Below are 71,831 nucleotides of genomic sequence, written 5' to 3' on the forward strand. Positions count from 1 at the left end.
TGTTGGGCTTTACCATTTATTATCCTTTGTAGTGCTGGATTTGTAGAAAGATATTGTGTAAATTTGGTTATGTCATGGAATATCTTGGTTTCTCCATCTATGTTGATTGAGAGTTTTGCAGGATACAGTAACCTGGGCTGGCATTTGTGTTCTCTTAGGGTCTGTATGACATCAGTCCAGGATCTTCTGCCTTCATAGTTTCTGGCGAAAAGTCTGGTGTGATTCTGATAGGTCTGCCTTTTATATGTTTACTTGGCCTTTTCCCTTACTGCTTTTAATATTCTTTCTTTATTTTTGCGTTTGGTGTTTTGACTATTATGTGACGGAGGTGTTTCTTTTCTGGTCCAATCTATTTGGAGTTCTGTAGGCTTCTTTTTATGCCTATGGGTATCTCTTTTTTAGGTTAGGGAAGTTTTCTTCTATGATTTTGTTGAAGATATTTACTGGTCCTTTGAGCTGGGAGTCTTCACTCTCTTCTATACCTATTATCCTTAGGTTTGATCTTCTCATTGAGTCCTGGATTTCCTGTATGTTTTGGACCAGTAGCTTTTTCCGCTTTACATTATCTTTGACAGTTGAGTCAATGATTTCTATGGAATCTTCTGCTCTTGCTATTCTCTCTTCCATCTCTTGTATTCTGTTGTTGAAGCTTGTATCTACAGCTCCTCGTCTCTTCTTTTGGTTTTCTATATCCAGGGTTGTTTCCATGTGTTCTTTCTTGATTGCTTCTATTTCCATTTTTAATTCCTTCAACTGTTTGATTGTGTTTTCCTGGAATTCTTTCAGGGATTTTTGTGTCTCCTCCCTATGGGCTTCTACTTGTTTATTTATGTTTTCCTGGAATTCTTTCAGGGATTTTTGTGTCTCCTCTCTATGGGCTTCTACTTGTTTATTTATATTTTCCTGGAATTCTTTCAGGCATTTTTGCGATTCCTCTCTGTAGGCTTCTACTTGTTCTCTAAGGGAGTTCTTCACGTCTTTCTTGAAGTCCTCCAGCATCATGGTCAAATATGATTTTGAATCTAGATCTTGCTTTTCTGGTGTGTTTGGATATTCCATGTTTGTTTTGATGGGAGAATTGGGCTCAGATGGTGCCAGGTAGTCTTGGTTTCTGTTGCTTGGGTTCCTGCGCTTGCCTCTCTTCGCCATCAGATTATCTCTAGTGTTACTTTGTTCTGCTATTTCTGACAGTGGCTAAACTGTCCTATAAGCCTGTGTGTCAGGAGTGCTGTAGACCTGTTTTCCTGTTTTCTTTCTGCCAGTTATCGGGACAGAGTGTTCTGCTTTCGGGCGTGTAGTTTTTCCCCTCTACAGGTCTTCAGCTGTTCCTGTGGGCCTGTGTCTTGAGTTCACCAGGCAGGTCACTTGCAGCAGAAAAGTTGGTCTTACCTGTGGTCCCGAGGCTCAAGTTCGCTCTCGGGGTGCTGCCCACGGGCTCTCCGCAGTGGCAGCAACCAGGAAGATCTGCGCCGCCCCTTCCGGGAGGTTCCGTGCACCAGGGTTCCAGATATCTTTTGGTGTTTTCCTCTGGGCTCAGTACTGTGTGCAGCGTGCAGTCTCTTCTGGTTTCCCAGGCGTGTCCGCCTCTCTGAAGGTTTAGCTCTCCCTCCCACGGGATTTGGGTGCAGAGAACTGTGTATCCGGTCGGTCCCTTCAGGTGCGGTGTCTCAGACGCGGTGGACCTGCTGCTCCTGGGCCCTCCTCTGCGGGTACCCAGAGGCCGTTAACAGTTTCCTCCTGGGCCAGGGATGTGGGCAGGGGTGGGCAGCGTTGGTGGTCTCCTCCGCTCTGCTGCCTCAGGAGTGCCCGCCCGACCAGGCGGCGAGAACTCTTCTCCAGGGGGCCTGGGAGCAGAGAGCTGCTGAGGGCAGGGATCCGCCGGCCCCGGAGTCTGGCCAAACACCTTAGTTAGAGTTTTAACCAAGGTGACACGGATTTAAGCAGCTTTTAATTGTTTTGAGGCTCAAAGAAAATGGCAGCTCTCTGTAAACTCTAAAATAGTAATTCATTTCTGATACTAGATAAATTAAGCTGTTTTATTAGAATGGGATTAGTACAGCCAATTTTCTGTGTGATGGGGAAGGAATCCTTTGCACAGATGATGAAACCTAGCAGTGTCTCCTGCTATGGTCAGCCTGGTCTAAACACCAGCCTGCAATTGAATGTAAGTATCCTGTAGCCCAGGACAAAAGTCCAATTCAGCCAGGCAGGGTGGTATATGCCTGTAAACTCAGATACTGAAAGAAGATCGAAGACTGTAAGTTTGAGGCCAGCCTTGGCTACTTCCTGAGAAGGTGACTTTAACAGAGAAAAAGAAAAGAAGACAGAAAGGCAAACAAGCAAATGGGCTTATGTTGAAGGGAGCATGCCTAAAGCCTGATGAAGAGGAGATTTCCATCCTGGTGTTAAGCACCCAAAATGCTTCTCCATTTTCTTTCCTTTCTTGATTAAGTGATAAATCTTATTTACTTCTGTTAATCTGAATGTTAGCAATCTATTTCATGGACTACGATTGTCAAAACTTTAGAAAGAGGTCAAACAAGTTTTGTAATTATAAACCACAGTATCATAATCAGTGCCATTATCCCCCTCATATATATGAGGAAACTGAGAGTGCTAAAGGGAACTTGACAGTCATCATGAAAGCTGGCATTGGAGTCTAATTGTTCACCCTCCATGTGAACCACTCTTCCAGACTTAGTTTACTTTTTATTATATGTACATGCATGTGTCTGTGTATGATGTCTTCTATGTGCTCTATACAACAGATGGTTTAGTTGAAAAATAAGATTTCTTATACCTGGCATGGATAAAATAAAACCTAGTCCCACAAATCCTTCTCAATATGAAGCAAACAACACAATTTTGGACCTTTGAGACCGCTTAGCTGGTAAAATGATGTTATCAAGCCTCATGACCTCCTGAAGTCATACGGTAGAAGAAAAGAACAGACTCTCACAAAGTGTTCTCCAATTTCCATATGTGTCCACTAGTCTGGTTGGATACATTATCACACATAGATAAGCATGTGTGTACACATGTACACACACACAAATAATAAGTATGGGCTGGAGAGTTGGCTCAGTGGTTAAGGGTACATACGCTCTTGCAAAGGACATGGGCTTAGTTTCCAGCACCCACATTAGACAATTCACACTGACAATTCCAGGGGAAGTGACATCCTCTTCTGACCTCTAAGAACACCTTCATATACAGGTATACAAGTACATATACAGTCAGGAACACACATAGACCATAAAATAAAAATATATCTTTTAAAAATGTGCACTTTAGAAAAAAACATTGCAGTTTCCTGTAGCCAAAGTAGCGTATCCCATTTCAGTAACATTTGCAAAATACATTGATATTCCAAGGTATTGCCTTAGAAGTGGATGACCTGTATTCTAGGGGTTCTGTGGAGAGTGATTACCATTTATAACAAATGATGCAGTGAGATTTCACATGAAGTTTCTCACATAATCCTGACAAGCCCTGGAGGAAGAAGTGGTCATTGGAAGGCAGTTGACTGGTCCGGATCACACACATTGTAAATAGCAGAGCTGGCAGTCAAGTTGTGGGTAAGCACTAATATGGCCAACCTATTAACTCTATCTTTTCTAATCCTCTCACCTTATATGGAAGGACCCTGGAAAACGTTTCTTGCCGCCTTCATTTATCTCCGGCAGTCATTCAGGCTGGCAATCTCATGGTTTGCTATGCCTTGCTTACTTTATTTGATATTTAGAAATCCGAAGCTAAAATTGCATGTTTCTTTCACCAGCTCCACTACTACAGGGCAGCAGCAGGCACTAAATTGCCTTCCAAGGACTCTCGAGGCTCTGTGTTCAGATGCCCAGCGCCTGTACAAAAAGCCATGTGGTGCTGTACAGCCTTGACTAGCACTGAGGGGTAGAGACAGAGACTGAAAGACGCCCAGAAATCACCAGTCATTGCCATATCAGTGATCTCTTAGTAAAAGATCCAGTCTTGAATGGTAATGTGAAGAGTGAGAGAAAGACAGTGGACCTTGGCCTCCATAAAGGGGAACCATCGCGGGGTTCCCCGATTATGGAACGACAAAGGAGAAATCAGAAGTCCTGCCATTTTCTGTTGATCACACAAATCTACGGTTCATTTGACCCATAACCTTAAAATATACCTGATTTTTTTTTTTTTTCTGCACTTGAGCCTGGTCACCATTTATACTGGAGGGTGGGAGGCGTGGTATCTAGCAGAAAATAGAAAACATTGTATTATCCTGCAAGTCATCTCTTTTTAGGGAGGAGGACACTCAATTAACTCTTCGGGCTGCCTGCTTCCACTTTGCATGTATCCACTAACTGTGGGCATAGGCTTTCAAACAGTTGGCAACCCCTAAACTGAGCCAAGGAGGACCTCAGGTTGGCAAAGGTAACAACAGGTGCTTCTCTTCGGTTGATGCTCCTTGGTCATGTACTGTCAAGGTCCCTTAGAAAGGCCCACTGTGAGACACCCCAACTGCCGTAACCAACAACTCCACCCAAGCAGGAAACGTAAGGTCAGCAGCCATCACCCACAATGCTAAGAGCAGATGGGGTTGCCTCTTCAGAAGGCTGGTCTGGGAAATGATGAGAACTTGAAGTAAAACTAGCCAGGCAAGGACACTACAGAGCAGCAGTTCCCAGAAGGTCTGTGATCCTACCTGCATTCTGTCCTTGGCCAGAGGCCAGAAATGCCAGAAGGAAGTCCTGGTTTCCTGTCATCTTTTCTCCTCTTTGTGTAGCCAACACCAACTGTGTGACCTCCCAAGCCTCACCCCTGTTCCTGCTGTTGGTGCTATAAAAAGCTGCCAGACTAGCAGGTGCTTGATGGTACCCCTTGATGGCCCCACTTCCTGGAACCTGTTCTTGTCATCCAGTAGCTCTGCCTTCTTTCTCCTAAGCACCCAGTAATGCAACTCTTTTCACCCTCTCTGACCCAGGAATTTCATTCTTCAAATTCACACAAGAATCTAGGACCACTGAAAGGTTTATATGACCATGAGCTTCCAGCACCCCGACTTCTGAGTAAAAGTCCCCCTAGATGAATCAGAGAAAGGACTGGAAGAGATTGAAGGGACTTGAGACCCCATATGCCAACCAACCAGAGCTTCCAGGGACTAAGCCACTACCCAAAGATGATACATGGACTGACCCTGGGCTCCAACTGCATAGGTAGCAATGAATAGCCTAGTAAGGGCACCAGTGGAAGCGGAAGCCCTTGGTCCTACCAAGACTGAACCCCCAGTGATCATGATTGTTGAGGGGAGGGTGGTAATGGGGGGAGGATGGGGAGGGGAACACCCATAGAGAAGGGGAGGGAGAGGGGTTAGGGGGCTGTTGGCCTGGAAACTGGGAAAGGAAATGGCAATCAAAATGTAAATAAGAAATACCCAAGTTAATAAAGATGAGAAAAAAAAAAAGTCCCCCTCGATGGAGACAGAATGCCTCTGTCAAACCCAAAGACGACACCACCACCACCACCACCACCACCACCACCCCTCTCCACTTCAGACCCTGTGAGAAATCAAAACTAAAAGGGAAACAACATGTAGTAGCTGACACTAAGCAATATGACCGGCGAAGTCCAGTGACACCTCACAGAAGGATCACAGTGAAATGGAGAATAACCTGGGTGCCCAGCCTACCACAGATCTGAGTGTTCTGCACAGGGGTCTAGGCTCCTAACCCACCACAGAGACAACCCTCAGGTTGCTGGATAGGGTTAGGTCCATACCCATGTGGCATCCCTCATGCTGTGCCAAGTACAGGAGCATTACCAGAGAAAGCAGCTGACTACAATGATATCCCAAAGACATTTTCATTACTCAGGGACATCCCCAACAGTGCTCACAGAATAGGTCCAGTTCTCTGGGGCCTTCTCATAAGAGGACCCTAGAACAGGCCCTGAGTCCAAGGAACTGCTTGAATACAACCGCCCAAGGGTAAGGCCTTTACCAAAGGGGTTTTATCATAATGGTCACTGAAGTGTCAGTATCCAGGAAGGCCAGATAACAGGATGTTCCCTAATGTAGTATCAGTACCCAGAAGGCTTCTATATTTAATTCATGGAAGGACAAGCACCTTGAGGGCTGCTCTCATGCTGGAAATAGTGCGGACCAGTGTCAATGCTGTTGAACCTACATTGTTCCTAGGGCAGGATTACCCAAGTATGCCCTCAAGGCTAGTCCAGTATCTATGGGATCTGCCTCCTTGCTGAATTCAAGTACCTAATCCTGGGAGCCACTAGCACACTGAACTCCATGTTAGCCCAGTATCCAGGGCCCAGCTGCGAACTGCCTACCAGAGTACAGACTGCTACTTGTGAGGCCAGCTGCATGCTTTTCAGTTTAGGGTCAAAACTTAAGTGGCCGTATGCACACTACATCCAATGGAAGGGCCCAGTATCCAAAGGAGCAATTATAGGCTGGTCTACTTAAAGCTCAGTCCCATGGAGTGCCTCACACCTTTGCCACTGAGGGCCCTGTGCCACAATCTGACCTGAGGACAAGATCAGTACCTACAGGGCCACTTGCACTCTGAAACCTCTGCATGTATAAATTCAATAAATAGGAGATGACCCACCCTGGCCATAATGCATCCTTAGTACCCAGGAGGATGTCTCCATGCTGACCTATGGACAGGCATAGTTCTTAGGTACCTCAGGGACTTCACAACAGCTGACCTTAATTCAGGCTCAGTACCCAGGATTAGCCCACTGAGGACACCACCTCTTTCACTGACAAAGAGACCCCATCAGAATTCAGGGGCTTGCCTTTCCACCTGAGATTGCTAGCTAGTCTGCTCCCTAGAAGAGGCTATATCCTCAGACATACCAGAGGATCTGCTGCAGTCAGCATTTGGTAAGAAACTGCCCCCCTCATGTCCCACAGAAGCTGCTGGGGGTCAGTGGACTTGGGGACCCACCACCTCCCCAACCGTCACCCACGGAATACCACTCCCCTTCTGCCTAGTCTTTTCTGCTGGGACAGACTACTAGCGAGTCTGCTCCCAGGAAGAGGCTATATCCTGAGACATACCAGAGGACCCACTGCACTCAGGACATGTGACATCATATCCTGAAGCATACCAGAAGAACCACTGTACTCGAAACATTTGATCCCACATCCTGAGGCATCCCAGGAGATCTGCTGCACCCAGGGCATCTGACACCACAACTGGAGACGTCCCAGGAGATCCACTGTACCCAGGACACCACAGGTTGAGGGCAGCCCAGGAGTTCCTCTGTACACAGGGCAACTGGGCAATTGACACCACAGTCTGAAGACCTCCCAGGGGCTCTGATGCATGCAGGGCAACTGACGCAAAAGACTGAAAGGCTCCCTGGAGTGTGGTTGCACACAAGGAAACAGAAACCACATTGACCCCTAACCCCGTACGGAGAACAGCTTCTCATAGGACAACAGTGTGACTGTTCCTCCTCTGAAGACCCAATAGTCTGAAGGCCTCCCAGAGATCTACTGTAGCCAGAGCAACAAATCAGCAGCTTCTCTGCCCCTCTGAAGACCCTCCTGTTACAAGGCCACCACAGGAGGTCTGCTACAGTGAGGGCTGTGCTGCACCAGCCCCAGTGGAGCCTGTCTGACATGAAACAATCATGGTCAGCAGGTCAGAGATATGTGTTCCTTGGAACTTGGTCTCCTAGAAACACTTGGCCACTTCCTTCTCGACTTTCTGCCTAGCTGATTTGAATAGGTACGATCGGGGTTTATATATTTGCTGCATAGCCATTGCCCTACACAGGGACATATGATGAAGAAGGTAATAGATGGGTTAGTATTGATGGAAAGAGAGTACTATATTATTCTTTAAATTTTATAGACCGCTTGACCAGATCACGTCCCCGTACTTGCCTATTATCAAAAGGAACTATCCTATCTTTAAAAAGACAATTACATGAATTTTAGCTAAGAGAGAGTAAAAGACTAAAGATTCCTTATAGCCAGCTGTCCTGTTGTTATCTGAGAGATGATATTTAGAGATTGAGGTAAATAAGGTATATGACCACCATCTGGCACCAGTCTGATTCTCAGGAAAATTTGTTTCCTGTCTTGCTTTCTGTTCTGAACTTCATGTAAACTGTTAAACTTTTTCTTGGTTATTGTTTGAGTGTATCCTGGCAAAGGGCCAAAAAATTAATTCCTGTTCAAGCACTGTATATAACCACAAAGCAGATTTCAGTAAAACTGCAGCAGATTCAAACTACCGTGAGTGTGTGGTGTCTGTCTGTCATTGTGCCAAACCTGTGCCTTCCTGAGCATCAGTGCCCTGCTTCTCCCATGGTGTGGCCCGTAGCAGGGCTGCAAGCCTATGAGGAATCCTATAGCAACCCAGTGTCAAAAGAGGCAGACTCCAGACAGAATCACTCAGTCCAGAAAACACTAGGGATAACCAGATAAAGAGAGGCAAACTCAAGACCATAAGTAACAGACGCCAATACAGGTGGTAGGCATCATCAGAACCCAGTGCTCCCCCCACAGCAAGCCTTGAATATACCAACACATTTGAAAATCAGGAAGCTGACCTAAACTCCTATGCCATGAAGTTAATAGAGTCCTCTAAGGAGGATATAAATAACTCGCTGAAAGAAATACAGGAAAACACAGGTAAATAGGTAGAAGCCCTTAAAAAGGAAACAAATAAATCCCTTAAAGAAATACAGGAAAGCACAATCAAACAGGTGAAGGAATTGCACAACGTGGTCCAAGACCTAAAAGTGGAAGTAAAACAATAAAGAAAACACAAATGGAGGCAAACCAGGAAATAGAAAACCTAGGAAAGAGGTCAGGAATTGCAGATGTAAGTATCACCAACAGAATATAAGAGATAGAAGAGAGAATCTCAGATGTAGAAGATACGGTAGAAGAGATTAACACAACGGTCAAAACATAAAACACTCCTAACTCAAACATCCAGGAAATTCAGGACACGATGAAAAGACCAAATCTAAGAATAATTGGAATAGAGGAGAATGAAGATTCCTAGCTCAAGGGACCCGAAGACGTCTTCAACAAAATCATAAAAGAAAACTTCCCCAACCTAAAGAAAGATATGGTCATAATGGTATAAGAAGCCTACCGAACACCAAATAAATATGACCAGGAAAGAAAATCCTCTTGTCACATAATAGTCAAAACACTAAACACACAGAACAAAGAAAGAATATTAAAAGACTCAAAGGAAAAGAGCCAAGTATCACACAAAGGCAGACCTATCAGAATTACACAAGACTTCTCAACAGAGACTATAAAAGCCATAAGAGCCTGGTCAGAGGTCATGCAGACTCTAAAAGAACACAAATGCCAATCCAGACTTCTACACGCAGCAAAACTCAATCAACATAGAGGAAGAAACTAAAATATTCCAGGACGACACCAAATTCAAACAGTATCTATCTACCATCCAGTCCTACAGAGGATCCTAGAAGGAAAACTCTAATACAAAAAAGTTACCCATACCAAAGAAAAGACAAGATATTAAGCAACTCACATCAAAGCCAAAAGGAGAAAACAACAAGCACATAAAGTTACCTACAAAAGCAAATATAACAGGAATCAACTATCTGTCTTTAATATCTCTCAATATTAATGGACTCAACTCACCTATAAAAAGACAGAAACTAACAGACTGGATACACAAACAAGATCCAGCATTTTGCTGCATACAAGAAACACACATCATTAACAAAGACAGACACTATCTCAGAGTAAAAGGATGGGAGAAGGTCTACCAAGCAAATGGTCCCAAGAAACAAGCTGGAGTTGCCATCCTAATATCCATTAAAGTAGACTTTCAACCAAAAGTTATCAAGTGTGATGAGGAAGGATACTTCATATTCATCAAAGGGAAAATCCACCAAGAGAAAGTCTCAATTCTGAATATCTATGCCCCAAATGGAAAGTCACCCACATTAATAAAAGAAACTTTAGTAAAGCTCAAAACACACATTGAACCTCACACAATAATAGTGGAAGACTTCAACACCCCATTCTCACCAATGGACAGGTCATTGAAACAGAAAATAAACAGAGACACAGTGAAATAGAGGTCATGAACCAAATGGATTTAACAGATACATACCTACAGAACATTTTGCCCGAAAACAAAAGAATACACCTTCTTTTCAGCACCTCATGGTACCTTCTCCAAAATCAACCATATAATTGATCACAAAACAACCCTCAACCAAGACAAGAAGATTAAAATAATCCCATGCACCCTATAAGAGCACCATAGCCTAAAGCTGGTCTTCAATAACAGCAAAAGCAACATAAAACCCACATACATGTGGAAACTGAACAACTCTCAACTCAATGATAATTTGGTCAAGGATGAAATAAAGAAAAATTAAATACTTCCTGAAATTTAATGAAAATGTTGGCACATCATACCCAAATTTATGGGACACAATTAAAGCAGTGCTAAGAGGAAAATTCATAGCACTAAGTGCACTGCTAAAGAAACTAGAGAGATCTTACCTAGAAACTTAACAGCACACCTGACAGCTCTACAACAAAAAGAAGCAAATTCACCCAAGAGGAGTAGAAGGCAGGAAATAGTCAAATCAGGGCTGAAATCAACCAAACAGAAACAAAGAGAACAATACAAAGAATTAGAAAAACCGAAAGTTGGTTCTTTGAGAGAATAGATAAACCCCTAACCAAACTAACTAAAGGGCCCAGAGGTAGTATCCAAATCAAAAAACCAAATTAAAAGGGAGATATAACAACAGAAACACAGAAAAATTCAAAAAAAATCATCAGATCCTACTACAAAAGCCTATACTCAACAAAACTGGAAAATCTAAATAAAATGATGGTTTTCTAAACAGATACCACATATCAAAGTTAAATCAAGAGCAGGTAAACTTTCTAAACAGGCCCATATCCCATAAGGAAATAGAAGAAGTCATTAAAAACTTTGCAACCATAAAAAGTCCAGGGCCAGATGGATTTAATTCAGAATTCTACCAGACTTTCAAAGAAGACCTGATACCAATATTCCTCAAACTATTCCATAAAGTAGAAACAGAAGGAACACTATTCATTCTATGAAGCCACAATTACTCTGATACCTAAACCACACAAGGACCCTACTAAGAGAGAGAAAGAGAGAGAGAGAGAGAGAGAGAGAGAGAGAGAGAGAGAGAGAGATTCAGACCAATCTCGCTTATATCAATGCAGAAAAAAAACTCAATAAAATTCTCACAAACTGAATCCAAGAACACATCAAAACCATCATTCATCACAATCAAGGCTTCATCCCAGGGATGCAAGATTGAAGGTTGGTTCAATATACAAAACTCCATTGACGTAATCCACCATATAAACAAACTCAAAGAAAACACCTTAGATGCAGAAAAAGCATTTGACAAAATACAACACCCCTTCGTGTTAAAAGTATTGGAGAGATCAGGAATTCAAGGCCCATAACTAAACATAATAAAAGCAATTTACTGCAAACCAACAGCCAATATCAAATTAAATTCTTAACAATAAAACTAGACTCAGGGAATCACCATCCCTGACCTCAAGCTCTACTAGAGAGCAATAGTGATAAAAAAAAAAACTGCATGATATTGGTATAGAGATAGACAGGGTGATCAATGGAGAGATACTTGAAGCAATCTCTCTAAAGCAGGAACAAGACAAGTGATGCCCACTCTCCCCATATCTATTCAATATAGTACTAGATAGTGCTAGATAGAACATAAGACAACAAAAAGAGATCAGGGGATACAAATTGGCAAAGAAGAATTAAAGGTATAACTATTTGCAGATGATAGTATATATAAGTGACCCCAAAAATTCTACCAGACAACTTCTCCAGTTGATAAACAACTTCAGCAAAGTGGCTGGATATAAAATTAACTCAAATAAATCAGTAGCCTTCCTTTATACAAATGATAAACAGGCTGAGAATGAAATTAGGGAAACAATTCCATTCACAATAGCACAGATAATATAAAATATCTTGAGATAACTCAAACCAAACAAGTGAAAGATCTTTATGATAAGAATTTCAAGTCTCTCAAGAAAGAAATTGAAGAAGAGCTAAGAAAATGGAGAGATCTCCCATGCTCATGGATTGGCAGAATTAACAGAGTAAAAATGGCCATACTACCAAAGGCAATCTACAGAAGCAATGCAAACCCCATCAAAATCCCAACACAATGCTTCAAAGACATGGAAAGAGAAATTCTCGAATTCATCTGGAAAGGCAAAAACAAACCCAGAATAGTGAAAATTCTTAACAATAAAACTAGACTGGGGGAATCACCATCCCTGACCTCAAGCTCTACTACAGAGCAATAGTGATAAAAACTGCATGGTATTGGTACAGAGACAGACAGGTTGATCAGTGGAATAGAATTGAAGACCCAGAAATAAAACCACACACTTACGCACACTTGATTTTTGACAAAGAAGCCAAAAATATACAATGGAAAAAAGAAAGCATCTTCAATAAATGGTGCTGGTCTAACTGGATGGCTGTATGTAGAAAAATGAAAATAGACTCATATTTGTCACCATGCACAAAGCTCAAGTCAAGTGGATCAAGAATGTCAACATAAAACCAGATACAATGAATCTAATAGAAGAGAAAGTGGGAAAAGAGCCTTGAACCCTTAGCACAGGCAGAAATTTCCTAAACAGAACTCCAATGACTCACGCTCTAAGATCAGGAATTGATAAATGGGACCCCATGAAACTGGAAAGCTTCTATAATGCAAAGGACATAGTCAATAAGACAAATCGGCAACCTACAAATTGGGAAAAAATACTCATTAGCCCCACATCTAATAGAGGGCTAATATCAAAATATATAAAGAACTCAAAAAGCTTACCACCAAAAAACCAAACAACCCAATCAAAAATGGGGTATAGAAATAAATGGAGAATTCACAATAGAGGAATCTCAAATGGCTGAGAAGCACCTAAAGAAATGTTCAAAGTTCTAGTGATCAGGGAAATGTAAATCAAAACAAACCTGAGATTCCACCTTACACCAGTCAGAAGGGTTAAGATCAAAACCTTGGATGACAACACATGTTGGCAAGCATGTGGAGAAAGAGAAACACTCCTCCACTGCTGGTGGGATTGCAAACTTGTACAATCACTCTGAAAATCAATTTGGAGGTTCCTCAGAAAATTGGAAATAGAGCTACCTAAAGACCCAGAAATACCACTCTTGACAATATACCGCAAAGATGCCCCACCATGCCACAGGGGCACATGTTCCACTATGTTCATAGCAGCCTTATTTGTGATAGGCAGAAGCTGGAAACAACTCAGATGTCCCACTACAGAATTGATACAGAAAATGTGGTTCATTTACACAATGGAATACTGCTCAGCTATTAAGAACGAGGACATCCTGAGTTTTGCAGGCAAATGGATGGAACTAGAAAATGTCATCCTGAGTGAGGTAACTCAGACGCAAAAGGATATGCGCAGTATGTTCTCACTAACAAGTGGATATTAGCCACAAAAAAAGTACAGAATACCCAAGATACAGTTCTCGGAACTCAAAAAGGTCAACAAGCTGAAGGGCCCAAGTGAGGACGCCTCAGTTCCACTTGAGAGGGAGAAGAAAGCAACCACAAGGGGGGAGGAAGGGAGGCACAGGGAAGGGAAAGGAGAAGGGGTTGGGGAGAGGGGAACATGATCTGGTATTGGGTCAGGGGGAAAAGGACCTAAGCCCTGAGGGTCAGCAGAAAGAATAGAAACAGGTGGCCTCAGGAGGAAGGAGGTTGGGAGGAGCCTCTAGAATGTACCAGAGACCTGGGAAGTGAGAGACTCTCAGGAGATGAAAGGCCCTACAGTGGGGAGAGGGAACTTATTGAATCCATCTCCAGCAGAAAGACAGGGCATCAAGTGAGGGCTGAGGTTGTTATCCCACAGCCAAAGCTCTGACCCATAATTCTTCCTGTCTGAAAGAAATGCAGGGATGGAAATGCAGAAGAGCCTAAGGAAAAGAAGGTCCAGCGACAGGCTCAAAGTGGGATCCAGCTCAAGGGGAGGCCCCAAGACCTGACACCATTACTGAAGCTATGGGGCATTCACAAAAAGGGACCTACCATGACTGCTTTCCAAAAGACCCAACAGGCAGCTGAGTCAGAAGCAGATATGTGTACCCAACCAACAAACAGAAGCTGCTGACCCCTCTGGCTGAATCAGGGGAGAGCTGGAGGAATCTAAAGAGGAGGGCAACCCTGTAGTAAGACCAGCAGTCTCAATTAACCTGGACTCCTGAGATCTCTCAGATACTGGATCACCAACCAGGCAGCATACACCAGCTGAGAAGAGGCCTCCAACACATATACAGCAGAGGACTTGGGTCTGGGTTCAGTCAGAGAAGATGCACCTAACCCTCAAGAAGTGGGAGGCCCCAGGAAGTTTAGAGGTCCGTTGGAATGGGTGGGGTGGGAACATCCATGTGGAGATGGGGGGTGCAGGAAGGGTGGGGAGGAGGTATGGGATGTGGAACCCTTGGGAGGTGGGGGGAGTGTGGACCAGGAGGGTAATAAAATCTGGAATGTAAAAATTAATTAATTAATCAATTAATTAAAAGCATTCAGGGGCTCAATATCCCTGCTTCACTGGAATCTTCCCATACCTTCCATTCCAACTTGCAGGATCCCATTCTTTTGGAATCAGTGTTCTCACTTCAAATGCTTTCTGCAAGGATGGACTTCTACTTCTCCACAGATAACTGGAAAATGAGATTCTGCATTTTATTTTCAACAATTTTGGGAACTATAGAAGATGAGGTTCTCTTTTAGGTCTCCACAGAAGCTTTCAGACCTTATATGGTACATTATTTATTTCATGTATGTGGATACACTGTCACTGTCCTCAGACATGCCATAAGAGGGCATCAGATCCCATTACAGATGGTTGTGAGCCACCATGTGGCTGCTGGGAGTTGAACTGAGGACCTCTAGAAGAGCAGTCAGTGCTCTTAACTGCCGAGCCATCTCTCCAGCCCTCAGTGGATGTTTGAAGCGGGTACTAGTCTATCCCATATATACTGAAGACATCATGTCCCACACCCTAGCAGCCAAAAATAAGGATCCCAAGACCCAATATGGAAGGACCCTGGGGGTTGTTGTAACAGCCACCACTTACTGAATACTACCTGCCACTCACAGCACTAAATACCATGCTACTCAAACAATAACTCTCAAAGCACCCAAAAACCTACTGGGACCTCAGATTACATAGTTTGTCCATGTCCCACAGACCCTATCTGCCCTATCTGAAATTTAGTAGGACCCAGCAGAACTCACCTGGATCAGATCTTCCCCTGAGCACCCAGGATCTGATTATATCTCTATGTCAGGCAGCCTGGGAGCCCCATGTGTCTCCTCAGGAACAAGCAAGACCCAGGTATCCTTTCACACTACCTTCCTAGCCTAGTCCTGTGAGATTAGAAGCCAATTAGAGCTTGCTCTGCTCCTACCCTGAGCCTTTATACTAAAGAAACTCCAGTGCTTCACAATTCCCCAGAGGTAATTGAGTTGCATGGGTTATTCCTAGTCTAATGACAGCAGGTGTTGTGAGGCAAAGCCTAGATTCAGATTCAGGTAGCTGGGTGTAGGTACCCGCTCCACACCATGAGCTGGGCAGAAAGAAGCACGGCCAGAATCAGACCTCTATTCACATAATTTCCTCTCTTTTAATAGCTTTGAGCCCAGAGTGGGCCATGATCAGTAACTCAGCCCACGTGGTGCTGAGCTCCTGTCTGCAGAAGCCACATGCCAATATTCCTTCCCAGGGACTTTGGAAAGTACGAGTAGCTTTCGTGCAGGTAAGATAACCCCTCATACATGGGCAGCACAGTTTCTTGTCTCTTGAAGTGGGCTATTCTGAATGCTACAATGCAGGAGGGGAGAGAGGCTACAAATGTAGAGGAGGGGAGAGAAGACAGTCAAGTGACTGCTTTTGAAAATCCCCTGGTTTCTTCACATCAGCATCTCCTGTGTGTGGTGACAGAAAACTGCCTCCTCCTTCCCCGGGCAAGGGACAGGGTGCTTGGCTCATTGGTCTCACTTCTCTCCCCCCTTCACCCCCTACAAATGATCACAGCTTGGAAACTTCTTTAAAGGAAGTGGTTGCTCTTGTGGCCCCAAGTCCTGAAGATGAAGCGCTTCTGGTTAAAATGATTCAGCAAGAAACCACGCCCCATCAAAGCTATCCCACCCTGCCCTGGTCCTGAAGCTTTGCTTGACAAGCACCTCTGCTCAGCCTCGGCCCACTACATGCTACCCTCATGCACACAGCCATGTGGCTGGCCATGCTGCTTGCCCTCTGCTGCCTAACATCTGACGCCCATGGGGCATACACCTCAGGTAAGAGAAGGGTCATCTGGCCCCATCCCAGAGTACTTCCTGACCGTCTTGTAGTAGTTGAAGTATGGGGACCCTGGCCTGCTAGTCTTCATTCTTTCCCAGGACACTCTTGGAACCCTGCGTAAGACCCTCGTAAGGGGCTCTGGATCCTGGCAGCAGCTACTTCCAAGGAGAATAGACATCAGGGATCAAGCACAGCAGCGGCTGCAGGGATAGAGAGAGCAACTTCTGTTCTCTTCTGTTCAAGGGCCTCACTCAATTAGTCTGTATCTGACAGCTTTACTTTTCTAACTGCCTTTACTGCAGAGACCCCAGTAAGACACGTATTATCAAGCCAACGTGTTAGTGGCCAGTGAGGGGTGGAGGTCGTCTGTGTTGAGAGGCTGAGATACAGCCAGGTTAGCTAACTTGCGAACCAGCAGCCACGGATGCGTGTTTCCCTACAGAGAGCTGGGAGATGTCTGCCCCAGCAAGCAGATTCAGCACATAGATAAAGTTTGAGGGCCCTGCCTCTAACTGACAAAAAAAGCTGATAGCTGACCACCTCCCTGCAGATCAGGACAGCGCTTATGCATAAGGCTTTTGTCATTCTTCCTCCTTAAAGCAGGCTGGGTCTGGTCACTGGGCGGCAGTGGAAAGGAATACCAAAGAGACGCCAAGGACATGGAATCCCGCTTCACGGCAAATCAGGTGCCAAGAAGTAAGTGCAAGAGACACAGTAGGACAGAGCCTCCAATCCAAGACCCAAGTAGATGCTGTGAATTGGGCACTGTGGAGATAGAACAACAATGGAGAGGGGGGAGCTTCTGCTCTGAGATAAGGAGGAGCCATAGCAGCTCAGGGGGTGGTTGTCAAACAGGTAGTTAACTGTTAAGAGAGGAGAAAGCACAAACCACAGGTCAGGCCACAGACCTTGCCTCCCCATTCCCTGTTCCCAGCAGCCATAGTGCTCACCAGGAGGCCCTTCCTGGCCTCCCTTCAGTTCCTTTGCCCCAGTTGTCCAGAGAGAAACTTGGGGCAGAGGCTGGGTGTTCATGCTGCAAAGCCCTCTTATCTATGTGAGAGATCTGGGGAAGACATTGGTCCTGGCTGTCTCACCAGTCCTGGGGGTTCAGTCTTTATACTTGGTGTTTTGAAGATGCTGTGTTTGCCTCCTCTGAGGCTGAATTTAACACAGTGGCCACATCCACCACGTTATAGTTAACACCACAAGGCAGCTGTTGCGGAGGATACTGGAGGACTGCCAGTCCCCTGACTCTATCATGTTACCTTCCCCCTAGCATGTGAGCTGAAAGGAGTCCTCTCCATTCCTCCTGCCCTCAGCAGCTTCTCTGGGCCACCCCCTTCAGGCAGGCCTCTTTGCCCAGACCCAAATGAACACCACTCTCACACTGGAACCTGGGGTTACTATAAGCCCCATACCTACCATATGAAGAGTAGTGAACTTCCTTCACCCTGCCCTTTGAGATGCCAGACCTGAGAGTCTTAGAGAAAGTGGCTCGGTGATGATACTCACAAAGTGCTTGGAGGCCTGGGGTACTCACAACAGTGTCAACCCTTGCATACAAGTCAGTGGCCAGGCCTTTGCTCTGCTGTGCTAATGAACCCCATCTCTACCCACTGGGTACCACCCTTCCTGATATTTCCAGTAAGGGTCTTGGCTCAAGACCCTCTCAAACAGTTGGGAACCTGGATCTTTAATGTCTCTGTCTCTCTGTCTCTCTCTGTCTCTGTCTCTCTCTGTCTCTGTCTGTCTCTCTGCCTCTCTCTCTCTCCCCCCCCTCCCTCCCTCCCTCCTTCCCTACTTCCTGTGGAATTTTGAAACCCTCTGAGTCCAAGGCAAGGCAACAGGGATACTGAATGTGTCTGATCTGGGCAAATGCCATCTCTCTGTGCCTAGGAGTTAAACTGCCAGGAGCAGTAGCCCCAATCTTCAGAATTTAGGAAATTGCCACATTCATTGTCTCTGCCTCTTTGCTGTTGGTGAGAACGGGAAGCCTTCTTTCTCAATGTGTCACTTCTTCCACAAAGGTTCCCTGCTGGTGGTCACCCTTTGCCTCATCTCCTGCCCCTTCCCAGTAGGACTTGCAGAGGACGTTTGTTTGCTTAGGCAAGAAACCCACAGCCATGTAACCATCTGCTCCCCATCGCAAGGGCTAAAGGCATAACTAGGCCTGGCTATAATGGGTTCCACAGAAAGTTCTAGAAGCTGGTGCAGGTTGAGTCTGGGTCTGGATGAGCCTAGCTTTTGTGCTAAGACCTCCCATGAACATGTTTGTCCTCAGAGATCCTTGCTGCAGTACCTGATAGTCCTAGATGATGCTGACTATTGCTTCATGCAAACCGCCTTGTTTATTCTTACCCTGCGAGGTCAGGGTCATCATCATCTCCATTTACAGATGGGACGCAGAGGCTCAAATATGTTAAGTAGCTTGCCCAAGCCAGCACAGCCAAGGAGAACAGCTGAGATTCTAACACTGGGTGTGTCCCAGTTGGTAAAGACAGAGTAGTTAATCCCAGAAAAAAGTATCAGCATCCAGCACATGAGGAGACGATGCTGCCTCAAAGAAGCCCACCCCGCCCTCACAACTCAGATCTCAAAGCATAAGTATGACCCATACAACTCATGGGAAAGACATAGTCTCAATGGATTTTGATGGTATAGGTGAGGGGCCCTAAGAGGTACAGGATATGGGTGGTTCCCCTGCAGTTGGGCAGAGCCTGGCATTTGCCTTACCACCACTCAGTCCTCAGACTTCCTCGGCTTCTGTGAGAACATAAAGGGCTTGAGAGCAAACTAGAACAGTCCAGAGGAGACTGTAGAGGACTCAGCTATGAGAGATCTACAGGCCAGACCAGGTCCCAAAGTCCTACTGGACAAGAACACTGACGTATGCTACTTAGGATAAAAGGCTTTAGGGGCCCATGCCTAGAAAGCCTAGAAACAACTATAAGCTCTAACTGGATCTTGCTCTCTAGCTTGGAAGCCCTTTGCCAGGAGAGACCCTGCTTGGTCACACATGCTGGCCTCCCTTTAAGAGAAGATAGCCACATGTGTCCCAGTGATCATGGCTCCTCTACTATACCACTCTCCCCTTGGCACACAAAAGTCCTGTAGCAGGCAGCAGATAAGAGACTACAGATGATGCTCGACGTGCTGCCCTGGCTCTCCCCAATCAGGTTCAAATAAGCATGAGAACAGCCTTCTCTAGTGTTTATCATTTGAGGTTCTCTGAGAGATCACTGATATCCAGGAAGGACCTCCCTTTCACCTGAGATACCCCTATATCTCTCATATCTGCTGTGACAAGCTCCCTTACTGAATACTGTCCAACAGGCCTGACCACCACACCTTGGGTATCACGATTCTAGTGGCCACATGGACAGACAGCCTGTTTAAAGATCGTGTTTTTAAAAAAACCTGACTCTTTCCCTAAAACCTTCCCCAAGCTCTCACAGAAAAGTCTTCTGGTGGAACCCAAATCTCCCTGTCTTCCAGTTCTGAGATGTCATCTACCTATAGTATTAATTCCTAACCCCCAGCTCAAGGTAAAAAAATATTTCTCAATCTACTTCCACTGGGCCTCGACCACCATCTACTCAGTCGCTGGGACAGAGGGAGCATCTTGTCCCCAAAGGGAACTTGGTATCTATAGTTGAAACACCACAGCCACAACAGCCAACACCTGCACCTTAGTGTCCAGTCTAGACAGCTACCAAATACCCATATCCCAACAAAGTCTAAAAACATCCATTTACCAATTTAAAGCCCTGCTATGCCCCCCCCCAGCCTTGAGCTTTTTATTTTCATTGCATTTTAATTTTTATTACACTTATTTATATGTGCGGCCACATGTGGACAACTGTGGAAGTCCAAGAACAACTTGAGCGTTGGTTCTCTCCTCCCACCAGGATCAAATTTAGCTGAGATCAGGCCCAGCAGCAGGCACCTTTACCCCCAAGCCAACTCACCAGCCCTTTATTTTCATATGCAACTCAGCCTCTGACCACTGAAAAAGAAGTTAAAAATAAAGAGAAACGCAAATCCAAGACATTAAGAACTACAAGCCACTTTCTGCTGTAGGGAGCCAACTGGTTTACAGATCCTTCTATCTCCCTAATGATAAAGTCCGGACCCTGAAGCCGAGTGACTAAACACATACACCTGAGCAAGCCCTGCCCTCCTTACCTCACCAGTCTGGTCTGGGGGACACTGAAGACCAATCCTATGCATAAGCTAAGCAAGGGACTGAATGGATCAAGATCTCTAGTGAGGTGGGTCTTTGGGATCAGTCACACCAATGCCTCTGGGAGCAGGGAATCCCAAGAAGAGACGCTGGGATTCCACAGTATATCTGGCTGTAAGATAGATGCCCCTCATTTTTTACAAATATGGATTCCTTGGTACAGGAAACCAGGTCTGGGTGGAAGCCAGCTGACCACACTCTCATACCCATAACATACCAGACTCTGGACCCAAAACTCACCAGATAACATTCACTCAACAAGAGAGAAGAGCTGTATTATACCGATACCTCAGGGGCCAGTACATCGCAGTGGTGGAGTTGTGGGCTCTGTTTAAGGTGTACCTGACTTAGGCTAGACTCGGGCTGTTCAGACAAGGTGTGAGACTGCAAGAGGGACACCAGGGGGATGACAGCCAGCCTCAAGGACCAGTCTGGGCAAATTCTAACACATTTCCTGTCTGGAGTTTTGCTGCCTGGCACCCCATGTTGAGAATAACTCTGAGTTCTGAAAAAGGTCATGTAGACAGGGACTAGGGGACAGCAACTATACAATTGTTCAGCCTTGGCGTCTGTTAACTTCAGGCATAATGGGGGTGCACAGTAGTCAGGGAGTGAAGTAAACAAGTGGCAGGCACACAGGCGATAGTAGAGGAGGGGTTAGGACCACACAGCTGAGAGAACTGGGTACCACCAGGAGGTGAGGCAAGACCCTTTGACTCAGTATTCCCGACCTCAATGTTTTTGTCTGCTTCATTTCTTTCAGATTTGTGTTCCAAAGATTTGAACTCCGGTGTGAAGCCAGGATTCCCCAAAACAATAAAGACCAATAACCCAGGAGTGCTTAAGGCCGCCAGGCACAGTGTGGAAAAGTTCAACAACTGCACAAATGACATATTTTTGTTCAAGGAGTCCCATGTCAGCAAAGCCCTGGTACAGGTGAGGAGCTAGGACCAATAGCTGGCACCTCAGGACAGCTCTGGGAAGCTGGGCCACATAACCTATTACCTACAACACTGGAGCAGAAGTTGGGCTGTAGCCAAGACCAGTGTGACCCAGAGCTGAGCCTAATACCCTGGAACCTTTTCCCTTTTAGTAAAACCACTAAACCTCTGGCCAGAGTCATCAGGAGCAGTGAGAAATGGCAGGGTCCCAGAGTGGTGTGCCCAGGCTGACAGCCTGGCAGAGAGGCACAACAGTACCAGTGAGGGCTGCCCCGCCAGGGTCCAGGTCCAGATCATCTCCTGTCATTATCCCTCGTCCACACTCACAAAGCCACTGCACTACTTCCCATGGCAGCCATTCACTTTCCTCCTATAAACGGGCCTACTCCCTTCTCAAACCTACAAGCCCACTTTTCCTCCAGCCTGCATAAGTGTCACCATTCAAAGCCTGCCTTCTTGGTGATTGATTATATCCACTCAGAACTTTCCTGCCCAGGGTACCTTAGGGGTACAACAGCCTTGCTAATCCTTGCGTCCCAAGAACATGTGTTAACATGGCAGGGGGGACAGTCTTGGCAGTCTCTCATCTGCTGTACACCGAGGCTCTGGCGGCACTCTGCCAACATGAAGCTGACTTCGGAAGACATACACTGTGTGCTGGCGCCTAGAGGAAAAAGGCTACGGAAAGGCCCTGCCCTGAGGATGGTGGCTTTACAGCACTCATGTTTGTTCTGGGCCACAGGGCCAGGGTGACTTTTTTTTAATTCTCACACTCCTTCTGGAATAGGATCCTGATATACAGTTTTGGGGTGGGTCGGGGTCTGACAGTAGGTACTTCCTATTGGCTTGGTCAGAGCTTGGGGATACCGCATCTACATGTGGGAGGGCTTGGGGTGCTGCTCCTATGTGACTGATGGCCACAAACCTCTCTACTGGGGAGCTGTAGCAATATGACAGCAATATGAAGGGACGCCTACTGTCCCTTCAGGGTCACCAGGTTTCAACCGAGAACCAGGATACCTTTCACAGCCCACTGCCCCACAACTCCCCCCTTTCCTTTTATAAGGGGGAGGCTCATCAGAGTAACTGTCTCCTATGTTGGGAACAGTTTGAGACTGAACCAAGACCTGATTGGTAGTGATCTTTGTAAAGCATCATCTGCTGCTTTAGAAACTGAACGTTAGAAACTCTTAAAAAGTGTAAGGTTCTGTAAGAAAGTATGCTTTGGGCACACTCCTCAATCCATCCTAAGCCTGAGTGCCCAAGGTCCCCATAAGGGAGATGAGCACTGTCCCTCTGTACCCCTGTGATGTTGAAACTGTTTCACATGCTATTTGGGACTAAAGACTGGGACTAAAAATTGAGAAACTTTCCAACTATACAGAACTAAGTCATGGCTGTGTCCAAGTAGAGAAGAACTATTATTATGAAACTCAAAATAAACCAGTTCCCATAAGAGTGGAGAATCCAGCAGGTACCATGTATGCCAACAAGCAATACAGAAGTCAGCAGGCTTGACATCCATTTAAACATCACTGAGGGTTAAAATGGCGGTTGCTGGGTAGGTTGAAATGAGATGACAGATAAGAGGGAGAGGGTGGGTCTTTACCTGTGGCTGTGGCAACCCCACACTGAGGTTTCTCTAGAATGCAAAGTTCCGGGCAGAAACCTAAAAGGGGCCGTAAGACATTGCCAACAGGAAAGGAAGAGGGATGGCTGACGTGTGGGCCTGTTCATCTGTAGCAGCTCTCCTGGCCAAGTCCTGAGCTTACTCCCCAGTGCTCTCTCACCTGCTCTAAGACTGCCTCAGCAGCTGGGGAGGCAACGACACTCCTTTACATCCTATGCCAAGTAACGCAGCTCTGGGTTTCTCCAGGTGGTAAAAGGCCTGAAATACATGCTGCAGGTGGAAATCGGCCGAACTACATGCAGGAAGACCATGCACCGCCAACTGGACAACTGTGACTTCCAAACCAGCCCTGCCTTGAAGCGGGTAAACAGCAGAGTCTGTGTACTCAGTGCACTTCCTCCACTGGCAGCACACGTCCACACCTCATACCCTAATCATGAACACAGGACAGCAGCAGCAGGCACTCTCTCAAGGGACACGGGGTTGAAAACAGTCTCTTCCCAGCCCTCACATGACCTACACCTTCCACAAGTCTCTTTGCAGAGCAATGCTCTGAATGTAGGATAGGGAGATTTCAGCAGAAAAAGTTTTCAAACAATTTAGAAATCATATACAATACCTACGGACACAGGATATGTGATAAAATATAAGTGCTGTATTTACTACATATTATCTCTCTAAAGAGAAAAGGCAAAAGCTATGTGGCAAACTTTAACATGTCAAAATTACAGCTAAGAATACACTCTCGAATCATTCCAACGTTCAGGTTTGAGGATTTTCAAAATGAAAACTAGAGGTTGGGTAAGGACAGACTGACTGAGCAGAGAATACACGCAAATATATATGCACGGTTCACAGTTGTCTGGCATGAACGAGAGGTACTGGGGAGTTGCCCCAGGCAGGCAGGGTCTTAGCAGCAGCTGGGTCCTAAGAGGAGACCTTCCTCTGCTTGTTTCAGACATTACACTGCTACTCTGAAGTCTGGGTGATCCCCTGGCTGCACAGTTTCGAGGTGCCTGTTCTCCGCTGCCACTGACTTCTGTCTCTTCAGCAAGACCACAGCTACGATAAAGACACTCGTGTGTCCCCCGCTCCTCACTTTCCACCCCAGCCTGGCCATCTCAGATCCTCAAGGCCTGCTTACCAGTGAGCCGACAGACACGCCAGTGGGTCCTAGGGGGGCTGGGGTGGGAGAAGAGTGCCCTCCCTGCCAGATTAACCGTATTCACATTTTCTTCTGAAATTAATTCTTCCAGTGCTATACACCTAGATTCAGGATGTGGGCATACAGAGAATCCTTTGATGACATTACCGGAGCATGGGTAGAACAAGGTGGTAGTGTGAGAGGCTTCTTGATACCTGACTGCATGAGCGGCTTCTGTATCCAGCTCATCTACCACCGTCAGATTATTACTGATGGGGATGGTTTACCATAAATAAAAGACGGACTATCTAAAAAGCAACACTGTCTGTCATCCTTTACAGGAACCAGGAAAGTGGGTGGCCTGGTGAATTTTGTTTGTTTCCATAAAACCTCAAGAGGCTTCATCTAGTGATAAGCTGTAAGCTCAAGTGTGCTGATGACCTAAGGAACTGGCCCAGACCTTGGCATCAACAGGGTAGCAACACCCACAGGGAATGAGGAACTCTGGGAGCATTTCTGAAGGAAGCGTACCTGCACCCAAGCTCTCCGCTGCCACGAAGGCTAACACTTTAGGAGTCCTCAACGCACGGGGAGCAACATCAATACAGGGTTGGGTAAATGATGGGGCCAAACCTCTCCAAGTCTGTCACTGGGACACAGCACAGATGGAGCCTGGAGGAAGGGGCTGGGGTGGGATAGACAGGTTGTGTGGAGCCCTAGAAGGATGAAGGGCTGCAGGGAACTGGGAACTTGGGAAAGACAGCAACAGAGCTTGAGCTGGAAGATGCACAGGGGCAGAGCAGAGGGTCAACTCAGAATGGGCTGGCAGCCATGTCTCAGAGCCTTCATTCTGAGGAGAACGTGGCTCAGTACCAAGGAAGCCCAGGGTGGACAGAGGGGCCACTCACTGAACTTCTCCAGACTCTCCTCAAAGGAACTGCAAAGCAGAAAGATGCGGGCACCTGGACGCAATGCAGCCTTGTTAACCAGCAGGAAAGCAAATCTGCATGCAATGTGCATGGCAACGTAACCGCTATAGCCCTAACGACGGAACAGTACAGTGATCTGCCCTGGTGCCCTTTAAATCCCCCTTTATTTTTGTCCTGACCCCCAGGCTAATTTAATTCAGGGACAATGATAGCAGCAATAACACAAGACACTGACTTCACTTGGCAATTTGTGGCACCAATAAAACCAACTCTTGAGAAAGGCACTCGACCCCACACATAAACAAGCACAGTCACGGGCACATCCAGAGCCCTCAGGACACGGCTGTGTGGTGCTCATGATAAAGCAGTAGAGGAAGGGTCCCCTGTTCTGGTTTTGTTAAGTAATGAGAACACATCAAGGCCTCATCTACCTGCTTCCCCTTAGCCATCCGAAGCCCTGACAGAGCTCAACCCTGACGTTCTATAGCTTCCTCCAGCCATTCCACTGCCACACAGTCCTCACCAGATACACCGCCAGGCCCGCAACTGCAGCTTTGAATACGTGCTTCTGTTCAGCTTGGTGACCCCTGCAGGAGGCAAGTGAGCTACAATCACCACTCCATAACGCATCGCTCTCACCGCTCACGGAACACCTCACGCCACTGCTATTCAGGCCATCATATACCTCTAAGGAATCTTAAAAGAATTCTGCAGTGCCCAAGCCTGTGACCTGCAAACTGCGGCAGCCACTGCCTCAAAAGCCTCGAGGTGGCCATCTGCCTCCTGTCCGGCTTTACAGAACACGCCTCAATTATCACAGCAAGGACTCCAGCTCAGTCGTTCTGTCTGTGGCACTAAGCAGACACTAGCCCTTGAGCCTCAGGGCCCATCCATACTCAGTCCTCAGGTGCAAGCTGGGAATGGTACACACAGTTCTAGCTACTCAGGAGCTGAGGCAAAGGCCTGAGCCCAGGAGTCCAAGACCAGCCTCAAGGTAGCAAGACCATGTCTCAAAAAAGTGGGTAAGGCAGTATGGAAAACTTCCAGAATTATGCATAACCACTCTGTAAGGATATGTGTAGGTGCAATCTGTGTGTGTGTGTGTGTGTGTGTGTGTGTGTGTGTGTGTGTGTGTGTGTGTGTGTTACTTTATTGGGTTCTTATATCTACTACCCTTCCAACACTTATTTCACCCTAATCCCTTCCTTCCCTCCAATACTATGTAGGAAAGAAAGAAGGCTAAAGGTAGGAAAGGGGATGCAGACTTCTTTAGACTGTTTCCTGATGGTTAGAGGCATCAAGTCCAATCTTCATCGTCAGAATATCTCCAATTCCTCCTCATCTCTTTGTTCATGAACACTGACTAACTGCAGCAGCAGCACCCAGCTGCGGCCTCCTGGTATTTATACCCTCTGCAAGTTCCCAGAATTCCAAACGTAATCTATCTGCAGCTAGACAATAATCACAACCCTCCTAGTACAAGAGACCAATAATTGTCACCTGCTGTGAAGCAGCCTCTTATCCCACACCTGGAATAAAACAAAAACATAAGTGAGTTTTTAAAGAAACCAAAATTTGGGGTTGGGGATTAGCTCAGCGGTAGAGCACTTGCCTAGCAAGTGCAAGGCCCTGGGTTCGGTCCCCAGCTCTGAAAAAAAAAAAAAATTAAATTAAAGAAAACAAAACACGGGGTTGGGGATTTAGCTCAGTGGTAGAGCGCTTGCCTAGCAAGTGCAAGGCCCTGGGTTCGGTCCCCAGCTCCGAAAGAAAAAAAGAAAAAAAAGAAAACAAAAACACTCTAGGGGTTGGGGATTTAGCTCAGAGGTAGAGCGCTTGCCTAGGAAGCGCAAGGCCCTGGGTTCGATCCCCAGCTCCGAAAAAAAAAAAAAAAAAAAAAACCAAAATTCTCACTACAGGTGTGCTGACCATAAATTCTCACTACAGGTGTGCTGACCATAAAATGTCAAGCGGCACTCATTACACTGTCAAGCAAAACCAGACTCTTAATAGATTTAAACAATTGAGGTAAGTCATTAATGACTGGATTAATGCTATAAGAATATTAATAAGTCATCTTAGAGAACATTCACTTTAAGTTTACAAGAAAAGCCTGTCCCACATATGAAGACAACACCCTCTAACACCTCACCATGACAAAATTACTAGAGAAACACGGGAAATCACATTTGGGAACTGAAAGCACAGCTGAGTCAAAAGAGTTCTTTGCCAAAAATGTTAAAAAAAAAAAAAAAAAACCTAATAACTTCACCAGTGAGAATTTAGTCCTAAAGATAAAACGTTCTGAGAGAGAGAGAGAGAGAGAGAGAGAGAGAGAGAGAGAGAGAGAGAGAGAGAGAGGGAGGGAGGGGCAGGCAGGCAGACCGACCGACCGACCGACCGACCTGCCAGCTAACTTAGAGGCCCAGGTCAGGCAGAGTTCTTATAGCTCACCTATAGCCCAGTTTTTCGTGCATACATGACGATGAGGCATATCACTGCTATTAAAAGGACTTACATGACTGTTCAATTTCTCTTCCCTATAAAGTTCCATAAACAGTACTGAGAGCTGTTTAGCTGATGAAATAAGACTTGCATTCCCTGGTCTGAAGCCCATCTTACCATAAATCTATGGTTGCTCTATTTCTACAAAGCCAGTCCCAAGCAGGGGACACAGGATTAGGAAGGACAACTCAAACTCCAGCCACTTCTCCAACTGAGCATGAGAGCGTGAGGAGAGGAGGGCCAGCCAATGGTTTTCATTTACCTCAGCTATTGACAATTTTTCAATTTTTATATCATTAACTCTTCACACTACTGTTTCTGTCAAGTCATTTCAAATACTTCTAGAGACACAGTCTTTTCAGCATTCTCAAATTTAGGGAGGAAATAAACAGTGCAAAGAGCAGAAAATACCAACAGGAGAGAAAGCCAACGCTAGACCTGGGATGAATCAAAGCAGGGAAGCCACTTGAGGACCCTCGGTATCCTGAGAGGTCCCCTAGCTTCACTTCTAAGCAAGTTAGATGGCTGTCTTGCCCTAAAATAATACCCTTACCAAAAAGAATAACCAGCAGAAAAGTGGGTTTAATATGATTTATTATTATCAAAATTAAGACCAGTGTATAAACATACTTGCCAAGAAATAAGCAACACTTGGAGCTTATTACATTAGCACAAACATTACATCAACAGTTCGCTAATCACATCTGTGGGTCTAAAAGGAATCAAGTCATAAAAGGGCATCTCTAAAACACCCCTGGGCAGGTCCAAACTCGCTGGGTCACCCAATTACAGTGGAGAAGGCAGTCACAGAAAGAAACCCAGTGAAATCCTCCTGGCCACTAAAATGGGAGTCTTGAAAACCCTCTGGCATGAAGAGACTTGTAGAGAATGGGAGAACACCCCTTTACTATGGAGGAAAACCAGGAGTCCAGGTATTCTCACACATCTGACATGGCCCCTGAGAACAAGTTTCAGCTTGCATAATCCCTGCATCAACACATGCATTACTACTTCCATGGCACCCGCCACACCACCCCTAAAAGCATGACCCCACTTTAGAATGAAGATACAGAAGGTGTCAGATAGAGCTAATCCCCTGCTCTAATCATCAAACCCTGAGCTCTGTGACAAGTGTATTAAACTTTCCAAGTACTAAAGAATCCTTGTACTTAGCATATTTTTTAAAGCGAAATGGCTTTCCATGATTTGTCTTCCCCATAGCAGATACACTATTTCCCTCTAAAAGTGACATTGAGTCCAGGTGAGAGACACCTCTTGGAGAAAGTACGAGTAAGGCCCATATCTTCTCCAGGTTGCAGCAGCTACTTCCACACTTCCAAGGACTAGCAGGAACACAGGAACAGAGCTATGTCCATGGCTCCTTCCAGACCTAGATGACTGAGTGTGATGATTCCTGGCATGCACAGTGGGGGCAGCTGCTGGGCTGGCTAAATTGACTGGAGGCTGAGTCTGCAGATGAAGGGAGATCTGAAGGAGCCCAGGTACAGGTATCCATCGTGTTCATGTGCCTCACTCACATAGGTGACCACCTGTCCATCAGGATCATGCAGGCTTCTCCGGAAGGCACCACTGTCACTGACTTCCAGGACCAAGCTATATCGTGGTACAAACTTCATCACTGTCTCCTGACTGAACAGCTGAAAGGGAAGTATCAGGGAAGAGAGCTTACCTTCTGACTGCAAGCAAACTGACCACACGACTCCTCATCACCTAAGAATGGTTAAGCATCCTTGGGTCAGGGAGGTTTCCATAGGGCGGGAGCAGAATCATGGCTCCCACTCCCATGCAGACCAGACCAAAAAGGTTAAGTCTTTACAGAGACGGCAATGGCACAGCCATTCACAGAAAAATGCAAGATACATTCTAAGAGATTACTGTACTGAGTCAAGGTGAGAACCATTTTTGCCTGCCAGAACACTGGGTCAAAACCAGTACAGCTTAACCAAAGTAAGCCACGAGTCCTCTATAAATATTCAAGGAGTGGAAGAGGCAAATCATGGAGTTTTAAAGCCTTTCACACTCAGATAGGGACTAACACTATCACCTCTAAACAAGTCCATTTTTCAATCTTCCGTGAAGCTCTGTCTGCAATCCCTGTGGGCGTGCCCCTGCACAGAGCTGGGCACCTCTGAGCACAGCTACTAACAGGGTAGTCTTGTGGGGCTCATAAAGAGTTCAAGGAGAGAAATCTCATGCAGGGACATGATTTCTGGCACTGAAAAAAAAAAGAAAAGAAAAGAAAGGAAAGGAAAAGAAAAGAAAACCAAAAACAAAAAAACACTGGAAAGGAGCAACGCTGTGTGAAGGTTAGAGCCAGGCCAGAGTCTCCTCAGATGGGGTCAGTGGCCATAGTGTGGCTGTACTTGGAAGAACTGATTAAACAGTAAACACATGCAGGCAGACGGTGTGCACCTGTAACTCCAGCACTAGAGAGGTAGAAAGTGAGTTCTAGACAAACCTAGGCAATTAGTAAAATCTTGTCTCAAAAACTAAGGAAACATATGCAGGATAAGGGAATACAAGCATCTCAGTGTTAGACAAGAAAGATACAAGACGAAGGGAACTAAGAAAGCTAAAATGCAGTCCACGGGGTTCAGTCACACTTAAGACAGTTTGCACACACTGTGACTTTTAGTTTAAATAGATACAATAAGTAAACAGAAGGGTAAGCATGTGCTTGCACCTCCTAGCTTTGCCTCTGAGGAACCTGGTTAAGGGGTAGTCAGGAGGGTAAATGACAAAATACTCAGAAGCACGGAATACAGAGGAGGCAAGGGCAGGGCACAGATGTTTCAACTTCCAATATAGGCTAAAGAATAAAATGGGTTTATAATTCTAGGGAAGTCCCTTTGCAAGCAAAGTGCTTACCACTCAAGTGCCCAGGGAAACAGCCAGAGTGGCAGCACACGACCAGTGCTGCGGACATGGAAACAGGCAGATCCCTGGGGCTCAAAGGCTGGGCAGCCCTGCCTGTCTGGATGGCTCCAGAGAGCTGATCCTACGGTTGAAATCAAGTCTTCACACGGGCACACACCTTTGTGTGAACACATAAAATGCTTAGAAGTGGGTATGACAGGTACCAGATATTCTGTCTATACCCTGGAAGTTTGAGAACTGGTCAGGCCAAAGAAACTGACCGTGAGACTCATTTCCATCTTGCTTTTGGGAATCAATTTTCATAATTACCTTAAAAATCATTCTCTTGATAAAAGGCTTGTCAGATAAGAAATCCAACATGGAAAATCCAGGGTTAGCACGAATGGTTGCAGCAGCAACCCAGTACCCGCCGGAGCTGCTGGGCCGGATATTGTCAGGAAATCCAGGCATGTTCTCCACAAACATGTCTGCCCCTCCTTTCATCAGGCCAGACACATAGACTCTGAAAAACATGCCCAAGTAAGCATTGAGAAATTAAAAAAAAGAAAAAAAATTAAGGAAACGTGTTTAGCCAAGCACAAAACTGGTCTTAGTTCACATATATGTCTGGAAAATAAAATACATCTATCTGTCCTAAGTGCAAACAAAACTGACGACAGACGTCTTAAGGACTAAACAGGCAGGAAGAACCGAAGCCTACCTTACAGGGAAAGAGACTGCTGGTGGCATGAAATCAAGGCACAATGTACTGTGACCCTCGCAAAGGCTGAGACGTAAGCAAACCCAGTCTAACTTCAACTTTCTCATTACAGACGGGGTGTGAAGCATCTCAGATATCTATTCACCTCATGTCTATCCAACCTCAGGCCATGGCGAGCTCCATCACACCATACACATACCTTCGTATCCTGGCCATAGCTGTCTCTGCCACCAGGACAAAGTCTTCCTCAGGAGACAGCTGAACTCCATTAGGGAACTGCAACTGGTCCAACAAAACCTTCACTTCTTTTGTCACGGTATCATACTCCAACAAGCTGTGGAAGGCCCAACACAACAGTCACAAGAGAGAAGAGCCCATGGTCTCTTGTGGGCTTGGGGAAAGGAACAGTGACTCAGCCTCCCACTAGAGTGACAGAAGCCAAGCCAGCCATCTACGTGGCTGTGGTCCCAGGCTGGCTAGTACAGACCCTCCCAGTCTACAGCGGATCCCCTTGCTGACCAGAAAATTAGGTCAGCACAGTGAGAGCCAGCACGCCAGCCTTTAGAGGCATGGCCTGAAACCTAGGCCCACTGGTGGACTGTTGCAGTAGAATTAAAATAAATGCCTTCTTTTACCCAGACCTAGTGCGGGGTAAAAGAAGGCATTTTATCTTGTACCTGCCTTTACCTGCATAATGACATCATCCTACAGTGGACCTCACCCACTCTGTCTAGGACCACCCTCATGATTAGACTTCATTTTATTTCCGCTGAAGAAGTGAGACCTTCCGGAGACACTAAGGTCTTATTCCTAGACACTATGAATAAGACCCTACTATGTGCTGAGACCCTACTATGGCTTCCAACAGAAACAAGGCCTGCTGCCACCACCTATGGCCAATCCCCTAATTGAAAGAAAGGCTGAAAGGAACACTTGCCGCCCATCATCAGTGCCCTCCATCACCAGAAGCAGGTAGTCTCGTCTCTGCCACTTGCTGCTAGAATCCGTGAAATAAATCTTTCTCCCATCCCGAGTAATAGTGAGATCATTCACAAAGGACATTTTCTTGCCCTCAATGGGAGTCTCAGAGGATAGCAGCAGTTTCACTGAACCTGAGGTTACAAAAAAAATTAAAGATTTACTGTCGCTTTAGGAATGTGTTTCTTGATAATTTCACAATGTTAATCAACATAACTGATGTCAAGAGAAAAAAACTAACAAGAGCTTTTCTATCCCCCAGTGAGCTCTTTTATCCCTCAGTTACCAGCTTTAGGTGATAATCTTGTGGGGGGTTTGGTTTGGGGTTTGTTTTCTTAACTAAATTTTACTGAAGGCAGCATCCATCCTAAGGATGAAGAATACATTCTTTAATTGAGATCAACAAAATTAAAACAAAGCAAAACCTATTAAGAACAATATGTAAAAGTACCTAGTGCTATGTGTTAGCCCAGGTGAATAAACAATCAAGTATCCCATTTATCCACTTTTACTTTAAGCAGCAACAATAGTGAGTTTTCAAACTAGCCAGGAATGAGGAACACACTGCAGTTCTGGGTGTGAGAGGTAAGGTTAGAGAAGAGCTTGAACACAGTAACTGGAGGCCAGCTTGGGTAATACAATGAGACCTCCCAGCTCAAAATTCAAAATTCAAACAACAGAAAGGATGTATATAGCGCCAAGCTTCCTATACACACTGTTGTTTGACCCTGTGCAAGAATCCACAGAGAAGATCCACTATTAACCTTCTATGCTAAATGGGAAAACAGGAACAGAGAGGCTGAGTACCCTCCCTAGACATAACCAACAGAAAGCAGGGGCCAATCTGCAATGCCCATGGTCTAGCCCCACATACAGATCCTGCATGGAGAGAGCACACAGCACATGTTGTAATACCAGTTCTGGTGGTATCATGACCAGTCACAAGAGAAAAGAGGAGAACTGCCTAAGGGGGAAAAGATTCTCAGACAAGAGGATGAGAAGTCATGTTTACAAAATAACGCTTCTGAGAGGCAGTGGCTAAAACACAGATGCCCAAGAACCAAAGCAGGTTCCGAGAGGCAACTCTCTGGTGGCCAACACAGTATCTATACTGTGGGCAATACTTGTGGTGTTATTTAGTAAGAAAACACTGCAGTTGCCTGAAGACTATATTTAACAATCTTATTAAACTTATTAAATCAGCGTTATGTGCATACTCTTTGAAAGATCTGAAAATATCAAAGAAACAAGTTGTAACATACGTTTCTGAGGATTCACTTCGAACAGTCCCTTGTATGCATCAACCACAAAAAGAGTCCCGTTGGGTCCTACCCGGATGCCCAGGGGTCTCCCACAGGTAGGTTCATCATCTCGGGTTTCTAGGAAGATAAACGATAGGAATCGGCGGCTGCTCCAAGATTCTACCTGTGCCCTCTTCAGTGTCCAAGTATCTCTTCCATACCTCCCTAAATAGACACCACGCTGGACAGAGCAAAGAGACCACAGCGTTAGAACCTGACCTGCCTCAGCCTAGAGTCACTGCAAGGGGCTCAACATCAGTGCTTAACGTAGGTGCTACCCAGCACACACTCACAGTGGTGCTCACTACAGGGTGTGCTCACTACAGGGCTTACTGCACGTGCTACTGCACCACAGGGGCGCCCACTGTCCAGTGCCCAGTGTAGGCGCTGAGTGCAGGTGGAGTGGAGTGGAAAATCTTTAGTGTGAGCGTGGATATACAAAGATGCCTGAAAAGGTACTCCATAAATGTCAGCACAGACATCACAAAAGATGCAAGATGATTTTTTATTTTGGTTTTTATATGTGTATGCTGTTTTTATTTTGAAACGAAAACATTTTTTATAAAATGTCCCAGTTATCAAAAATGATAATTAGGCTGTGTACCCTAGTGATAAAACAACTCCCTGGTCATCAGGTCCTAGATTCCACCCAGAGTACCACAAAAAAAATAAAATAAAATAAATAGAAATGTACAATGAGTTAGTTAATTTAAAAAAGTAAGAATCCTATGGGCCAGTTTTTAAACAGTGAATTCTTCTGCTCATGCTTCCAAGGTGTGAATGAGACTTGAGTGACATGACTGAAATCCCCGAGGAGTTACTAAAGAATCACATGTAAGCCCAGGACAGTCACCAAGGCCCCGCCTTTATATAAAGCAGCACCCACATCCACAGCCATTAACAGCTGGATGAAGTTCCTGGAAGGCAACCAGAAACTGGGTGGGATGATGAGAGGATGTGGCAGCAGGAAGTACATGACCACTGCCCAAGAGGACACTCCAAGGTCAGATGACATGGCAATAAAAAATGGAGGCAACACCAGTGCATGTCCTATCTGCCAAATCGTCAGCAGATCTCCAAAAGTGAAAACGACAGCTTTCCAAATGAAGTTTCAGCAACTTACTGCAAGGGCCCGAACCAAACCGGGCGATGGTCTCTATTTCTCCATTCTCAAGTTTTACAACTCGGCCATCGGCTGTGCCAGTAAACAGCACATCTGTTTATGAAAACAAAAAGGGAAAAGATCATTATGGTGGAAAATGATGTAGAGGAAAAAGTTAAACCCTTAAAATTTAAAGAAGCCAGCGGGTAAAGAGTAGGGGGTGGGAGTGGTGCACACCTTTAGTCCCAGCACTAAGAAGGTAGAGGCGGACAAACCTGTGAGTTTGAGGCCAGCCTAGTTTACAGAGTAAGCTCCTGACCACCAGCCTAGTTTACAGAGTAAGCTCTGGACCACCAGCCTAGTTTACAGAGTAAGCTCCTGACTACCAGCCTGGTTTACAGAGTAAGCTCCTGACTACCAGCCTAGTTTACAGAGTAAGCTCCTGATTACCAGCCTGGTTTACAGAGTAAGCTCCTGACTACCAGCCTGGTTTACAGAGTAAGCTCCTGACTACCAGCCTAGTTTACAGAGTAAGCTCCTGACTACCAGCCTAGTTTACAGAGTAAGCTCCTGACTACCAGCCTAGTTCACAGAGTAAGCTCCTGACTACCAGCCTAGTTTACAGAGTAAGCTCCTGACTACCAGAGCTACAAAGAGAAACCCTGTCTGGGAGTAAGAGGGGGATGTAAAATAACAAAATTATGTGGGCTGACTGGGGAGCTTCCTTGAAGGATGAAATTGGCCAAAGCTATACAAAGAGAAAGAGACAATACGAACAGGCCTATGCATGCTAAAGAAACTGAATAAATAATTAACAACAGTGGGACAAAAAGCATCAGTCTCCAGTGACTGGCTCACTGGTGAGCTCTACCTTAAAAAAGATCTCTTAAAATTTGCTTCAGAAGACAGAAGCTGAAATAATACTTAACTTAATTCTATTCTATGGGTCACAACTTCTGTATTATCCCTAATAGACACTAAGAAAAACAGACCACAGACCACTATCCACAAACCGAGATGCAAAAGGTACCTCAAGAGACTGTATGATTCTAATGCTACAAGGTTCTGAAAAGGGCAAACAATGCAGAAATGTAAGTCACTAGGAGCCAAAAGTTAAAGAGGGAAGGAGAACAAGGGAAACTTTAGGACAGTAAAAATACCTTCAGTGATGGCGTTACAAATTTGTTCAAATCTAGGGTATACAATGCCAAGAGTGACCCCTAATTAAAACCAACTGACAGTGGGAATAGCAGCACAGCTCTGGTAGATGACAGCAGTGAAAAGGCAAAACCTGCATGTTGAACCCAGTGCCCATTCCGGTAACATCTCTACTTTTTGCTCCATTATTAAAAATAGTTTGCTCTGATCAAAAGCCCATGGCTAAGAAGCTATAAGTCCTAGAGAGGAACAAACTATTGTTTTGCTAAATAGAAATGGTGTCATACTGCCTTCTAAATATATGTTTGTATACATAGATCAGTGTTGCCCTCAGCCTTGGTCAGAGCTTTGCAATGGGTGACGGCTAATGCCGACTCCAACTGGGCAAACTGTCACTGAGGATAAGTGACTGCCAAATGCTCAACCCTCAAAAGACATCCACATCACTGTCCCTCCAAGGCTCAGGAAACATCCCAGAAGAGGGGAACCTAAAGAATGTAAAAGCCACAGGATGAGAAAGAATGCTGTGAAACACTGTCTCATGCATGTGGCATGGCTGTTACATTCATGAACTCAGAAGCTATGGTGACCTGCACAGGAAGGAACCTGTCAACATTTCATCATGGACTAAGGAGGAGGAGTAATTCCCTGAGGATATACTGCAATTAGTAGTTGCTGAGGAAGGAGAGTAGTTTTCTTCTGTGATCCAGCCAGTTACACTGCCTGGTCCAGTAGATAACCCCCATGTACACTCTTGAAAGGAATCCTACTTATGCTCAGTGGGCCATTTAAAAGATAAATAAAAAGACAAAAACTGTGAAAATAGATGACTTGGTAGGAAGAACAGTGTTGAAAGGGAGTGAAAATGAGTGAAAGAGGCTGAGAGGATGAAAATGACAAAAATATGTGTATGTTTAACATTATCAAAAATAATATACAAAACAAACCATTTTGAACATTTCTGACAGTTAATAAAGTAGGTTTTATAATTTTGAGGGTAAAGCATTCTCGTGATTCATTTTGGACCCTTACTTGTGAAGAATTCACAACTCACTGTCTATAAACAATCCCTGCACTCTTGCTGCTCAAAGTGTTGATGTCAGTGGGAATAACTTCATAGCTGGAAAACATGTTTAAAAATGGTTCACTTGAAAACAGACGAAGAGCGCTAATTGATGGTTGCTCTCCTAGCCCTTGTCCTGAGGCAGGCAGCACCTGCCAGTCTCCCCCAGGACACCGTGCAAACAAGGCTGCTGCAGCAAGAGCAGGTGCCTGGGTGCCGACTTACGCTTCACATCCACAGGAACAGAAGCAGAGCGGCTGTCTTGGGTCCACAGCAGAGGTGTCACCCAGTACACAGCTGCTCAGTATGGAGAAAGGGAGAAGGCAGAGCGGGTGCACTCACCACGGCAGCAAAGGCCATCAACCAACACTTACACGTTCCAGTGGAAATGACAGTGGTGGCTCCTCACCACAACTGATGAAAGAAATGTACCAACCAATGCCAAGATCTTTTAAGAGGAACAGAAGTTCTACCAAGAAGTATTTACTCTTACTGGGAAAAAATTACTTCACAAGCCATATAACAAAGCAATGACTGTAGCAATGAGGAGCTGCTGGGTCTTGAGGGAAGAAACAGGAGCAGGACAAGAGTTTGTCGAACACTTGTGCAGCAGTGACCCTGGCCAGCTGAGAAACAAAACTAAGTGCACAGCACAAAATGCCCACAGTCACTGCCCAGGTAACGTAATAAAATCAGGGCTGCAGCATTTCAAAGCTGCTACTCAGAAATCCTCACCCCAGTCCAGGTTTGCTCATCTCATTAACTGTGTCCTTTCAACACTTAGCTTACGTCTCATCCCAATGAAACAAAACAAAACAAAACAAAACAAAACAAAACAAAACAAAACAAAACAAAAAGAGGCAGATTTACATTAGGCCCAATTCCTGTTTCCAGAAAACCCATCCTGAAATGGATGGGTTCAGTGGAAATACTAAGAACCTCTATTGTTCACTTCAAAATAAAACCTGTGCAGAACAAAGACAAAGTGAGCAGAGAACTAGGGTGCTATCAAATCACACCTACCTAACTGCATAGATGAACACAATGGCAGTGTTTGCGTTTGCCTTTCGCCTCCTTACAATACTGAGCACAACAAAGTGTTCTGTAAAACTGAACTCAAAATCACCCAGTGCAGCTGGGCAGTGTACAGCTTTAATCCTAGCACACAGAATGCAGGAGCAAGCCCAGACCTCTGAGTTTAATACTAGCTCTGTAGAACGAGTTCCAGTATAGCCAAGGCTACTCAGAAAAACATGTCTTGAAAGAAAAACAAACAAAACAACAACAAAAAACAAAAATGGAATGTATATCAGACAAAGAATTAGAGTTGCTCCTTGAGACATTCACAAGTGAGATTCAAGGCCAGAGCTCCCCTACCTGGGAGCTGTGTCCCACTGCAGCTACTCTCACAGAACCCACCACCCTGAGAAACAATAGCAACCTGGAAATCAGGTCCCCTGATTTACTTACCCCCAATATTTACTATGGATTCTGGTCCGTTAAGTTGGTTTTCAAATAGCCTTTCTGCTTGTCGCAACTTCGTATTTGGTTGCAGAACACCAAACATGAAAGGGGGTTCTTTGAAGCTGTAAAATAACACAATTGCAGTATTTTGTATATAAAAATATTTATGAAAAAAAATGTTTCCTGAGGACCCGTGGCATGTCTAACTCCCTGTTCTGACACACAGAATACATTCCCAAAACATCCTTGAATGCCAGAAATCTAAAGGTTAAGGGGAAAACTTCAAGACTATCAGAAAAAATTATAGTAGGAAATAATTAACAAAAACACTGCAAGTCCCCACACCCCAGACACCCTGAGGGTCTCATCACCATTAGGGCCTCAAGACAATGAAACATCCTCACAATCTCTGATGCAGACAGCCCTATAACTAGTTCTCTAAGTAGTATTGTGTGCCTGACATGGAGGGAGCCCTGGTGACCTTCCACAGCAACCGGCTTCTTGTTTCACACATATTGGTAAGAAAGGAAGCCAGTCTGGAATAGCATCCAGTGCTCAGGCCCTCACACAGGTACACTCCGCTGAGCCCTAGACCATCCTCCCCTCCCAAAGTAAGTCAAGCAACTTTCCTCCCAACTCATTCCCACCCACAGGCAAAGGTGCCAATGCTGCCAGCTACCGCTGAGGCCACTTTTAAGAAGACATGATTGGACCTTCCTCTCAGGTCCTCTGCTGCCCTCTGCCCTCACCAGTACCTTCTCTCCTCTGTTTCTTCACCCCTACAGTCTATTCTCAATCAAGCGCCCCACTTCGCTCTACAGTATCTATCCACTGATGCAAACGCTCCATCTCACTCAGAACCAAAGTCCTTGCAGTCACTTCTTATGCTGCCCAGTCTGGCCCTACACTGCCCAGTCCAGTCCTGTTACCTCTCCCGTTTTGTTGTTTCTTCTGCTCCCCATCCCCACTCCCACCCCTTGTAGGGTCTTGGGTTCTAGGTATTTTTGGTCTTTAACATTAACTCTCTCACAAGCTCCTCTTTCCTACTTGTTCAAACCAATGCTGAGCACCCAAGTTAAAGTTTGCTGCCTCCCTGGGCCTGGGCCTGGCCCTGTCCTTGCTCTAATCTTCCCTTTGCACGTCATTGTCTCATGTACTTCTAGATTTGTTTCTCTGGTGTGTTTACTGTTGGCCCTGTCTTAGGGTTTTACTGCTGCAAGCAGACACCATGGCCAATACAACTCTTATAAAGACAACGTTTAATTGTGCCTGGCTTACAGGCTCATAGGTTCAGTCCAGTATCATCAAGAAAGGGATATGGCAGCATCCAGGCAGGCATGGTGCAAGAGAAGCTGAGAGTTCTACATCTTCATCTGAAGGCGGCTAGGGCAAGACTGACTTCCAGGCAGCTAGGGTGAAGGTCATAAGCCCACCCCCACAGTGACACACCTACTCCAACAGGGTCACATTTTCTAATAGTGCCACTCCCTGGGCCAAGCATATACAAACCATCACAGGTCCCCTGAGAAGGGATGTTGTGTAGATAAGGAGTCCCTTCCTATTTCCCTCTGCTATATCCCAAGAACATGGCCAGCAGGCAGTTCCTAATGCACACCGCTAAGGAGGAAGAAGATAACTATTTCCCAACCTCCTCACAACCTTGCCATTCAGCAAAGCAGTTTCCTAGCCTGATCACGAGGGGGGAGAAGGGGATTGGGGGTGGGGGTAGGGGGATAAAAAGCTCTCTATTCTGCCTACCTGTCAGTTCATGACAATGTACTTTACTCCCTGGTGCCTCTTCTAAGTCAGCACTACACTCAGATTAAATTCTCTCTCTTACCCTCTGCCCTGGCTCTCAAGCGTGGCATTCCTCCAGCCATAAAGTCAAACCCTTTTAGCTTAACCAAGAACTTTAGGTGGGGTAGTAAGTAGCCTACCTGCTTTGGCCAAGGAATTTAGTTCTGACTCTGGCAAGCCCAACCACCAAGCTGAGTGTGCAAAGCAAACCACGTTTGAGCATAAAGCCAATGCCAGAGACACTCAACCCTCCCCACCTTGGTTTAAATCCTTCCACTCAGGAAGTTCTGCCCACAGGCAACCTGAGAAAAATCTCAGTAGGAAGACATCAGGAAAATGTAGAGCCAGGGATAAGTGGCTCGTGCCATCATCACAGCACTCCGGAGGCTAAGGCTGGGCATTGTCAGAAGCTTGAGGCCAGCCTGGGCTACAAAGGGAGACCGTGTCTCAAGAGGTGGAGGACAGGGACAGTCAGACTTGGATGCAAATAGAAAGAGCAGGCAAGCAAGGTCCTCATGGTAGTAGTTGGCAGCAGAGGACAGCCACCGAGAAGCCCAAATCAGACAGTGTCTTAGGGCCTTACCTTGATTGTCGGGCCACAGTACTTATTACAGTTAAAGCCAGTGACACTCGTTTATCCTTGCTAACTCCATAGCTGTACTGTTTATGCCCAGTTACTTATCATTTTGTTGTTGTAGTAGTTTTTCAGCCAGGATCATGTTTTGTTCTTTCTTCTGCAATCAAACTTACTAACTCCCTTTGCTAGCTCTGTCAAATCTAAGTGTGCCGAGTTTGCCTCACACAAAAGTCCACATCCAGGGCATTAGCCTGTACCACGCCACCTTAACAGATCTCTGCTCAACAGCTCCCAATCCAGTTTACCTCTCATAGGGCCTAGAAAACCAACTGAGTTTCTACTTAGAAATGAAAAGACTGTTTTCCTCAGAAGAATATGGGTGCTTCTAGCCATTTTAAATATATACTTAGCAATTAAAGTCAAATTTAAGATAAAAAAGATAGCAATGTTTTGGAGAAAATGTTTTGTTGTTACCATTTTAAAGACCAACAGGAGGATGAATTCCACCAGCACCTGAGACTAACAGTGTTTCAGAAGCATTTTACTACCAGGATGAAACTCAAAACTCAGAGCAGCCTTTAGGAGTAAGCGGGATACCAAAAGCTAGGAGAAACTAGCACGTAGCCCACAGTGAAATCCCAGCACTCAGGAAGCTGAGGCAGAAGAATCGGCTTCCAGGCTAGGCTGGGATGCCAAGTGGGACCTTGTCAAAGGGAAGAAAGAAGCAAGAAACGGAGAGAGGGAGGGGGGAGGGAGGGAGGGAGGGAAGGAGGGAAGGAGGGAGGGGAAGATGGGTTGGGGAAAACTGAGAGAATCAGCATTATAAGAAGCATATAGAATTAAACCCAAGTAGGACCTCCACTTACAGGGGAAGAAGAAAAGACATGTCTCACACACTCTCTGACCTCCTACAAGTGGGGAAAATAACCTGAGAAGCCTAAAACCACAGAGAGCTCACTCTAAGACAAGCTTATGGAAAGCTTTCTCTAACTCACAGATGTCCCAAATGCCTCACTTCTCTGCAGCTGATATCACTAAGGTAATGCTGGCTTTTTTGCTCCTCCACCAACCACATATGACTACACTGACAGCCCTGTCATTCTGCTCACGTCTCACCATCTTGTCAAATGTATCCTCAAAGACTCTTGTCATTAAGATGTCAAATATGCAGTTCAACATACTCCTCTTTCACAATGGAAAAGGAAGGTGGCTTTGAAGAACAGGCCTTTGTCCTCCTCTATGCTACACTGTAATGTAAGTTGCACAATCCTCCAGTCTAAGGGGCTGCAGCTCCTGCCTCCTGTCTTGCCACCTACTCCAAGGCCTTCTGACTACTCAGTGTGACTACTCTAAGTGTGCTCTGAGCTCACGCTAGTAACCTGGAGGACACTTCCAAACACAAACACAGTCACACTTGCCAGCCACCACACGCCTGGTTAATAATGGTAACAGAGGCTGGGAGAAGACGGCAGCTCTGCTCTCCTCCCACGTGTGTGACCTGGCACCATTTGTCGCATACTCGTGCTCCAGGCGGAGCCTTCTGACTGTTTATTAACCGTTTGCTTCATCTCACTTCACTGTGAATCTTGAGTTCTCAGCCAATCTACTCCTTTCGCTGTGTTTAGGGGCCCATTCTTCTACTTTCTAAATGTACCAGTCCCAAATCTGAGCTCGTGGAGACTCTCAGCTGCACCTTAACCCTCTTGTTCATCAGGCTCCCCTGTACAATGTCAAATCCTCACTGAGTTGTTTTTCCATTTGCCACAGTGGCCACACACCCCTTTTCAGCTAAGTTCATCACTATTCTTTCCTCACACAAACCCAAGATGAAAGGACTTCAGTCAACTCCAAAGTTACATCTTCACCTGCTGTTTGCTACTCCCCTTGACAAGGATAGGACCAAGCAGGCTTCTGATCTCCACAGTGATTATTCAAGGACGCCTAGATCAGTTCAGCTGGGAGTAGACTAAAACATCTTTCTACATGTTAAGAAGGGCCTATGAGCAAACTACCAGACTGTCCTCAGACAGGAAGTGTGAAAGAAAGAGTACCCACTAGCATACAAATAATGACCAACCTTTAAACTGACAAGGCTAGCATTTCTTCTGGATCATACAAGGCAAGCTAATCTCATTTCCACAGCAGTACGCACTTTATTTGTAGTCAGTCATGATTTTGGTTTTGACTTTTATAGTGCTGGGATCAAATCAAGGATCTGTGCACTTGGCTAGGTAAGCACTCTATCCATACCCTGACACACACACACACACACACACACACACACACACACACACACACACACACACGCAGATCATTTGGTAATTCTAAATCTAACAAACAAGTGACTCTTGCCCGAATGTCCACGTCATCTCTGAAGTCTGCTGGACCTTAGCTGCAGAACGTGTTCTTAGTGAACTGAATCCAATATAAAATCCTAATTTTTATATACAAAACACCAATATGTTATTCAGTTGTATAGATTACCTTCGCTTCATAGTTAGACAAAGTTCTTGTATAAAGTCCTTAAAGCTTTACATGAAGGAACTAACTTATCTAAAATAAACTTCAGATGGTTTCACTCCCACTAGTATCTCCAAGGGGAACCAAGGCTCTTCAGTGGCTTTTGGTATGACGATTTGAAGTTTTGCCACTTCAGAATCTATGCGCATTAGGAAATGTGAATTTGTCAAACTTATTCAACCAAATGGAAGAACTGGGCTTTCCTTTGATTTCTAGAGGTAGGTGCTGCAAAACGGCTGGGAAAACAGAAGCTCAGGGAGTTGAGAGAGCTCCTACAGGAAAATCTACCTACCTTCCCTTTTCTCCAGGTCAAACCACACAGCTCTTCTCTAACCAGCCCAAGTTCAATATCAGCAAACACCAATAAGGGCCTGACTCTGCCTGCCAATCACAAACATGACTGCATGTTAAGGGGGTTTCTTTTCAAATTACAATAGACTGATTCCTCACAGACCTCCACTGGTGAATTATAACTTAACAGAATTACATAGTTACTAACCACAAACCTTAAAAGCTAGTTACTTACAAAAACTACATAATGTGACTTAAATCACCACAGGGTGCTTCTGCTACTTCAAATGAACTAAGGACAGTTATTTCAAACTCTTAAGCTTCTCTTATTCTGATTTTCATAATGGTTTCTATCACAATGTCAGGGACAATTTCACACATATTGAATTATAGCTAAGTTATGAAACTCAAGGGCTAAAGAAATAGAGCTCTCCTATTCATAACCAATTCCCAACCCACACTGATCTATCGCACACCCCACTTGTTGGGAGAACCCTTCTCAAGAGTACGGGGCACTTACCTGAAACTCTGAGGATCTATGGGGGACTCCAACAGCATCATGGCTCCAAGCAGGGGAATGGCAAGGGACACAGCCAGCATCAAGAAGGTCATTCTGAAAACTCTGCCACTAAAGGAACTGCCAGAAATAAAACAGAGTGACAATCAGCCCAGCCACACACAGTGACAAGCCTGGCTGCTCTGGAAGCCTGCTCTGAAGCACAACCGCTCACCTAGTTTCTCTGATCACCCAGTTTCCCCACTGCAAGGTCAGCAGCTTTGTGGTTCAGAGTTAAACTTTAGCAGTTTGGCAATCTTGGCAGACATGACTATTTCTTTGTGTAAAATCGTGCAGCTGTATAAAATACTCTGGTCAGTCATAGTCCAGATACTCTTTCTTCTAGTAGAATTTCAAAGGAAAAACTCACAGAACTGATAAATACAAAATGTAATGGGAGAGCCAGGCACAGCTCACAAACCTGTAGTCCGGCACTTACAAGTCTGAAGGAAGAGGATTATAAGTTTAAGATCAGTCAGGATTATGTGACAAGATTCTGCCTCAGAAAAGATGGGAGAAAAGACTTGCAAAAATGTGATAGGTGTATTCATAAATTGTACAGTGAACGTGAGCAAATAGGTGGGGATGGGCTGAGATTTTCATGAAGGAAACAGAAGCCCTGCCAACTCTGAGACCCTAATTTCCAAAACATTGTGCACCTCCCCATTTCAGGAATCAGAGGAAATATTTCTTCCTTTGGTGGAATTTGTAGGTAGTCCTGGGGAATTCACATGGATTCAGTAGTTAAAATTCCAAAAGGCCGGGCTGGAGAGATGGCTCAGGAGTTAAGAGCACTGACTGCTCTTCCAGAGGTCCTGGGTTCAATTCCCAGCAACCACATGGTGGCTCACAACCAACTGTAATGGGAACTGATGCCCTCTTCTGGTGTCTGAAGACAGCTATAGTGTATTCATATATATTGAATAAATAAATCTTAAAAAAAAAGAAACAAACAAAAAACAAAATTTCAAAGGACTTTACCAGTCTAAGTGCTACCTCTGGAATCCGAGTAGCTTTCAGACAAATGACAGCAGTGACTAGAAAACCTCACACATTCTTATGATGTGTGATGACTCTCATAGAATCATTATCTCTTTACATAAATGACCCTGGAATTTTTACTAAACACTTGGCTTTAAGATTAACTTAAGGGGGCTGGAATACAGTGGATAAAGGCTCTTACTGCCAAGGCTGATAACCTGAGTTAATTCCTTAGAACTCAAATGGTCAAAAACCTACATGTATGTCATGGATGTCTACACACCTACACTCACACACAAACGCATACAAATACATGCATATGTAAATAATTTTTTTCAAAAAAAAGATTAACCTAAGCAAATTTTGAAAAGCTAAAATCATGAACTTATGAAAATTTTCTTAAAAATTTAAATATGCACCTAAAAAGATGAGGGAGGAGTCCTATTTAACAGAACAGATCTGAGGGAAGGGTCTGGGGAAGAGTTTTAGTTTTGACAGGCGATGTCCACTGCCAAAACTGGAAGAACACTAGAAGAGCAAAAAGGAGTCTAGGCCTGCTGTCCCCATTAGCAGTAGTAGAGAGTGGAAAATGTCTGGACCCAGAGCCCTTGTCATACACACTACAAAATGTCCTGGTGCTACTATCTTCAAATTTTATGTTAATGGAACCACACAACATACGATTTTTAGTAATTAACATCCTTCCTCAACTTGCAATTGGGTGACTTTTACCCAGAATCCTTCATTCTAATGATTCGTAGCAGCTACCATGTGTTCAGCAATTCTGCCTAGATTTGGTTCCGTGTCAGCCTGAAGACCCATGGTGGTCCTTTCCACTACTGTCAGCCCCCTCCAGGGTTTGGAGGACTGGACAGGCCACATTCTTGAAGCCTCTACTGATGTGGCTGGGCCTGATGCTATTTCTCTGAAGTCCTCCATAGGTGTCGGTCATAGAGCCAACCCCATCACCAACCCAGAGTTAGATATGCTGCATTGTGGAAGCTACTTGTGTGTAAAACCAGCTCTCACAGCAGGGCGCATGATCTTTATGTCTGGTCAGACTGCCTGTGTCTGCTCACACAGGGCCTTTCAGCTCTGAGGAAAGCTGCCAGAACTCTGGTGAACTACTGCTGGTTTACTCTTTGAAAATAACACCAGGCATCAAGGAGCTTCTGTGAAAGAGGAAGGACTTCATTTACTTGGCATAAGATCTTTCAGGATCATTCATGTATTTGTGATATAATAATGTCAGTATTATTCCTTTTACTGGTTTTTACTGGTACAAGACTAACCCCACCCCGCGTGTGTGTGCACGTGAGTGTGTGTGTGTGTATATGTATGTGTGTGTATGTATGTGTGTGTATGTGTGTAGGTGTGCGCGCGTGCGTGTATGTGTGTCTATGTGCGTGTGTGCACGTGTGTGTATATATGTGTGTGCGTATGTGTATACCCAAATATGCTCATCTACTCATCTACTTATGGACATCTCTGTGTGAATAGAAACTGTTTCTTGTAACTTTGTGATTACTTAATGGGTAAAAAGTGTCTGAATGGGATAATGAAAGTAGAAACACTACAAACCTATAAATCTACTGACCTTCACACATTAAAATGGTAACTGTGTGTTACAAGAATTACATCTCAATCTCCCCCCAAAAAATACATATATATAAGTTTAGACAATGGTAAATTGTTACAAAACTCTATCATTTTATAAAACAAAAAGCACTAAATTGGAGATTTTAAGTAAATTCTGTGATTTGTTTCCACTAAAGAAAAAAGAAATTCAAAGTCAATGAATCTTCTATGCAAACCGCTACACCAAAGCCTGGGACTGTACAAAAGTGATTTTTTTTAAGTAACCTAAAGCTTTTTACCACAATAGAAATAAGTTGAGAGGCATCCATTCAATAAAGCAGGGCTGGTTATGGTACCAATGACAGAAAGATGGCTGTTTAAAAGCAAAAGCAAGAATCCCAACGAGAGACATATTCAAAGCACCCAGAGAACATATACAATCCAACCAGGATGTCCCTGTCCCTCAAAGGACACTGGTGCAATCATCCACCTCATCTGAACCAATGGAGGAACACATTATGTAATCCCAGACCTGTGGCTGCAGGCTGTCATTTAACCAAAGCAAGCACGAAAATCTAACCGAAGTACAGTTTTCTTGTTCCGCTGCCTAACAAAACAAATTCTCCTAATCTGCCTCAGACGCACACAAACTTCCCTTTATCTCACTGCTCCTCACATAGAAAGAGGGTGTTGGGAATGGAACTCGAAAGCCTGGCACATGCTAAGCATGCCCCGTCCCGTCAGGCTTACCAGCCCCTGTACCTTATATTTTCAAACTCTTACCTTGGTAATCTGACTCAGAGTACGATACTCTACTTGAGTCACTACTCCTTCACATCATGGTAAAAGGTCCAATTGTGTCCAAAATAAGCCCAGCCAGGATTCAATGCCACAGCTGGAAAAGTAGCCAGAATTGCAAAGAAGACTTGTAATGAATATCCCACACCTCCCACCTTGTCAGGACCTGAGCAAGCACCTTTTTTCCTTCTGTGGTCTTAGTGATGGAACCCAGGGCCTCTTACATGTTAGGCCAACACTGTCACTGATATCCCGGGACCCTTGACAGGATTTCCTGAGACCCAGTACTATTAATCTCTTACAGTTAGCAGGATCAAAGCTAAAGAATTTAGAAGCCCCCCTGTTGGGTACTCCCAACTTAAGTTCCTCAATCAAGACAACCTTCACAGCTTTTGTTTGGATGCCTGTTGGCTTGCTTGCTTGCTTGCTTGAGTGTGGTGTGCAGTGCTGTGCTGTGGTGTGCTGTGGGTTGGGTTGGGTTGGGTTGGGTTGGGTTGGGTTAGGTTGGGTTTTGGTTTGAGTTTTTTAGTCAGGGTTTCTTTATTATGTAGCTCTGGCTGTCCAGGAACACAATAGGTAGACCAGACTGGTCTTCAATGCAGAGATCCACCTGCCTCCGCCTCCCAAATGCTGAGATTTAAAGACATAAGTCACATTAACAGCATATTCACAGCTTTAAACAACACCTGAGATTCTGATCTACAAATCCAGAGTGGGCATTTTACCTATCATTTGTTCCTGGTGCACAGCTGGATACCATTAATCTTATCCAACTTCTCCAAGACTTCACTATCCAGCTTCTTCTAGTAATTTTAATTTTGCTGGTCAAGTTGTTTATTTGTTTGTTTGTTTTGGAGATGGTGGTGTTTTTGGATTTTTTCAAAACAGGGTTTCTCTGTCTAGCCCTGGCTGTCCTGAAACTCACTTTTATAGACCACCTCAGAGATATACCCGCCTCTGCCTCTCTCTGCCTCTCTCTGCCTCTTTGAGTGCTGGGATTAAAAGCATGTGCCCCCACTGCCCAGCTGGTCAAGTTTCATGAAAACTAAGCACAACTTTCCAGAAAATCTTCCATGACGATGAAAACAAAGCAGGCACTCACTGGGTATTGCTACAAAGCACTGGAGATGGAGAGAGCGTGTCACATAAATGAGGCAAACTGCTCTTGAAGTCTTATTCTGCACACACTTATTTGCTCTTAGCTGCGGTTACCTCTTCTGACCTCACTCTGGATCCTGAGGCTTGACAGTCCACTTCTAACCCTCTGTATTTTCTCTGCGTTGGCTTTCCTCAGACTGTACTCCTGCATAATTTAGCTTATACCTTTATCTCTATTTTCACTTGCAGAACACCACACACTCCTAGCGTACACTCATACAATCAGCAAAGCTGGCAACTTACTTCCCAGGTGAACCCTGAGCAACCAACTTGTTTGTCCAAATTTCTTAAGCAGAGCCCAGAGCAACGCTTACCCCCTTGGGGACGTGGCCACCCTGAATTGCCTGCAGTCTCTATGGGAAAGGGCAAGTCACAGTGATGCAACCTGTTCTGACAACTGTGTCAACGAAAGCCACAACTTACAAAATCCTCTGCCATGTCAACAGCCATATTTGAAGGATCTCCAACTCTCCCTGTATGTGAACACCAGACCACAGGGCCTTCAAGAGCCACAGAGCCTTGAATCAGATAAAAAGACACTGAGAATCCAAGAATGAACTATGAACTCTGCTGGGGGAAAAAAAATCCATTGGCTCCAAATGCATGCAGTAACAAGCAAGCAAGGAAGCATGAAGGCCAAAGAGCAACAAGTCTCATCTTTTAAAGTAACTAAACCTCAAATTTGCTCATTTCTTCACATTCCTTTCTCCTAGAAACACTTTTCTCTTTTTCTTAATTGTGCAAGTACAGAAAAACAAGTTAAAAGACCCATTTGAAGACACACATGGGCAGTGCTGAGGTAGATGCAAACGCTGTGATCCTAACTCTCTTATCCTCCATCTTAAATTGGAAAAATTGGACTTAGACCTGCAGGACATATTGAAGACATTGTTGTTAAATCTCAGTGTATCCTTCACTCCTAAACACATACAATAAAAACTAAAGCAAACTTCCTAGACAGAAAGGAGTCAAAAGAGAGTCTCACGGTGCAAGGATTACTATTTCAATGAAGTTCCTGAAGCAGTTGGGAAACCGGTGTCAAACAGTAACTCTAACAGGTAGTGGCGTGTTAAAATGCCCCACCCACCTATGCTCCAAACTGACTACAAAGGCTTCAACTATCAAATCACTCAGACATTCAGACATTAACCCCAAAACTCACTCTCACAGCATAATTCTGAAAGATGCTTCTCAATCACTGTCCAGAAGCCAGTTCTGTCCTTCACTCATTCTCATCTCATCCTCAAAGTCTGTAACATCATTCAATCATCGTACTCACTGAGACCTCAATAACCTTGACCAACTGAATGCTGCCTTTCCTGCAAGTCAGGAAACTTTCTGAAGAATTGCAAAGTGCCCCTTCCACTATTAAAATCTGTTTTCCTTCTTTTATTCTGATAATCAAGTTTTCCATTGATTCCTCCATTCTGAGGTGTGTCTAAGATTTTTGACCCCCTATTGTCATTTACAAAATTCACACTCTACTGTGCAATCAATATTTAGAAAGACAGGAAGGGGGGGTTGGGGATTTAGAAAGACAAATAAAAGAAACCAAAAAAAAAAAAAAAAAAAAAAAAAAAGAAAGACAAAGGAAAGAAGGAGAGAGAAATCTCATGTTTTAAGTCTGTTTAAGGTTTTGTGTTAGGTTTGCAGGTTTTAGCAAGTCTAAAGTTTATTCTAACATTCTGTTTGTTTATACTTTTTTCAGATTCCAGGCTTCCTTTTAATTTTCTGCACTGAAGCTCAAGCCCAGGGCCTTAAGTGTACTGAGCTCCCAACTTTCAGATCTCTTCACAAAACTTTCCTGATTCACATTTAACCCTGCATTCTTCCAATAGTCAAGAAGATAATTGGACAAACTATTAGAAATAACTACAAGAAAAAAAAAAAAAATACAGGAGGACTGCTGAAGACAAGTGTTATAAGTTTAAGTATAGAAAGGTAGGTGACAATAACTCACTTTAAAAGCAACCACTACTGATCACTAAAGATAAAATAAGAAACATGTTTAAAAACAGCAAACGTGTTTACAAAGGGCAAAGTGAAAACAGTGTAAGCACAAATAGAAGACACTGGAAAAGATCGGGTGCAAAGAAACAGCTTCGGGTCTAATTTGCAGCCATTACGGAAGTAAACACAGAGAACATTTAAAAAAGAGAGAGATAAGTATGTCCCTTTGCCTTTGTATCAGAAGTATCACAGCAGCTGTTTTAAATATTAGGCCAATCTATCAAGAGTCCCAGGATGCCCAGGCTTCAAAACACTTCCCATCTCCAAGTGCCTGGATAGGGCCTTCAACAGCTCCATCCATTCCTTTCCTAGTTCTCCTAGTTTCTGCAGTCAGGTTTGGCCACTCCTTGCTTATTCACTCTAATGACTCACCGGCCATTAGCAATTAATTAGCAATATCCACAAGCAGGGTGAGCAGCATGTCACAATTTATCCACATTTAGCAAGGTGAGTCCTAGAAAATGAGACCTCAAGGCAACCTAGGATGGCTGGTCTCCCTAATCAAGACCCACATTAATACCTTCCTGTTCTTCCACAAATCCTCTTTCCAAAGTCAAAACGTGTTTGTATGTTTATCTTATTATCATTAGTCAAACCTATCATCAGAATCGAAAAATTGTCTCTCATCTAGTATGTACCACACCCCCTCATCACACTGCTGGTGACCAAATAAATATTTTCTGATACTTATTTCATATAAGTTAATTCTGCCATTGAATTTGAAGCTGATCTAAAAATTCAAAGTATAAAATTCACGTCACCAAGTTGAAAAGTGGATTTTTAATGTCTTCTAGTAGGGTTTAAGGAGCATGCCTCAGATTTGAGCTAACAGAGCATTCTGGAATTCAGAAAGACTGGGGCCAGAAACACTTTAGAAATTTACTGTCAGTAACTACTGTCCCTAGTACAAAAACCTGCAAGACCGAATTCTCAGAAAAACTGCCAACAATGTCACTTCGGTTCTCTACTCCGCGCTGAGGCGTACCGACTGCGCAAAGGTAGTAGATGCAGGAGGAGGATCTTCGCAGAAAGGAGACCCAGCATCTTTCTGACTTCTCTCCAAGGAAAGTGAAAAACGGGGAACGCGAAAGGCTAATGGGCAGTAATCAAGTGGCTGTCCCAGGAGAGGATCCAACAAGGATACGTCCAAGTCGGGAAAATGCGCGGAACTAAAGAAAGGCAAAAGATATTGGCTCCAGCGGCTGGATGGCAAGGACAGAAAAGGTCCACAGCAGCGCGAGGGCGGATAGCCCGGTGCACGCAAGGCCTCGCCCCACAAATGTGCTCTGTCAGTCCGAACCCGGCTCCACGGTCAAAGTGGGGTTAATGAGAAGGGATGATTCCAGCCCAGTCCCGGTCTACCTGCCCTCCTTGACCTCCGGGACCTGGCCATCGTCCGTGACGACCTGCGGCCGCAGTGGCCGGCGCTGCCTCAGCCCGTCTGCCTCGCTCATTCTGCCGCCCCTCCACTGTTTCCACTGACTCCACCAGCGCAGAGAAGCGTGAGGGTTTCAGAACCGACCCTTGGCGCGAGGAAATGACGTACAACTTAGCGCCGGAGCTGCAATGCAGGTCCCACCCCTTTTTGGAGATTGGCACAGCAGTGCGGCTCCACCCCCGGCCCCAGCCTCCAGCAGTGAGCGAAATATAAGGGGGTCCCTCCCTCAGTCCGCCAAGTCTGGATTGCTGGGCTGCAGCGTGAGTCTTCCTCGCGTCCGAGTGCTGGGCCGTGCCACTGGTTCTTAACAAACTGAGTTCAATGCAGTAATCCCCACCGGAACTGTTACCTTTTCCGAAATGATTCCGCTAAAGTTCAAAATGTGTCTTTTTGGTTAAGATCAGATGTTGACTGCTAGATCTTCAAGTGGTTATACAATAGACATTTGATAAATTTCTAAAGGGAGTTACCTAAAGACAGGCCCAAGTAGAAAAGACCGCTAATAGCAAAACTTTAGGAATCATGAAGCAAACACCAGATAGTGCAGTATTACAGTGAGTCAAACATATGCCAGAAGGTGAGGTGAGCAGACCGCAGGTAAAGCCCTCCTCTCTGGAATTAATGGGAGCCATGACTTCAATGCATGTAAATTGTAATTAAACTTCAGGCAGCAATAACCAAGTACTGTTACGTAGGGCATTGGGAATGATCTCTAGGATACATGTGCTAGGAGTAAGGCCTCGGAGGTTTTTTGTACTACACTCGAGGATTTACAGAAACAAACATGCCATTATTTCTTCGGCACTAGATGGCGATAGAATGCTACCTCAATGTTCTATTTTCCTCCAGCCTGAGGGAAGTGGAGATTCTTAACACCCACTCAGTTCTGTAGGGATCTCAAGTTATATATAATTCAAGCTTTGGCAACATTGTACTTGACTCCATCATTGAAGACGGACATTATAAAGATAATATCGTGGGTAATTGTAACAACTGCTGTGTGGGTCTGGTACCTACCTGCATGCCTGGATAGCTTGCCTTTTCTGATTGCATGTCTCTGACTTTGTGATATTATTCTTTGTTTCCTTGTGATACATTTTTCTTTTACCTCCACCTAAACCATTTTTATCATCCAGAATCCATTTCAAGTCTCATTGCTGAAAATCTCTTATTGAATTTCCAGAGTTTCTCCCTCTGCTGGAGGCTCTTTGAACATTCTTAAACTGTCACCAGTAGCCTGCTACATCCGTTATATGTATCCTATGCCCAGTGTGAAATGCGTGGGCCAAAGCAACCCAGAACATACACACTCAAAATAATAAGAGAGTTGAATACACTGAACTTGCTACATAAAAGGAATTCACCAGAGGACCCGTGAGCCCCTCAAAAGAAGGTAGTTATGGAAGACTGCTCAGGAAATTCAAGAGGGCTAAAGTTAGAAATGGTCTTGGAAGGGATTGGTTAGAATCTGTAAACTAGGAGAGTGTCTGGGAGAGCCAGTGTCCATATCTCTGAAACAAATGGGTCCACAGAGGATTACTGGGAGATACACTCATGGCCTTATCTTGAAGCACATGAGTCTGAACGAGCTGGGGTTAGAACAGCCTGAGCTTCGATCATTGGTGTTATGCAATACGATTTAGGAGTTTTCTGTTTGCAAGTCAAGGTAAAGTCCATTTTGCTTGTTGTATCTGGTCTTAGTGCTCTATTGTCCCACATCACCCCTCCAGCCCTGCAGCCAATCAGTGTCACTGTCTCATTCTACCAACTATTTGCACAAAGAGAAATGTGTGACCGCCATGCCTGGTTAGGTCAGGTTTCTCAACTTCAGCACTGATAACATTTGGGGCTAGATAATCCTTTGTTGTAGAGGTGAAGTGGCGGTTGTCATGTGTATAGGATATTGAACACCACCCCTTTACCCTTTAAATGCCAGTAGCACCCCACCCAATTTAGTGCTAGAGTTAATCTGAAACACCAAAAACCTGTGCTGTGAAAAGTTTGGTCCTCAGCATGGGTGACACTAGAAAATAATGACATTTGTAAGAGGTTGGCCCTACTGGGACACTGGAGGCATGCCTTTGATGAGAATACGGGAGTTTATCCCTTTTCTCTTTTGCTTTTTTTTTTATTTCTCCACATTGGGGTAGCAATTGCTCCACCACATACCCCCACCATAATGTACCACCACAGACCCAAAGCAGTGGGAGCCAGCCAATCATGGGTTGAAACCTCTAAAATCCCGAGCCAAAGTCATGCTTTTTATAAATTGATTGTCTCAGTATTTGTTACAATAACAAGAGACAAGAAACAAATAATAATTTTTAATGTCTTTAAACATCACCAAATGTTCTCTAAGGGACAAAAGAACCCTTGATTGGGAACCACTGAGTGAGACCAATGCCCACCCTGGAACTTAACATGCAGCTCACTTTCACTGAAACTCTCATCTACACAGATGGCATTTATCCCAACAAAACGGGGCCATCCCAGCATGGAAAAGAAGCACATGATATTACGCAGTCATCTCCCAGTGTGCTAAACTAGGCAAAGTAGAAGCAAACTTGAATTCTAGACTTGGGCTTTACCCTCTAATCCCATTGCTGATTCAAACTTTATACAGATACTTCCCAAAAGCCTATCAGGTCCCTAGGGTTGTTACAAAACAAAGGTCCTCAGATGCACCAATATTCATGGTTGTGAATGGGGAGGAAAGGCAGAAAGCATGACGAGAGTTGTAAATATTATAAAGGAATAGCACAAACAGACAAGCTAGGTATCCTGAGACCTTCAGGGAAAGCTGCATTGACACGTGGGAGTAAACCAGGGGAGTTTGTGCACCCGCTCTGGATAAGTAAGAGTCCAGATGGTGAGCTGGGAGGACAGAGAAGGGCAAGAGACAAAGCCGGAGGATTTGAGGGGTCCTGAGATTGGTGACCAAGGGGACGATGAGCAAGGGTAGGCTTCAGGGTCCCGCTGATGAAAGAACGGTCTGAAAGGGACAACAAATGATAGAAAGTGGCAAGAACGGCCTAGAGAGATGACTCAACGGTTAAGCACACTTGTTGCTGCTGGAGAGGACCCAGATTCAGTTCCCAACACCCACGTGGCAGTTTACAGCCATCTCTAACTCCAGTTCCAGGAGATCCAAAGCCCTTGTCAAGCCTCTGTGGGCACCAAGCACACATATGTGCACATTCATATTTTCAGACGAAACATTTCCATTAAATGTCCAAATAAGCAACTTTAAGTGGAAACAGCAGTACTGAAAGAGCTCCCAGATAAATTGCCACGGCATAGTAGGAAGCTCTGGTTTCAGTACAGGTAGGGCAAAAGAGAGTATGGGGCTCAAGAATGTTGAAGAACCTATGTTCAGTTGACAGAAACAGCTACAAGAGCCAGCTTAGGATGAGAGAGGACTAGGCATGATGGTATCCTAATGTATTCCCAGCTTCTCAGGATGCTGAGGCAGGAGAGTCACTGAAGTCCAGCTTTGACAACATAGCAAAGTCCGTCTTAAACATAAATAGAAAAGGACAGTTAGGAAGAGTTTATTAGCTACAAAGGGAGATGCTACAGAGCCTGGGCATAGAACAGATAGGTCCCATGGAACTGGAAGAGGATATGAAGAAAACAATAAGAAAAGGAAGGAGGAGGAGGAGGGAAGAGGAGGAGGAGGAGGAGGAGGAAAGAAGAAGAAGAAGAGGAGGAGAAGGAAGGGGAGGAGGAGGAGGAGGAGGAGGAGGGGGAGGGGAGGAAGGAGGAGAAGAAGAAGAAGAGAAGGAGGAAGAGAAGAAGGAGAAGGGGAAGGAGGAGAGGAGGAGAAGAAGAGGAGGAGGAAGGGAGAAGAAGAAGAGGAGGTGGGGGAGGAGGAGGAGAAAGAAGAAGAAGAAGAAACAAAAAACAAAGGAGGAGGAGGAGAGAAAGAGGAGGAGGAGCTGGAAGAGCGGGAGGAGGAGAAGCCACTGCAACAAAGTTTCTCTTCACCACTCACCAACAAGCCTAATAGGGACTGGCCATTTCTCTCCCCGCCACCCCCAAGCTTCCCTGGCAACGCCTGACGTTTGGCTCTTCTTTCCCTCTGCAGCATGAAATCTCAACTGTTGCCATTCTAGTCAGTAATAGTAAGGTGACCACAGGCAGGCAATGGATCTTGATGTAAAATAAACGCTGAAGGTGTGGGAGTCCTTTTTAAAAGGAGTGGACTACCAACCCACTGCCTGCAGCAGGAGCAGCTACTTGCCAGCTGAGGAAAAATGGTCCCTGATGTCTAAGCCAGGCAAAAAAATTTATGCTACCCCCGAAAACATCCCATCTGACACACCTACACCCTTTGCATAGCTTCAAACCTGGTGTTTCATGTGTTAAATTTCAAACCTGCAGCAACTACCAGAGGTTTCTATTCAACGTATCAAAGCTAACCTGGCCTCCCAGCATCCCTTAGTCCCTACCTGTTACAGTGTATAGCTGATATACCCTGCTCTCCACCCTGAACTCTCCAGCCCAGGGGCTGGGCTGCCCTTCCTCCAAAGGCTCTTCGTACATAATTCAGACATTTTGTTCACCCACACTTTTTGCACTTTTGGTTTCTTGGCTGTGCACCTGGTTCCTCTCTCCCTTCCCCTCCCCTTCTCCCACATGGTTCAAGATCACAACTACTCTGGACTCTCCCAAATGTACCTGCCTCTAGCTATGCTCTCCTACATATCTATAATAAACTTCCTCCTCCACCATACCCAGGAGCAGTTATGTCCTTTCATTTTTCTTTGTTTTTTTTTTATTCACCACGGCCCTCCATTTCATTTGTCCCACAAGTCCTTTCCCAAACCCATATTCCTGAACAAAACATCTTGTTTTGCAACATTCAGTATGATTCTGTAGCCCACGGGACATGCAATAAAAAAAAAAACCCACTGTGCAGACAAGGTGCTACCAGTGTAGGCAGGGCAAGACTGGCTGGAGAAGTAATGAGTGCTCTGCAGGAAAGGGACAAACTGAAATACTTACTATAATTGTCCCATCTATTCTTTCAGCCGCTCCAGCCTCACCAGCCAGGGCCTTAGCACATTCAGTAGGCGATGTCTACCAGTGGAATGGATATTAATGTTTGCTACCTGGCCAGGAAGTGAACCTTACCAGCCCAATCGTTCTTTTAGCAATGACATTTGTTTTACTGTCACCTCTCCCTCATTACTTGTGTTAGTTACACCAGAAACCATTTTGGTTTTGTTTTACGGTTCATTTTCCAAAGTGCTAGGAAATCAAGCTGTACCCTTACACTACGTCCCAGGGCTCTGGAAACCATGTTCTGGCTTGGTTTGGTTTGGTTTAGTTTAGTTCGGTTCGGTTCGGCTCGGCTCGGCTCAGCTCGGCTCAGCTCGGCTTGGCTTGAAATAGAATCTCTCTGTGTAGCTTTGACTATTCTGGGACTCACTATGTAGACCACAAGTGATCTTAAACTCACAGAGATCTGCCTGTCTCTGCTTCCTGAGTGCTAGAATTAAAAGTGCACACTGTTATGCCTGGCTTAGAAACCACTTTTTTTATTATTATTATTATTCTTTATTTTCAGAGCTGGGGACCGAATCCAGGGCCTTGAGCTTGCTAGGCAAGCGCTCTACCACTGAGCTAAATCCCCAACCCCGCTAGAAACCACTTTTTAAAAACAAGTTACCACCTTTTTTTTTCTTTTTTTTTTGATTTTGATGAATGATGATGATGATGATTGTCCTGCCTTTTAATTCTTTTTGTTGCACCAGTTGATTGACATCTGTGAGACGGGAATCTTTGACTCCCGGTGATAAAAAGGTTCACAGTTTAGATTATGTAATGTCCATCTTTAAGAAAGAAAATGGTCCAAGGTGTGTTTGCTCACCCTCAAAACTTGACAAAGACTTATAGGAATTGAGAAAGATCCATCCTGAGGTTACTCAACTGGTGATGTTTGCCGAGAAAATTCCACTTAACAGCAGGAGAAGTTGGTGGTGCTGGTTCTCTCAACAGGACTCCAGACTCCTACAGCCCTCACTGCCTCAGAGATCCATAATCTAGGAGGACAACTAACACCCCGGTCCCTTCCCTTTCCTACTTCTGAGCTTATTTAAGGAAGGACTCCTGTCTTCTGACCTGTCACCTCCTTGACCAACAGTTGACATCTGTGGTCCATATTCCAGAATCACTCCTTGGTGCTTTGGCTAGAATTTACGTGATAGAGAAAGAGCACAGCCTGTGTAACAAAACTGAGCACCGATTTAAGAGATCTGCACAGGGCCAGTGTGCAGGGTGACAGCATGCCTGCAGCAGATGTATTGAAGAACAAACCTGGGGTTCCCTGAATCTCCCCACATCCTTAGTAAAGGGAGAAAGGGAAGTCCAACACCTAAGCAAGGCAGCGGCCCTTTTTCCTACCCTAGAGCGAGAAACTGGGGCTTTTTCAATGTTTCCTCCCCTCTTGGCCTTCCAGAGAACATGACAGGTAAGGATAATAGGAGTCCCCCTGTGAGCTGATGAAGACAAGAAGGCTTTGGGGTCGCACAACTAGGATATCTGTGACCCCATGCAAGGGTCCTTTGACACCCCAGAGGATCATGACCCCACAGGTTGAGAACCAGTAGTTCAGAGGAAGAAATGGAGAGAAAAATCGTGGTCTGGAAACTTACTTTCTTATATTTTAAACTGGTAAATAACCTCTTGTACAGGTGATTGTTGTGGTTTGCCTTGGGGTTTTCTCTGAATTTGTTAAATAAAGGCAAGAGCGTGAGATTTGGGCAGAGGTAGGAGTTGGGAGTGAGAGGGGGATTAGATTCAGAGGTTAGGTTGACAGTTGACAGTTGGAGACAGTTGAGCGAGTGGAACCTGAGGAGGGGGGGGTGAGGATTGACAGTTGAGGGAGGAGGGGTTAGAGAAGGAAGCCAGGAGGAAGAAGAGGGGGAGTTGGAGAGACGATGGGGAACTGAGAGGAGTTAGAGGTACCAGGGGGGAGAAGAAGCTGGAGACTTGGTAAATAAAAGGTGCAGGGATGAGTAATTTGGGAACTGGGATTAGGACAGTGTAATGTGGATCTGCCAAATCTAGACGCTGGATTGCTTTAATGCTAAATGAGTGTGTTTTTTTTTTAAGAAAGAGTCTCAATTTAAGTAAGTGTGGCTGGGCTGAGTTTATGCCAAGATATCCAGCAGATATCTGGGGCACTGAGGTGTGGAACCTTAGCAGGGTAAAAACACCAGTTGTATGCTCTTTTGTGTAAGAGTCTCAGTATAAGAAAGTGTGTGGCTGGGTTGTGTTTCTGCCAAGATATCCAGAAGATATCTGGGGAAGCGAGGTGTGGAACCCTAGCAGGGAAAAACACCCTGAGGGAAAACATTCCACCCCCGGTTTTCGTTTATACATTTTTACTTTTACTTTATTTTATTTATTTACGAAACATATGGCGCCTAACTAAACCATTAGAACTCAACTAACCTGAGATAAAGTTTACTTCCTCTCAACCCCAGAATAGGCAGGAGTACTAGTGGATTGGGAATTGACTGGGTCTGGAGGGTCTCTGAAGAATCGAGAGGACTGCAATGATTCTGAAGCAGAGGGAGAAAAAAGGTACAAGGGGCTTCAGAGCAGATACTACTGAGATGTAAGAGAGATATATAACTTTATGATACTTAAAGATGAGAAACATAATGAATATCTTTTGGGCCTTATGGAATGATATTTTGAATGGTCTGACAGTTGAGAATTTTGAGGAAAAAGACACTTTATCATTTACCAGTATTGCAATATTCATTCTTCATTTACATATCTTCTCAAAAGACAGGGCCCTAAATAACAAATTTCTAGCTTTAGAACAGAAGATACAGGTAATTATGGAACAACATGAACAACAGAAAGAGAAAATTAAATCTTGGCAATATAGCCTAGAAGGAACACTAGAATTGAAGACACAGAAAATTATAGATCAGAATAAGAGACAGAAAGATGAAAATGAAAGTGATAGACAAGAACTAGAAAGGATGTTAGAACAGAACATACAACAGCACACAGCCCTAAATAGCAAATTTCTAGCCTTAGAACAGAAGATACAGGTAATTATGGAACAACATGAACAACAGAAAGAGAAAATTAAATCTTGGCAATGTAGCCTAGAAGGAACACTAGAATTGAAGACACAGAAAATTATAGATCAGAATAAGAGACAGAAAGATGAAAATGAAAGTGATAGACAGAAACTAGAAAGGATGTTAGAACAGAACATACAACAGCTCACAGATCATACTGAACAGCAGAGAGAAAGTAATGAGGTTTGGAAGCAAGACTTAGAGAATAACTTTTAAAATTAATCAATCAAAAGATAATGATAACAAATTATTAGAAGTACAATATAAAGAAAAAATTCAAAGTGTGGAAGCAAAACCTTGAACAGAGAATTCAGGAACTCAAAGAACAGGGGAAAGACAGAAAGAGAAATATGAAGCACGGATACAGACTTTAAGAGAGGAATTTAAAATTACAACTAAAGAAAAAAAAGCTCAGGTAGACAGAAGATAAAATTAAGGAAAGCCAACCTAAGGTTTTTAGGAAACAAACTTTAGTCTATCCAGTTAGTGTGCAAAAAAAGTCTTCAAACGATGATCATACACATGGTTATGAAGAATTTGAATGGCAACCCATGGATGTATTAGAATTAAGGAAATTTAAGGAAAGTGTAACTAATTTTGGAATGCATTCGCCATTTGTAAAACAAATCTTAATTTCTTGGGCTATTAAAAATAGAGTAATCCCCCAAGACTGGAGAGATATGGTAAGAGCAATTCTAGAGCCTGCTGAAAATTTGCAATGGATTTCATGGTGGAGAGAAGAAGGAGGGAGATAGGCAAGACAAAATAGAGCTAGGGGAGAGAGATTTCCACAGATCAACTGCTTGGTGAAGGCCAGGTGCAGGCTATATATGACGAAGAAACTCTGTCATGGTGTCGATTGTCAGCCTTAAAGGCCTGGGACAAAGTCAGAATCAGGGAAAAGACTTGAAACATTCACTCAAGTCATACAAGGTCCTAAAGAAACCTTTCCCTGACTTTTTTACAAAGGCTTACCTCAGCTGTGGAAAGGAGTGTATCAGATTCAGCCGCAAGAAAGGCGATAATTGAGTCTTTAGCCTTTTGAAAATGCAAATACCAAATGCAGGGAAGTAATTAGACCACTAAAGGCAAGGTCCCACTAATAGATGAGTGGATTAGATATATAGCTGATGTTGGATCTTGTTCTCCTGATACTATTTTTGATAGGAGAAGCTGCCACTGGACAGCTAGAGATGACCATTTCAAATGTTTTAATTGTGGTGAGCAGGGCCATCTCAGATATTACTGTAATAAAACCAAAGTTCTTTTCCTAGAATGTGAAAAGATGTGGGGATATGGACATTTGACTAGGAAGTGTACAGCCAACAGACAGATGGGACCGTGATCCTGACAAAAAACTCCAAGGGCCTCCCCCCAATACCAGGTAGGGAGAGTTCTCCTCCCTGAACGATTAAACCATGGCTAACGTCTATAGGACCAAAGGCCAAAACTAAAATACTGGTAGATAATATCGAAATTGAAGGAATTTGACACTGGGCAGATGAGGTTGGCCACTCAAGGAGGATATGCCCTTCAAGGTGTTGGCACTTTATCCCAAATAAAAACAAAGCATCAGGGTAGTTTAAATGTATAGGAAACAGAAGGTCTACGTATTGATATAGCCATTAATTTTATGGGAAGAGAGATCTACAGCAGTGGAAAACAAATTAATATCCCTCAGTTTCAGGTTCTGCCCTAAAATTCCATCAGACTAATAAAACTTTAAATTAGTCGGGAATGTTATCAAGGACAGTTAGACATACTGTCCAAGCTGTCCATAAGCAAGATACAGAGAGGCTCAATTTAGTGCTACCCCAAGGAGCCACTGCTGTTAAACAACAACAACAGCCTTTGCACTAAGGTGGCTGAGTGACCAACCCATTTGATCTATTCTTAGAGCAGCTAGTCCAGGGAGCTGGAGGCTCAGCATATAGAGGAGTCCACCAGCCTTGAATTCTCCAGTATTTGTCATTAAAAAACAGTCTGGCAAATGGAGGGTATTGACAGATCTCAGAGCAATTAAATTCACCGATGGGTTCCATGCAGCCTGAGATCCCACTGCCTTATTTGTTGCCTAAGGGCCATTGCCTGATTGACTTAAAAGATTGCTATTCTGAAGCTAGGTTTGCCTTTTCGGTGCCTACCCTTAATAGAGGTCGCCCCATAAAAAGATATCAATGGAAAGTCCTTCCACAAGGAATGTTAAATAGCCCAACCTTGTGCCAATATTTTGGCCATTAGATATAATTCGCAAAAAATTTCCCCAATCTATTTTTATCATGGATGACATTTTATTGTCTGATTCAGATATAAATATCCTTGGAAAGAATGTTTGATGAAGTAAAAAAACATTACCATGCTGGGGATTACGAATCGCTGAGAAAATACAAAGAGGGGATTCTATTAATTATCTAGGGTATAAAATAAGAAAAGAATTAGGGCCAAAAAAGGTGCAAATCAAAAGAAGCAAATTAAGGACACTTAATGATTTTCAGAAACTACTTGAGAGACATTAACTGGTTGAGGCCTGTGATTGGCTTGACCACTCAAGAGTTGAGCAATTTATTTCAAACACTACAAGGCGATAAAGAATTAAATAGCCAAAGGAAAACTTCCTTCTGAGGCTGAAAAGAGCTAAGAAAGGAAACTGCAGGACGACATCTGGATCGTATTGATCCAAAAAGATGGCCTTATTAGTCATCTTGCCTTACCATTCCCCTACAGGAATTCTCATGCAAAGGGAAGATTATATCTTTAGAATGGATATTTTAGCACATAAACAGAGTAAGAAACTGAAAACCTGATTGAGATCTCTGAATTGATACTAAAGGAAAATTGAGACTTACAATTAGTTGAATGGATCCGGCTGAAATGTGGTACCTTTTTACTAATGCAGAAATTAACTCTTTGTGGGTACAAAATGAACATTTAATTCTTTTGACATTAACAACAAATACCCTAAAAGCAAAAAGACTTCCAGTTCATAAACCAACTAACTGGATCCTCCCTCAGAGTAGTAAAGGGGAACTCCAATATCTGGAGCCCCATCTGATGTGAGATGGGATATCGGAAAAATGTAAACAAGGTGACTGAGAGTCCCTATAAGTCAGTTCAAAAATCTGAACTGTATGCAATACTGGTGTTGTCAGATTTTGAGAGCCTCTTAATATAGTAACTCAATATGCAGAAAGGGTTGTTTTGGTACATAGAGACTGCTGAACTTATTCAGGATGATCCAATTGACATCACTATTTATTCAGCTACAACAAAAATCAGAAATAGGAGTTACCCACTATATATAACACACATAAGATCCCAGGTCTACCAGGCCCTCTGACACAAGGTAATAATGAAATTGACTAGCCACTGATAGGAAGTGTACTAGATGCTTCAGAATTTCATAAAAAACACCATGTTAACAGCAAAGGCTTAAAGAAAAGAATTTTCTATCACTTGGCAACAAGCCAAAGAGATTGTGAGGCAATGTCCCACTTTGCTCGTTATATAATCAAACTCCATTGCCTACAGGAACTAACCCTAAGGGTACCCAAAGAAATGAAATTTGGCAAATGGATGTTCTCCATTTTACAGAGTTTGGTAAGCTGAAATACATACATCATACTATAGATACATATTCAGGATTTCAATGGGCAACTGCCTTAACGTTTCTGTAATTACACATTTGTTAGAAGTTATGGCTATAATGGGGAATACCCATACAAATTAAAACGGACAATGGTCCAGCATATATCTCTAACAAGATTAAGCGACTATTATAATATAAAACATGTTACAGGTATACCACAATCCTACAGGAATCAAGCGATTGTGAGAGATCTAATCAAGTCTAAAGGAGATGCTTAACAGGCAAAAAGGGTCAAAAAAACTCCCAGAGATAGGATACATAGTGCTTTATTAACCTTAAATTTTTTAAATGTTGATGAACAAAACAGCACAGCTGCTGAAAGACATTGGATTGTGGAAAAGACTAAACTAAACCAGCCTGTTTATATTAAGGATATTGACGTCAGAATGGAAAATGGAAATGTGTTACGCTGGGAAGGGTTATGCCTATGTTTCTACAGGAGAAGAAAAGCTGGGTTCCTTCCAAGCTGATAAAAATCAGAAATGACAGGGGGAGACCTCCTGAAGTCCTTGGCAACACAGAAGAAAAAGGAGACTAAGACGATCAACAAATAGGTGATGTATATATGAGGTTGTTTAGGTCTCCGTGTATGAACTGGCTGAGACTGAAATGTCTATAAACAGCCAGTGATATTTTGAGTGCAAATTCCTCATAACTTGTAATACGTATGTATTACAAAATTATGTTACGGTTTGATTATATGATTAACCTAACCTGAAAAAAGGTAGTCATTTTTTTTTTGATCTTTATTTACTAAACTGTGCACCCTGCTTATCCCATTTGAAAATGCTTATAGAACTATATAATGCTTGTAAAGTTTTGTGTGCTGCAGGATGAAGGAAGAGAAAGATAGCTCTGAAATGATACACACTCTGGGATGCTGAGATTCCGTGACTTTCCAGTCCAACTTCGTGTTTGATTCTCCCTTAATTACACTGAAGATGCTTGATTTAAAGGCCTGCTTTCAGAACTTTCCCAGAATGGACATTCTTACTTATCCAGCCCTTCAGACTGTCATAGTCAAGATGTCAGCTGCGTCATGAACTTTCTCAGCACAGAATGACTGGCAGGCAAATCCCCAAGGCTAGCTCTACTTTCGACAAAGCCAACTTTTCCTTTAATACCCTTGGGCCCCAGAAGGGAATTCTTCGCCCAATCCAGCTAGAAGCAGACAAGGAAGATCGTCGTCCCATTTCCTTATGTTGGGGTGGATGGTTCTGTTTATTTTAAGAACTGTGGATAAGTTTTCTTTTAGGGATACAATACAAATGTAGCTTTGGGCAGGGGAAACTAGAGAATGTAAACTCAGGGATTGCTACTTTTCCTTTCCTTTTTTGTATCCTTCTTAGATATAGTAATACATAGAAATTAGAGAAATAGACAAACAGATAGATTGGCAAACTTTACTCTTAAACAAAATTTTACAGCTATATTTTTACATTGATAGAAATGTTTGTAATTGATACAAAGTTGAAGCTGTAATCTTTTCATTGGTATAGAATGCATTTTACACAAAATGCAGGTTTTCAATGGTATACTTTCTTGTTGATTTATAATTGAGATTAATATTGCTACTTTAACATGGGCATTGACTAATCTAAGAATACAAGTCTTAGACCCGTCCTATAACTGCTGTTATACATTATTTTTTAGTTGATTAACCAGTACCAGCTAAGGTCAGATGGCAAGGTTATGGTTCTAAGTCCTTAGAGAGGGCCAACGGTATTTATGCTTAACAGTTCCGCTATGGTAGATAGGAAATCTTCAAGGCATCAAGTCCAAAGAATAACCTGTTTATGGACATTTCTTCATCTAGATCATTTTACTAGAGACTTGTCTGCCCTGACAGGGCCCCCTTAGACTGAAGAAGAACTTGAGCATCAATGGAGTTGCTCAAATCGTGGTAACGCAGCCACTGAGCAAATTGTTTCAATTCATCTACAGACAAGACACTGTCCAGAAGGGACAAATTATGAATAGTCGATTTCTGCTGAGGCAGGGTGATCAGCCCTTCAAAATCTGCATTGATAAGGTCTGTCAGATGATCCTGGGCCAGAAGGCTGAAGACTGATGCTCCAGCATATTAAGGAATAAGGGGACCGTCCAGGTGATCAGCAGTCTTTATAAAATTGGCTTGGAAGCCATGTTTTGTGCTTCCTATGTTTTCAGGTAATATTAATCATTCTTGATTTCTGATGTGTTGGAGACTAGTAGTCTCACAGACAACCCAATGGTTTAGTATTGAGAAAGATGATAAATCTGTTAGAGTAGTTTTAGGGTGGCATAGGATCTAGAACCAGGATATAGTCAAGTATAGTTTTTAGTATAGATGACATGGTTAATGAACAAAATTGATGGACTGGGATGATCAGCGTATTGTTGGTTTTATAAATTGCAGAATGGTAATAATGATGCTTAGTTCAACTATGTATAGGAAAAAAGTTTTTTAACTGGACAAAAAGGGGGAAATGTTGTGGTTTGCCTTGCCAAGATGTGGTGGATAACATTTGGAACAGAGTTGGGACTGGGTGATCAGCATATTGTTGGTTTTATAAATTGCAGAATGGTAATAATGATGTTCACCCATGTATAGGAAAAGTTTTTTAACTGGACAAAAAGGGGGAAATGTTGTGGTTTGCCTTGGGGTTTTCTCTGAATTTGTTAAATAAAGGCAAGAGCGTGAGATTTGGGCAGAGAGGTAGGAGTTGGGAGAGGGGGATTAGATTCAGAGGTTAGGTTGACAGTTGACAGTTGAGACAGTTGAGAGTGGAACCTGAGGAGGGGGGTGAGGATTGACAGTTGAGGAGGAGGGGTTAGAGAAGGCCAGGAGGAAGAAGAGGGGAGTTGGAGAGACGATGGGGAACTGAGAGGAGTTAGAAAAGGGGGAGAAGAAGCTGGAGACTTGGTAAAATAAAAGGTGCAGGGATGAGTAATTTGGGAACTGGGATTAGGACAGTGTAATGGGATCTGCCAAATCTAGACGCTGGATTGCTTTAATGCTAAAATGAGTGTGTTTTTTTTTAAGAAAGAGTCTCAATTTAAGTAAGTGTGGCTGGCTGAGTTTATGCCAAGATATCCAGCAGATATCTGGGGCACTGAGGTGTGGAACCCAGCAGGGTAAAAACACCAGTTGTATGCTTTTGTGTAAGAGTCCAGTATAAGAAAGTGTGTGGCTGGGTTGTGTTTCTGCCAAGATATCCAGAAGATATCTGGGGAAGCGAGGTGTGGAACCCTAGCAGGGAAAAACACCCTGAGGGAAAACATTCCACCCCCGGTTTTCGTTTATACATTTTTACTTTTACTTTATTTTTATTTATTTACGACAACAGGTGATGACTGATCAATAATGAGCCTAACTTTTGGGAGGTTGAGGCTAGAGGAAACCCTTCAAATCTGAGGCCAGCCTTGGCTACTTCAGTCAATTCCAGGCCTACTTGAGCTCATCGGGGAATAAAGAATGTAATGTTTTGAAACACCTTCTCCTTAGATGTTAGGGAATAGGCGATCCAGAGTCACGTGATGAACACAATATTTTAAACACTTGTTTAAAGATACCAGAAAAGCTGGCGTCTGGTCGCAATTGGACCAGGATCTGGGACAGGCAAGCTGTCTGAGCCACATTTGCCCTGAGGGGTTCCAGAAGTTAGTTATGAGAGAGTTAGTTGGGAGATTCATTTGATAAGATCAAGGGTCTTGCAAGATGGAGCCTTGGTTTGGTTTTCCCCTCCCTATCCACAAGCCTTCACCTACACTGCCCCTTCCCCTGTTCTCCTCCTAGGTCATTCTGGACTAGGATTCTTGAGTTACTTACCTGCATCCACACCTTTATTGCAGAATCTGTTTTTGGTACCGAAAGAGATAGAGAAAAATAGAATGTGAAACTTCCTAACTGTGGGAAATAAGGGGTCCTCAAAAACCGGGAAAGAATAGAGAATGACAGTATTCAAAGAGATGATGTTTAAGGTATGTCTAAAATTGACACACATATTTTCATATGTGGTGGGTCTAGGAAGGTGGAGGTCTAGGAAGCCCAAAGCCCAAGCACAACAAATAAAAACAACTCAAAGGGGCTGGAGAGATGGGTCACTGATTAAGAGCACTGTTCTTCTAGAGGCCCTGGGTTCAAGTCCCAGCACCTACATAGTGGTTCACAGCCATCTGTAACTCCTGCTCCAGGGGATCCCCTGCCTCCTTTGACACCAGACTTACACATAGTGCACAAAGACACATGCAAGCAAAACACACATACACATAAAATAATTCATTTTTTAAATTCATGTAGGCTGGACCATATGTCAATTAATAAATTTTAATAAAACTGAAAAAAAGCAAAAACAAATAAAAATATAATAGCAGTCACAGAAAAACGGGTTACCTTTAAATAAGAATCTGATGATTCGCAATGGACCCCTTAAAGGAAGCAAGAGAAAGCAGGAACTAAGGAGGAATTATGGACTTTTTTAAAAACTAAAAGAGAGTAACTTCTTCTGGTCCAAGTTATTCAGTCAGGGAGAATGCTTTTCAAATGTGAAATGTCCTGGGTAGACAAATACTGAATAAAATTTTTTGCCAACCGATAAGTGCTAAAGGAAAGTATAAAGGATTCAGAAAGGAAGGATAGAAAGCTTGGATATATATGAAGGAAAAATTGCAATTACATGATAAATACAAGTAAAAATCCAAATTATATTGTTGTACTGGTGGTTTTGTGTGTCAACTTGACATAAACTGAAGTTTATCCCAAAGAAGGGAGCCTCCCTTGAGGAAATGCCTCCATAAGATTCAGCTGTAAGGCATTTTTTCAATTAGTGATGGGGGGACAGTCCATCGTGGGTGGTGTCATCCCTGGGCTGGTGGTCCTGGGTTCTATAAGAGAGCAAGCTGAGCAAGCCAAGGGAAGCAAGCCAGTAAGCAGCATTTCTCCATGGTCTCTGTGTCCACCCCTGCCTCCACGTTCCTGCCCTGTGTGAGTCCCTGTCCTGACTTCCTTTGATGATGAATAAACCCTTTTCTCCCCAACTTGCTTCTTGGTCATGATGTTTTCTGCAGGAATAGAAACCCTGACTGAGACAATTGTCTATGGAGAACAATAACTGATATATAAAACAATGCTTATTGGATTGAAATGTAGAAATAATTAAGATGTGTCATGTATAGGGTTGGGTTCCTCGGTCTTTACATCAGTTGGGAATAACTTTTAAAAAGAAATTAAAGATAGAAATTAAAATTGGACTTTGACAAATTAAGAGTGTAGCTTGTGACTTAGAATAACAGTTTAGGGGGCTGGAGAGACGGCTCAGCGGTTAAGAGCACTGACTGCTCTTCCCAAAGTCCTGAGTTCTATTCCCAGCAACCACATGGTGACTCACAACCATCTGTAGCGGGATCTGATGCCTTCTTCTGGTGTGTCTGAAGATAGCTACAGTGTATTCATACATGAAATAAATAAATTTTAAAAAAAGAATAACAGTTTATAATTAGCAAGCATTTGTACTTTCAAGGAAATAGGGAAAAGAAAATAAACAATATAATAAAAATAGTCACTATAAAGTCAAAACTGAAACATTAATTAGGCAAGAGAAACAGAAGACTTTAAGGTGGAAGATTTTAATTCAAATAGTTATATTAAATATGAACGGACTAAATACATTATTTAAGTAATAAAGATTATCCAAGTGGTTTTAAAGTGAAAGGAGTGGCTGAGGGTATAGCTCCAAGGTAGAATACACGCCTAACACATAGGCCCTGAGCTTAACCTCCAGTACTACCAAAAACTAACACAGCAAATAAATAAAACTAAGTGACTACATGTGCCTTAAAAAAGACATATGAAAAATGTAAGAATATAAAAAGATTAACTTAAGGTGATGGAAGACATTCTCTTTGCTAACAAAACAAAACGTGACTATATTAATTTCACACAAAATATATATACTTTATTGTCAAAAAAAAGTGTATTTAAGGACAAAGAGAAAAGTAATAACAGAGAGAATAACCAGGGGCAAAAATTTTGTGGGATTACAGGATTAAATCAATTATATATGATATTCCTGAGTCTGTTGATGTTTCCTTACTTCTTTTTTTTTTTCTCACCTTCCTTTTTTGGTGCTGGGGATGGAACCCAGGGCCCCAGGTATTCCAAACCTCCATTGCTGAGTGACATTGTGGGCCCCCTACCAATTAAACTATGGTATCGAACATAAACAACTTTTGCTATAAAAGTTGTGTCTGTGACCTCACCCCATCCCTACGTTGAAATTCTATACCCAAAGCAGTGGTATTAAGAGGAGCGGCCTACTACCTCTCCGTCCTGGGGTCCTCAGCACGATGTCCCCACTAGACAGGCATACGTGGATGACTAAGGAACAGCATATTTGAGCAGTGGCTTGGGAAGGTCTCTCAGTTCCTCCTCTGGACAGCTAGGCTGGAAAAGGGTTTCCCATCCAAGACCCACCTTGTGTGCTCAGATGGTCACGAAGTGCATCTCGCCACAGGGCTGCTTTGCCCACCCCTCGCATGGAGCAGTGAGCAGACTCTTCCATATACCGCTGCCATCGGCTGCACAGGAGAGGGAAGGAGCCCTCTTCCAATGTCCTCAGTGAGAGATTAAGGAGTTAGGGTGGGACCTGCGATACCTCTCTTCATCCCGGAAGCCCCCCTCGAGCTGGGCACTACCTGAGCGCCCCACACCATGTGAACCTGAGTGCAGTTGTATTGGCTCGGTGTGTGTGCTTTTTCTTGTGTAAAATCATTGTTCTTTTTGACAAGTGGCTTGTTTCATTTATTATGGCTTTGAAATAAAAAATTGTGAGGGAAAAAAATCCAATGATTGTATTGTGGTTAGAAGTTTTATTACCAAGACGTTTATGTTACTTTCCTTTCCCTTGTCATTTTGAGGGGCTATTTGACTCCTCCCTAATGGTTTTTAGTCTTTCCTATATCATAAAAAGCTGCATTGTATTCTGAATAAAAAGAGGAGGGGCCTTTTGAAGTTGATGAGGCATAGGGCCTTTATAAAAAGATGTGGAAATGCCTACCTACTGCCTCCCTCTCCTGGACACAGCGAGAAACTGATGCATGAAAGCCAGGAAGTAGGTTCTAACCAAAGGACTCTGCCAGTGTCTCACTTTCCCAGTCTCCAGGACCGTCAGAAATGATTGTCATTTGAACCACCCAGTCTGCAACATTCTGTTATGGCAGCCCAAACTTAGACAATGTTTCCTCTTCCCGTCATAGTGAAAAACTGTTTTGGGGGAGACGGCCCCTGGACTATCAGAGTTCTCAGACGAAGCTGCCTCCCTCTAAGTAGATAAGGACTACAAAACAAAGACACTGTGAACACTATCAGGTAAGCTGCATGTACACTTGGATGGCTGCTTGCATTCTGGGGGCCTGCAACAGGGCCCCCTTGGTTACCATGGAGATGACCAACAGAGCATGGTTCTGGGCATGGCTCCACCAAAAAAAAAAGGTGAGAAAAAAAAAAAAACAAAGAAGCATCAACAAACTCAGGAATATCATATATAATTGATTTAATCCTGTCATCCAACAAAAATCTTGAACAAGATGGCAAGGGAAATCATATAAATCAGAATAGAGGAGGCAGAAGCTTACTGACAAAGTTCTTTCTTTTAGTTGGTTATTTTATTTATTTACATTACAAGTGTTATTCCCCCTTCCCAGCTTCTCCTCCACAACCCCCCATTCCCTCCCACTTCCCCCTGCCTCTATGAGGACGCTCCCCCACCCACAGGGCCCACAGGGCCCTAGCATTCCCTTCAAGCTGGGTTATCAAACCTCTACAGGACTGAGGGGCTCCCCTCCCATTGATGCCAGATAAGGCAATCCTCTGTTACATATCCAATTGGAGCCATGGGTTCCCCCCATGGGTACTCTGTGGTTTAGTCCCTGGGAGCTCTGGGGT

The 71,831-nt window shown here is 44.0% G+C and overlaps 2 protein-coding genes across 5 annotated transcripts; one reads left to right on the plus strand and one right to left on the minus strand.

Moving 5' to 3' along the window:
• The first annotated feature begins 16,280 nt into the window (after positions 1-16,280).
• On the plus strand, positions 16,281-24,649 carry Cst7 (cystatin F). Its single transcript, XM_032904391.1, has 4 exons — positions 16,281-16,392; positions 21,403-21,575; positions 23,457-23,573; positions 24,169-24,649. Exons 1-4 carry the CDS (start codon positions 16,314-16,316, stop codon positions 24,244-24,246), a joined length of 447 nt encoding a protein of 148 aa, XP_032760282.1. The 5' UTR covers positions 16,281-16,313; the 3' UTR covers positions 24,247-24,649.
• Positions 24,650-28,361: 3,712 nt separating this feature from the next.
• On the minus strand, positions 28,362-52,247 carry Apmap (adipocyte plasma membrane associated protein). Of its 4 annotated transcripts, none has more exons than XM_032904392.1 (9): positions 52,078-52,247; positions 44,155-44,271; positions 38,456-38,571; positions 34,786-34,878; positions 33,624-33,740; positions 32,321-32,495; positions 31,583-31,717; positions 30,993-31,185; positions 28,362-29,443 (listed from the first exon to the last, which is right to left on the minus strand). In XM_032904392.1, the coding sequence occupies exons 1-9, from the start codon at positions 52,167-52,169 to the stop codon at positions 29,234-29,236; spliced, it is 1,248 nt and encodes a 415-aa protein (XP_032760283.1). In that variant the 5' UTR covers positions 52,170-52,247; the 3' UTR covers positions 28,362-29,233. The 4 variants fall into 4 exon arrangements, with proteins under 4 accessions (XP_032760283.1, XP_032760284.1, XP_032760286.1 ...); XM_032904393.1 differs by lacking the exon at positions 52,078-52,247 and adding an exon at positions 51,701-52,025; XM_032904395.1 differs by lacking the exon at positions 52,078-52,247 and having other exon boundaries at positions 28,363-29,443; positions 33,624-33,843; positions 44,155-44,267.
• Positions 52,248-71,831: the final 19,584 nt, after the last annotated feature.

This window comes from Rattus rattus, chromosome 5, assembly GCF_011064425.1.
Source record: "Rattus rattus isolate New Zealand chromosome 5, Rrattus_CSIRO_v1, whole genome shotgun sequence".
NCBI classification, from domain to species: Eukaryota; Metazoa; Chordata; class Mammalia; order Rodentia; family Muridae; genus Rattus; species Rattus rattus.

What these genes read in the sequence shown, in the direction of transcription:
- Apmap (XM_032904392.1), bottom strand. Translation starts at nt 52,169, where the DNA reads ATGAGCGAGGCAGACGGGCTGAGGCAGCGCCGGCCACTGCGGCCGCAG. An exon ending in GAGGGCACTGATGATGGGCG is followed by an intron (nt 31,718 to 32,320) that starts GCAAGTGTTCCT and finishes GGCCTTCCACAG; the next exon opens with CTTGTTGGAGTATGATACCG. An exon ending in TCAAGAGAATGATTTTTAAG is followed by an intron (nt 29,444 to 30,992) that starts GTAATTATGAAA and finishes CTTCCCTTTCAG; the next exon opens with CTGTTCAGTCAGGAGACAGT.
- Cst7 (XM_032904391.1), top strand. Translation starts at nt 16,314, where the DNA reads ATGCACACAGCCATGTGGCTGGCCATGCTGCTTGCCCTCTGCTGCCTA. An exon ending in CCATGGGGCATACACCTCAG is followed by an intron (nt 16,393 to 21,402) that starts GTAAGAGAAGGG and finishes CATTTCTTTCAG; the next exon opens with ATTTGTGTTCCAAAGATTTG. An exon ending in TCAGCAAAGCCCTGGTACAG is followed by an intron (nt 21,576 to 23,456) that starts GTGAGGAGCTAG and finishes GGGTTTCTCCAG; the next exon opens with GTGGTAAAAGGCCTGAAATA.